Source organism: Elephas maximus, chromosome 18 (genome assembly GCF_024166365.1).
Source record: "Elephas maximus indicus isolate mEleMax1 chromosome 18, mEleMax1 primary haplotype, whole genome shotgun sequence".
Classification (NCBI taxonomy): Eukaryota; Metazoa; Chordata; class Mammalia; order Proboscidea; family Elephantidae; genus Elephas; species Elephas maximus.
The window spans coordinates 43,843,018-43,915,106 of NC_064836.1; the positions used below are offsets into that span (position 1 = coordinate 43,843,018).

The 72,089-nt window shown below is 38.8% G+C and overlaps 1 protein-coding gene across 1 annotated transcript; it reads left to right on the forward strand.

Annotated features, from left to right (window-relative positions):
• The first annotated feature begins 20,886 nt into the window (after window positions 1–20,886).
• C18H21orf91 (chromosome 18 C21orf91 homolog) lies at window positions 20,887–54,011 on the forward strand. The gene is made up of 5 exons (XM_049858586.1): window positions 20,887–20,983; window positions 21,888–22,021; window positions 45,729–46,265; window positions 47,314–47,376; window positions 49,181–54,011. The coding sequence occupies exons 2-5, from the start codon at window positions 21,895–21,897 to the stop codon at window positions 49,345–49,347; spliced, it is 894 nt and encodes a 297-aa protein (XP_049714543.1). The 5' UTR covers window positions 20,887–20,983; window positions 21,888–21,894; the 3' UTR covers window positions 49,348–54,011.
• Window positions 54,012–72,089: the final 18,078 nt, after the last annotated feature.

Consider the following 72,089-nt stretch of genomic DNA (forward strand, 5'->3'; position numbering starts at 1 on the left):
TCAAGTAACAAAAAGATGAATTGAAGTAGTGCGTGTGTGTGTGTGTTTTATGTCTGTGCGTGTGTGTGTGTGTGTTTCTTTTGTTTTGTTTCTAATTCTGGTAATTTCCTTGTTGCCCCAAGTACCTTCTCTAATCCTATTAATTCTGAGACATTTTCTAGCTCAGGAAAGGAAAAAACACTTTAGAACAGGAAAAAAGGCATCATGTTCTTTGGTTTAGATTTAAAAGCAACGATCTAGGGCAGCAAAGAGCTTGAAAGATTACTTTCAGAGAGAGGTACACCCTTCTCCACTCCAGCTCCCATGCCCATTAGATAAGAGTTTTGTGAATTGGCTAAAAAGACTTCATGGGAAAAAAAAACAGCAAAATGCATATACAGAAATAACTGAAACCTGACCTGCTCTTCAGGGTGTGTACCATGAAGGAAGACAGGGATTGAGAAAAGTGAGGTGTTCTAGGTCTACCACACCAACTTGGTACCCCAGTACTGAGGCAAAAATGGTGGTGTGGACTCTCTGCACCATAATGACATTGGGGGACCAGTGTAGACATGACCGGGTGGGATATAAGGTGATAAAGGGCAAAAAAATAAACTTTTCCCCACTTTCTCAAGCAGGGCTCAAAAGTTAGTTGGAACAGTTAAAAACCAATGAGACTTAAATTTGTAACCCAAATGCAAGTGTGGATCAGCAACTGAGGCTATTACAATTGCAGATATTTAAATAGGTGGCCTTTTGGAAGAGTGACAATATCGTGGCTACCAAAGAGCAGACACCCTACCTCTATATCCTGTGCCTCCTGCCATTATCGTAAATGAACCCTTAGAATAGGAATGCCCCCTGAAGAAGAGGCGAGGATGGTAAAATCCCACACCGACGTGACTTTAAACTTGTCGTGACTGGGAACATTGGCAAAGACTGGAAATGATGAGATTTAGTTTTATACCATCAAGGAAAATAAGGTATATAATAGAAAGTAAGTTCAATTACAGAAAAATAAACTGTAATCTGTTTTGCACACCTGACTTTAAGATCTACAAAATCATATTTACAACAGATATGAAGGAATTGGGGAGCTACAACATATATTATAAAAGCCATAATAAATCATTGACTGAAATGGTTCAGCACTAACTTGCAAGTGACAAAGAGAACTGCCATTTTCCACAGACCCGGCCTTCTCTCTGAGGCATCTTCTGATTCAAATTTAATGCTGCGTTTGGGTCACCAAGGTGATTCTAGCCAATGTTCTTCAGAATATGGTAGTCCAAAGATCTCCAGTCCATTTGTGAATCAAAGTCTGGAGGACTCAAAAAAGATACATTAGGTACCGAGGTGAACCTGATAGTTGAGATAAACTCTAGAAAAGTGGTTATCACCAGGGAGGTAGGGGGAGATTTTGTCCTCCAAGGGATAGTTGTCAATGTCTGGAGATATTTTTGGTTGTCACAAATGAGAGGAGAGCTACTGGTATCTAGCAGGTAGAGGCCAGAGATGCTGTAAACATACTACAATGCACAGGACAGCCCCCACATCAAAGAACTACTCAGCCCAAATTGTCAGTAGTGCTGATGTTGAGAAACCCTGCTCTAGAGGAGAATTAGGAGCTCAACCACTTTCAGGATCCTGGCAACCTCTTAAATTCCACCAGTCATTTTAAGTTGCTAATATAAGAAATTTTTTTAATATAAGAAATTTAGTGGTCACAGGATTCATTGTTCTAGAAAGAGCCTAGACAGAACTCCTAGAATTATTGCAAAAGTGTATTTTTCCCCTTAAAGGACTCTTGATGATAAAAAATAATATTTGGTATTTTCAATCACCTCATATGCATGTGAAAGCTGGACAATGAATAAGGAAGACTGAAGAAGAATTGATGCTTTTGAATCATGGCGTTGGTGAAAAATATTGAATATACCATGCACTGCCAGAAGAACAAACTAATCTGTCTTGGAAGAAGTTGAACTTAGTTCTACTAATAGTTGAGAGCAAGAAAGACACAGGTAACAATCTACTCATCCGCCTACCTTTGAATTCTATATTATAAGCAGCTAAGTACAGAAACCAAGGAAAAGACAGAAAAGAGGGGAAGAAGGATGTCTATTAAGAGAGAGAAGCCCAATTTTATAATTTCTAAAATCTTGAGACACAAATTATTAAGCCATTTATTGGCCGTCAAAACTGCAAACCTGAAATTCTGAAATGTTAAAAAGGCAGTCAGACTTATTTTTAAAAAAATACTATAACTTCTACCTAAAAGTACAGAATTTTCAAAAATATTTTCTTTTCTCATTTAAATATAGAATTCCATTAATCAATCAGTAAACACAGGCATCTCCTGTGTGTTTGTTTCAATAATCTGTTCTTGAATGGAGCCCTATGGTACAGCAGTTAATAGCTGCGCACCAAAATGTCAGCAGTCTGAATTCATCAGCCGATTCTTGGAAACCCCATGGGGCAGTTCTACTCTGTCTTATAGTGTCACTATGAGTTGGAATCAACTGGACAGCAACAGGTTGTTTTGTTGTTGTTGTTATTCTTGAATAGTTCTGTAAAAAAAACACTGACAGAAAATCTATTTTTTGTGATTATAAATAGGAAAATTTATAATGTACTATATGTCAACCTGGTCTAAAATCAGGAAGGTATGTGTCAGGGTTGTACTCTTTTCACCATACTTATTCAATCTGTATGCTAACCAAGTTATCTGAGAAGTTGGACTAAATGAAGAACAGGACATCAGGATTGGAGGAAGACTCATTAACAACCTACGATATGCAGATGACACAACCTTCCTTGCTGAAAGTGAAAAGAACTTGAAGAACTTACTGATGAAGATCAAAGACTACAGCCTTCAGTATGGATTGCACCTCAACATAAAGAAAACAAAAATCCTCACAACTGGGCCGGTAAGGAACATCATAATAAATGGAGGAAATACAGAAATCGTCAAGGATTTCATTTTACTTGGATCCACAATCAACACCCATGGAAGCAGCAGTCAAGAAATCAAATGGCATATTGCATTGGCAAATCTGCTGCAAAAGACCTCTTTAAAGTGTTAAAAAGCAAAGATGTCACTTTGAGGACTAACGTGCATGTGACTCAAGCCATGGTATTTTCAATCTCCTCAGACTCATGTAAAAGTTAGACAGTGAATAAGGAAGACTGTCTTCATCATCTCGTGGTATTATAACAGAAATACTACAAGTGGATGGCTTTAACAAACAGAAATTTATTTTCTCACAGTCTGGTAGACTAGAAGTCCAAATTCAAGGTGTCAGCTCCAGGGGAAGGCTTTCTCTCTCTGTGAGCTCTGGAGGAAGGTCCTTCTCATCAATCTTCCACTGAACTAGGAGGTACTGTACCAAGAACCCTGGATCCAAAAGATGTGATCCACTCCCAGCATTGCGTTCTTGGTGATATGAAGCCCCCAGTCTCTCTGCTTACCTCTCTCTTTTATATCTCAAAAGAGATTGGCTTAAACACAATGCAATCTTGTAGATTAAGTCCTGCCTCATTAACATAACTGCCACCTATCCCACCTCATCACACCATAGAGGTGGAATTTACAACACATAGGAAAATCACAACAGATGACAAAATGGTGGACAATTACACAATACTGGGAATCATGGCCTAGCCAAATTGATACTCATATTTTGGGGGGATACATTTCAATCTATGACAAAGATCAAAGAATTGGTGCCTTTGAATTATGATTAGTGAAGATTATTGAATATACCACGGACTGCCAGAAGAACAAACGCATCTGTCCCAGAAGAAGTACCACCAGAGTGCTCCTTAGAAGCAAAGATGGCAAGACTTCGTCTCACATACTTTGGACATATTATCAGGAGGACCAGTCCCCGGAGAAGGACATCATGCTTGGTAAAGTACAGGGTCAGCGGAAAAGAGTGAAACCCTTGACGAGATGGATTGATACAGTGGCTGCAACAATGGACCCAAACATAGCAACAATTGTGAGGATGGTGCAGGACTGGGCAGGGTTTCGTTGTAAGTCAGAACTGACTCAACGACACCTAACAACAACATATGTCAACCACAAGCCTGTGGCCAATTGCCTAAAACCTAACTAAAACTTAGTAAAAACACCTAAAAATAAGTAACAAACTATCATGTTAGGATGTAAGATACTTAAAACATTATTTCCTAATAACCAACAAATTAATATAGCTAACAATCAGTTGTTATGTATACAATACACGAAATATAACCTTTTTGGAGATTCAAGGGCTTTGCAAAATATCTATATAGGACTCTGATATTGTGGTTGAGGTTACTCAAAAACTTTTCCATTCATTGCGTTGCTAAAATATTATATTGATTTTCATTTCACTGATGACTAAACACTTTCTTGGTTTAACATCATTAGCTTACTGGTTATTTGTATATTTTCCTTTATTAAGTGTCTATTCAAGTATTTTTTGCCATTTTTTTTATTGGATTGCTTTTTTTTTTTTTTTTTTTTTTTGAGCTGTGTTATTTATATATTCTGGATAGAAGTCCTTTGTTAAATATGTGTATTGAAGCCAGTTCGTGATTTCTTTTTCGGGTTCTTAATAGCATCCTTCAAAGAGCAGCTTTTATGGTTGGTGTTGTCTGCATCCTTCTTTAGAAATCCTTACCTACTTCAGTGTCACTGTCTTGGTTATCTAGTGCTGCTATAACAGAAATACCACAAGTGGATGACTTTAACAAAGAGAAATTTATTTTCTCACAGTCAAGTAGGCTACAAATCCAAATTCAGAGCATCAGTTCCAGGAGAAAGTCTTTCTCTGTTGGCTCTGGAGGAAGGTCCTTGGCATCAATCTTCCCTTGGTCTGGGAGCTTCTCAGCGCAGGAACTCCAGTTGAAAGGAAGCCTTTGCTCCTGATGTTGCTTTCTTGGTGGTGTGAGGTCCCCCTCTCTCTGCTCACTTCCTTCTCCTTTTATCTCTTGTAAGATAAAAGGTGGTGCAGGCCACACCCCAGGGAAACTCCCCTTACATTGGCTCAGGGATGCAACCTGAGCAAGGGTGTCACATCCTACCCTAATCCTCCTTAACATAATCTAATCTTGCCTCATTAAACACAGGCAGAGATTAGGATTTACGGCACGTAGGAAAATGACATCAATCACAAAATGGAGGACAACCACACAATACTGGGAATCATGGCCTACCCAAGTTGATACATATTCTTGGGGGACACAATTCAATCCATGATAGTTATAAAGATATTCTTGTATCTTTTTCTTCTAGAAGTTTTACACCCACTCCACCCACTGCCATCAAGTCCATTCCAACTCACGGCAACCCTCTAGGGCAAAGTAAAATAGCCTCGTATGTTTCCAAGGCTATAAATCTCTATGGAAGCAGACTGCCACATCTTTCTCCCATGGAGCGGCTGGTGGGTTCGAATCGCTGACCTAGTTAGAAGCTTATTGCTTTAACCATTGTACCACCAGGGCTCCTTACACCCACTAAATTAGCTAAAAATAAATATTGACAATACTAGCAAGGATTTGGAGCAACTGGATCCCTCAAAAATGACTGTTGAGAGCACAAATGGTACAAGCACTTTGGAAAATTGCTTGGCAGTTTCTTTTAACATTAAACATACGCCTACTCTATGACCCTTCATAGCAACGTCTAGACGAATGTTTAACCAAACAACTAGGCACCTTTGCCTAGCCAGGTTGACACATAAAATTAATATCGCAGTCCCTGAATCAGCATGTGGAGGAGAGCTGTTCACCAACCAGGAACACCTACCCTCAACTATTACATGAGGGAGAAATAATCTTCTAAGTCTATTTTTACAACTTAGTCTACTCTAATTAACACAGAAATTTAACTCCCTTGCTAATGCAGAAAAGTATCTTCTATATATTTTAAGATGGCAAAAAAGAATATAATGCACTTTAGAAAGCTTTCTTTCAAAATAGCTAAAGTATTTTAAGCTTTGAAACCTACATTTTCCTGTTATTTTGAAAAACAATCTATGGTGAAACTGCCCACTTCCTATAGATTATAGATAGATGGTAAACAAAAATTTTCTTTTATAAGGATCAGCATAAAGCTGGTTCCTATGGGACGGAGGTTAAAGATGTACCAAATGTCCACCTTTTCCAGGCTATTGTACCACTCCATCATCTCTTTGGGTTCCCTAATTCACTGCAATGTCTTACTGAACTTGCTAACCATATAAAGGAAATGGCTCACACAGTTGTGGAGGTTGGCAAGTCCCAAATTTGTGCATCAGGCATAGGCTTCTCCCAACCCACGTGGCTGTAGGTGCTGACAAACCCAAACTGATAGTTTGGACCACAGGCTACTGGCTCAAAATGTTATGGAAGCCAGCAAATCAGGTCACATGATAGGTTGCTGGCCCAAGGGTTTGTGGAGGCCTATGAATCCCAGAATCAGCAGGTCGGACAGCAGACCCCTGGGGAGGTCAATTGATCATGAAGCTTAAGTGGGGTCCAGAGGCAAAGAGAAAGAGCCTCGCCAGGACACATACATATATCTTAGATGCAGACCACACCCCAGGAAAGGGTGTAATTTTATTAAGGGTGGGGCCTGAGTCACACCCTCCTGCACGGCTGCATCCCAAGACATAGCTTAAACCAATTCTGCCTCATCAACATGTAGGGGTCAGGGTGCACAACACACAATATGGAAGACAACCACACAATACTGGGAATCATAGCCTAGCCAAGGTGACACACAACCCCAACCATCACAGGTTCCATATACCTGATTTGTGTAGTTCCACTGGATCATTTGTGTGTGAGTCACAAAGACCATGGCTAGAAGGGCCATATTACGTAATTCACTGCATTGCAGATGGGTAGATGAATCATTACTATACTTAACATGTAAGATTTAGGAGTAAAGTGGGAAAAAAGCATGAGGTAAAAATATTATTTGCCAATGCAGTGGTTAGACATTTTTAAGGGGCTATGGAAACTCAAATGCAAATATATTCAAATGCCATTAAAAATACCATTCCAAGGAGCAATTACTTAAGGCCTGTCTCCTCCACTAGGTGGTAAATTTCACGAGAGGAGGTACTCTGTTTTGTTCTCAACTGTATAACTAATATCTGGTACAGTATCACATATTTGTTGAATGGAAAATCGATTGAATGAAAGTATTTGTTAATTAGTTTGAACTGTTGTGGAAAAATTAATATGTTAAGTAGAAATTCAAAAATTATCAAATTTGAATGACTGCATTGAATTCTTTTTCATGTAATCTTAATACTATTATCTCTCATCAACAAATCTTGCTGAATTACAAGGAAATTTTGCATTTTATATCTAACTCAAAGGACACACCAATAGTTATTGCATTAGAAATACGCCCGGATTTTAATTTCTAGCTTGAGTATTCCACACCAAGACATCTGATAGCTACACAATGAAATATAAAAATAAAAATTAAAAAATTAAAATAAACCTCTGGTAAAATATAATAAAATAGACTGTTTTCTAATTTCAGGCTTCAATCCTAAGATTTCTCTTTATCACCTTGAATTTAACAGTGGGAAGTGTACACATTACTAAAGACTGGATTTGGCCCACAGCAGGAAAAAAAAAAAAAAATCAATAGCTTGGTGGTTAGCTCCTAATCTCCTGTCAATAATGCCAACACTGAGTTTATCCACAGCCTGGAAATAGATTTGGTTTGTTCTACTTGCACAGCAGAACAATGGATTAGCGGAGAGCTTTCCCATAACGTCAACATTACAAAACTATAGGTGGTAAATCCTTTTAATGCAAATATTTGTATCCCAAAGTTTCAAAGGGACGCTTGTCTAAGCTTAAGAGAAGTCATAATTCTAGGAATGAGTTTAAGTTGGAAATTGTCTTCAGAGTTATGGATTCCAATAGAGCAGCATTAAACTCCTGGTAAAGGTTAGGCTTTTAGAAAATGGATCAAGAAAAAAGCCTGCTGCACAGTTTGATTTGAGTGGAAAGCAAAAAGAATTCCAAAACAAACAGTTATCAGCTTTTTGGTAATTAAAAATAGTTAAAAAGGTATTTGAACTGCAAACATAGTTTTAAGACCACATTGTATCTCAAATTACAAATTCAGTCTTCAGTATTTATTTAACCAGTTTTAACTATGTTATTCATGCACTCCCATATTCATTCAAGAAATATTTATTGAGTACTCTTGCAGATATACTGCTTCAACTGTTTTTGAATTATCTTCAGAAAAATTTAATTGTGTGTGTATCTACAGGGAACTGCCAGAAATTCAAGCCGGGTTCGGAAGAGGACGTAGAATGAGTGGTATCATTCCCCATGTCAGATGGATCTTGGCAGAAAGTAAAGAATACCAGAAAGATATTTGTCTGTGTTTTATTGACTATGCAAAGGCATTTGACTGTGTGGATCATAACAAATTATGGATAACATTTCAAAGAATGGTAACTCCAGAAGTCTCAATTGTGTTCATGAGGAACCTGTACATAGGCCAAGAGGCAGTCATTCAAAAAAACAAGGGGATACTGAGTGGTTTAAAATCAGAAAAGGTGTGCATTAGGGTTGTACCTTTACCATGCTTATTCACTCTGTATGCTTAGCAAATAACCTGAGAAGCTGGACTATATGAAGAACATGGCACGAGGATGGAAGGAATACTCATTAACAGCCTGCGATATGCAGATGACACAACCTTGTTTGCTGAAAGTGAAGGAGACTTGAAGTGCTTAACTGATGAAGATCAAAGACTACAGCCTTCAGTAGGGATTACACCTCAACATAAAGCAAAAAATATCCTCTGAACTGGACCAAGAAGCAACATCATGATAAATGGAGAAAAGACTGCAGTTGTCAAGGATTTCATTCTATTTGGATCCACAATCAATGCCCATGGAAGCAGCAGTCAAGAAATCAAATGAAGTATTAGCTGGGCAAATCTGCTGCAAAAGACCTCTTTGAAGTGTTAAAAAGCAAAGATACCACTTGGAGGACTAAAGTATGCCTGACCCAAGTCGTGGTGTTTTCAATCACCTCATATGCATGTGAAAGCTGGACAATCAATAAGGAAGATGGAAGAAGAATTGACTCCTTTGAATTATGATGTTGGTGAAGAAAATCAAATATACCATGGACTTTCAAAAGAACAAACAAATCTGTCTTGGAAGAAGTACAGGGAGAATGCTTCTTAGAACCAACAATGGCAAGACTTCATCTCACATATTTTGGACATGTATCAGGAGGGATTCGTCCCTAGAGAAGGACATCATGCTTATTAAAGTATATGGTCAGCAAAACAGAGGAAGACCCTCAATGAGATAGATTAACACAATGGCTGCAACGATGGACTCAAGCATAGCAACGATTGTAAGGATGGCAAAGGACCTGGCAATGTTTCATTCTGTTGTACATAATAGGGTTGCTATGAGTCAGAATCAACTTGACGGCACCTAACAATAACTATTGCAAAGAAAGAGTCCCTGACTAGGGCAATGGTTAAATGCTCTAGCACTACTGAGAGTTTGGATGTTTGAACTTACCCAGAAGTGCCTCCAGAGAAAGGCCTGGTAATCAGCTTTCGAAAGGTCTCAGCCATGCAAACCCTATGGAGCATAGCTCTGCTCTGCACACATGGGATCTCCATGAGTCAGACTCAACTTGACGGCAACTGGCGGTCGCAGCAATTGCTCATTGCCTACCCTAATATCTATTCTCCCTCTTTTACAAGCCCCAAGTTTAAGCTGCACTCAGAGACTCCTGGAATAATGACCTGACTGCCAAGTCTCTCTTTCAGCTAGGAATGGGTGGAGGTTAACCAGAAACATTATGTGGCAGTTCTGAGAAATAGTCTCTAGAAGCAGCTGGTATATGTCCTTTGTCCTCTCTTCCCAACGTCCTCCACCCCACTATTTGGAATGCAGTTCTAATGATAGGACTTACCTCTTGCACACAAAGATGAGAAACACATCCTAGGACTGACAGAGGAGAAAGTTAGAAGCGACACACATGCTTGAGGACTTGGTGGAGCACAGCCCACACTCCCGTCCTAGATAACTCACCTCCAGACTTTAATGCAGGGAAAAAAAAAAAAAAAGTCCTATCTTTTAAGGAAACTGGTATCTGGAGGGTTTATATTACTTGCAACCAAACTTAATCCTAATTGATAAAAACACAATTTGCAAGATATTATAGTAAGTGTTAAAATAAACAAAACCAGTTGCTGTCTTGTAGACTCTGACTCCTGGTAACCTCAACTGTGTCAGAGTAGAACTGTGGCCCACAGGGTTTTCAATGGCTGATTTTGTGGAAGGAGATCACTAGACCTTTCTTCTGAGGTGCCTCTGGGTGGACTTGAACCTCCAACCTTTCGATTAGCAGCTGAGTGTGTTAACTGTTGAAATAAATGGAAGTAAGGCACATTTTCTGCATACAAACGGCTTAAAGTGTAGCAAGGAATAGGGACATATAAAGAGCACTAGAGTGGATTGTAATATAGTTTTATCTATTTATCATGTTTTCAAACCATCTCTCTTCTTCTGGTAACTATAATCACTTTAAAGAAACTCTTCCCTGAGTCAATCCCAATTAGTGGAAGAAGGTAGCGAGATAGGATATAATCTAGGCCTGGCCAATCAAAACCATTGTAATGAGGCTGGGGACCAGATTACCCAAAGCAGAGCATCCTGGAAATGCCACGCTGGACTGAGATCTGCCTACACCAGGCCCTGCAGCTCCTAGATGAAGCCCTTCACACCATGCTATTGCAGACCCACAACCTTTAGACTGAGGTTTTTTACTTTTGGGGCCCTTAACATTACCAGGATGGTAGACTATAAAATACAGTCCTGTTTATAATCTGAAGATACATTTCATTTTTGTTCCACTTTATCTTTCCATTAAAGGTTGAAAAAAATGTGTTTGTTGCCTTGCTCCTAGCAGACAGAAACTGGATTAAAACTTTTTTTTTCTTTCTATTTAAAACTTTTCAGGCATTACCAGGATGGTAGACTATAAAATACAGTCCTGTTTATAATCTGAAGATACATTTCATTTTTGTTCCACTTTATCTTTCCATTAAAGGTTGAAAAAAATGTGTTTGTTGCCTTGCTCCTAGCAGACCGAAACTGGATTAAAACTTTTTTTTTCTTTCTATTTAAAACTTTTCAGGCATGGCTCAGAGCTTAAAGGTCAGGAAAAACTCATTCTTACCAAATCTTCATCAGTTTTGTATGAAAGAATCATTCCAATGCTGGAAAATTTAGTCCTTTAGGATGTCTTAGAGCCTTTTGTATGCAGAACATATGATATATGTGTTATTTTACAAAAGAAATTCAATATTGCTGATTAAAAAAAATTGTAATTAATTCCAAGATAAACATATGAATTAAACTTTTTTCTCATTCAGAATTCCACTGTATTTATCACTGAAAGCAGCAGTATGCCATGTAAGAAAACAACCTGAACTCAATGTTTAGTACAACAAACATTTATCATAGTTCTGTAGTTCAGTTGTGCCTACCAAACTTCAGGGTGCTGGCTGGACCCAGGTCTGCTCCCCATGTCTCTCATCCTCTTGGACCTGCAGCTACCAGGATGAAGTTCTTCTCATGGTGTATGGTACGGGTACAAGAAGCCAAGCTAAACCACGCTAGCACATATAAAGGCTCTGCATTTGTCATGTTCATTAATATTCCATTGGGGTGGAAAAATACACTCTTTTTCCCATTACAGTAAACTATAAGGTCATATGGCAGAGGGACTGTGTGAAGAAGTGGAAATAGTAGTGCAATTGATCATGCACACATCTTGAGTTTCTAGTGCTATGGTCCTTGCAGGCTCTAAGCAGGGGGTTGCATGTACCAATCTTCCCATCTACATGGAGGAAGCACATCTCCAGCAGGAGAGAATGAGACAACACATAAAGAGAAGCAAATACGAACAGAAGCAAGAGATGGATGAAGAGACTCCTGGCTACACTGAATTCCTTTATGTTAAAATGGGATTAAACCAGCAAAAAATTACCAAAAATAGTAGTGGTAGAAACGGGAGTTGTAAAAATTCAGGAAACTGGGAATATTAGAGAAAGTTTTGTAGCTGACATGGTATTTGAATTGGGCCTCATATGAAGAGAGCACCATTTTGATCATAGAAGATGTAGAAGTAATTTTCAGACAAGAAAATTACGTGAACTGTCTAGCGGTCATTGTTTAGTTTATTTACCTAATGGTCATTCTCAAATTCCTTTTCTATGCCTTCTATCATAAAGGCTGGAAAATCTAAGTACTCATTTTCCCAGACTCCTTACCCTTCAAGGTGGTCATATAACCGTTCTGGTGATGAGATGTAAGTGGAAATCTTTGATAGGCTCTCTGGAAATCTTTTGCTTCCTGAAAAAAGACGCAGCTTCCCCTCCCCCTCTCGCCTACCCCTTCCACTCCTATCCTCTTGCCTGGAAGAAAGCACGCTGTCTAATCCTAGGGAAGTCATTTTACACTCCTGAGAGGAAAGCCAGGATAATTGCAGAGAGGGTGGTCTTGACACCAATGAGCCAATCAATGAATGGCTTTCGCGGTCGGGTACCTCTGATCTTTTTATGTGAAACAAATAAGCCCTTACTTGATTCAGATACTGTTAGTCTGGTTTTCTGTTACTTGCATCTGAAAGGATTCCCAACTATTCAAGCCTAATTCAAGATAATGTTTATTTTAGCTCAAGGACCTATTATACCACTAATCTTTGTATATCACAATATCATTTCAGATATTGTGTTTTTGAACAGTAGAAGTTCCATGTAGTTCTTTTTTTGATAGTTTATATTTTCACATAGTTTATTGAGGTAGTAAATTAGAAATAGTTACAGTTAGTTAAAGATAGAATCCTTGACTCACCATGTAAATAAATGAAGTTTTATCAAGTGAGGCAGTAGACTGGAAAATCTATTATAAACTTCTAAGGGCTAACCAGGCTAATGTATTACTGTTGCAAGAAAGGTATGACACCATCACCAGTCTTTGAGAAGGGGATCTCATTTGTGCATGTTTTATGTAGACTGTGAAAGATGGGCTGAAAAACTCTGTTGGAAGCAGAGATCTATGAAGAGGCTTTTGTTTGGTGAATAAAGAATGCACTGATAAGATAGCAAGGGATTCCAGCCAGGATAGCAACAGGTGCGAGAGTAGCTGTAAAGAGCTAGAAAGAAGTGGGGGAAACATATGAAATATGTTTTCCACACACTGGAAAATATGTGGGGCAAAAGTGTGATTCCGAAGAGAAAGGAAACAAAGGAGATGAGCCCCACAGTTGCCCTGGCTCTGTGCCTGAAGGCATTTTCCAGACCATGGTCCACACAGGGGTAAACCCAAGCAAAATTTTGTTGAAGAAACAAAGATTGAATTTGTGGAGTGTGCAATCCCTCGAAGTTGCAAGGAAAAATGCCAGAGAGGAAGGACTATACCTAGAAAGAGTCTCAGAATACTAAGTCATGCATGTGTAGGGTGAGACTCCAGGAGAGTGGGCAAAAATATTAATTACCAGGGAGAGAACAATTACTGGGGAACTATAAACTGAACAACTACTGTAGTTCACAAAGACAGGAGCCATTTGAGTTTTATCCAGCTAGAATGTAGAACCTTTGTTGAATATCTGTGACATGCAGTAGAGTCCATGAAGCCATTCTTTAAGGGTAGGGATAAAAAGCCTTATAGCAAAAGGATAGGCTAGACCTGCACAAACAATGCTTTCAGATAAGGCTCAAAAGGATCAAACAGATCAGCTACTACAGTAATTCACCTACCATAATAAAGCCCAGCATTCTTTAAAACACCAAAACCCAGAGAGTTAATGTATGTTTTCTAATACTGACATGACAAATTACCATGAATTTAGTGGTTTAAAATAACATGCATTTATTATATCACAGTTCTATAGGTGAAAAGTCTGGGTGTAGCATGGCTCAGTTGAGTTCTCTGCTTAGAGTCTCATAAGCCTGAAATCAGGATGTTGGTACAGCTGTGCTCCTTTTTGGAGGTTCTGGGCATAAATCTGCTTCCAATATAATTTGGAATGTTAGAAAAATTCAGTTCTTTGCAGTTATAGGGCAGAGGTCCCCATATCCTTGCTGGCTGTCAACTGGAGGCTGATCTTTGCCCTTAGAAGTGGCTTACATTTCTTCTCATGCTTTCCATTCAATCCCGCCATGTGGTCCCTCTTACACTTCGAATCTCTCCACTCTGCTGCATCTCTCTGACTGTAATTAGAGAAAATTCTCTGCTTCTAAGGGCTCTTAATTATATTGGACCCCCCCAGTAATCCAGCATAATTTTTCCTATCTTTAACCTTCCTTACCTCTACAAAGTTCCTTTTGTCACGTAACATACATATTCATAGGACCCTGTGGACCTCTTTGGTGGGCCATTATTCTGTCTACCACATTCAACAATGTTACATTTGTGACATTCAGCATGCAATAAAAACATGTAAGAAGGAGGAAAATATGGCCCAAAACCATGAGAAAAAACATTAGTAAATAAAAAACATACAGAAATGACAGAGATGATGGAATTAGCAGCCAAGGATTTTAAAATAGCTATCACAAATATATTCAATGATTTAAACGGAAGCATGAACACACTGAGGAGAGAAATGGAAACTCTCAGAAAAAGAACTACATGGAACTTCTACTGTTCAAAAACACAACATCTGAAATGAAATTTTAACTGGATGGGTTTAACAGCAGATTAAACACTGCAGAAGAAAAAACTCAGTAGACTTGAAGACTGCCAACAGAAACTATGAAACTGAAATACAGAGAGAAAAAACTGGAAGATAAAACACAGCCTTAGTGATCTCTGGAATGATATTAATCAATTCAATATATGCATAATTTGAATTTCACAATGTGAAGGAAGAGTAAAGAAAAAAATTTGAAAAAGTTAAGACAAGAATTTTTCTACATTTGGTGAAAAATATCAACCTCATATTCAAGAAGCTCAACAGCCCCAAACACAAGACAAACACCAAGACACTCCATAATCGTACGGTCAAAAAAACAACAATAAAGAGAAAACTTTAAAAGCTGCCAGAGAAAAAAAAAGACACATTATGTACAGGGAGAGAAGTTAAAAAAAAAAAAAAATTGCTGACTTCTCATCAGAAATAATGCAAGACTGAATAACAAGGAACAACATGATCTTGAAAGGGCAGAAAGAAAGAAAAAAAAAAAACAAAACTGTCATCGTAGAATTCTATATCCAGAGAATACATCCTTCATAAATGAAGAGGAAATAAGACAATTTCAAAAACTAGAAGCTGAAAGAATTTGTTGCCAGCAAAACTGTACTATAAGAAATAAAAAAAGGAAGTTCTTCAAGTGAAGAAAAATGGTAATCAGATGAAAATCTGGATGTGCACAATGAAGAACACTAGAAACGGTAACTATGTGAGTAAATACAAAAGACATTTCATTCTTTTTTTTTTTAATTTATTTAAAATATAGTTGATTAAGTCAAAAATAACAACATATTTCCAATCTATGATATACGTGAAGATGTAATAATAAAGGATTAGAGTGAACAAAACAGAAATATATTCTTGTAAAGTTTTTATCTTTTGCATCAACTATTATGATGTGGTATAATATTATTTCAGGTAGACTGTGACAGGCTAAGGATGAAACTACTAAACTCTGGAACAATAAATAAACAAACAAAAATAAGTAAATAAATAGTAGGTAATAGAGGAAAGAAAATGGAATACTAATAAAAGTCAATTAAGGGAAGTCATGAAAAGAAAGGGAAAATTGGACATTAAGACAAAAAGAAAATAAATAGAAAGATGGTAAAATTAACCCCAACCATATTATTACATTAAACCAAAAAAACCAAACCCAGTGCCATCGAGTCGATTCCAACTTATAGCAACCCTACAAGACAGAACAGAACAGAACTATCTCATAGGGTTTTCAAGGAGCAGCCGGTGGATTCAACCTGCTGACCTTTTGGTTAGCAGCTGAGCTTTTAACCACTGCACCACCAGGGCTCCAGGATTATATTAAATGTACATAATTTAAATGCGACAACTAAAAGACAAAGATTATCAGACTGAATTTAAAAAGCAAGACACACCTATGTTGTCTACCAAAACTACACTTTAAATAGAAAATCATTAGAGAGTAAAAATAAAAAGAGGGAAAAAGATATACATGCAAATACTAATAAGAATGCAGGAGTAAAGCTATCACCAATCTTTCCCTAGATTAGGAGCTTCTCAGCTCAGGGGCCCCTGGTCCAAAGGACATGCTCTTCTCCTAGCACTACTTTCTTGATGTTATGAGGTCCCCATGACTCTCTGCTCACTTCTCTCTTTTCTATCTCAAAAAAGATTGATTTAAGACACAACCTAATTTGGTAGATTGAGTCCTGCCTCATGAACATAACTGCTACTAATCCCACCTCATTAACATCACAGAGGTGGGGTTTATAACACATAGGAAAATCACATGTCAAAATGGTGCACAATGACAGAATACTGGGAATTAAGGCCTAGCCAAGTTGACACACATTTTTTTTTTTTGAGGGGGGACACAATTCAATCCATAACATTCCACCCTTTGGCCCCCAATAATTCAAGTACTTACCACATGTAAAACACATTCACCCCAACCAGCCCTCGAAGTGACATCTTTGCTTTTCAACACTTTAAAATGGCCCTTTTGCAGCAGATTCACCTAACACAATGCATCCTTTGATTTCTTCACTGCTGCTTCCATGGGTATCAACTGTGGATACAAGTATATTTATTTCAAGTACAATGAAATCCTTGACAAATTCCACCACTCCTCTGTTAGCTCATCGTACTGTGGTGGCTTGCGTGCTGCTCTGATGCTGGAAGCTATGCCAACGGTATTTCAAATACCAGCAGAGTCACCCATGGTGGATGTGTTTCAGCAGAGCTTCCAGAAAAAGACAGGTTAGGAAGAAGGACCTGACGGTCTACTTTTGAAATAACTGGCCAGCGAAAACCTTATGAATAGCAACAGAACACTGTCAATATTAGTGCTGGAAGTTGAGCCCCTCAGGTTGGAAGGCACTCAAAGTATAACTGGAGAAGAGTTGCCTCCTTAAAGTAGAGTCAACCTTAATGATGCAGATGGAGTGAAGCTTTCAGGAACTTCATTTGCTGATCCGGCATGACTCAAAATGAGAAGAAACAGCTGCAAACATCCATTAATAATCTGAACATGGAATGTATGAAGTATGAATACGAGAAAATTGGAAATCATCAAAAATGAAATGAAACACATAAAGATCAATATTCTAGGCATTAGTGAGCTGAAATGGACTAGTATTGGCCATTCTGAGTCAGACAATCATATGGTTTAGTATGCCGGGAATAATAAATTGAGAAGCAATGGATCGTCTTCATCATCAAAAAGAATATTTCAAGTACAACACTGTGAGTGATTGGATAACATTCAAACCCCCTACAATGACGACCGGTTAATATTACTATTATTCAAATTTACACACCTTAAATATATCCCATCTGAATTTAGAGGCTATCTCAAGAATAGATTCGACCATTGAACACTAATGACTGAAGACCAGATGAGTTGTGGGATGACATCAAGGACATCATACATAAAGAAAGCAAAAGGTCATTAAAAAGACAAGAACAAAAGAAAAGACCATAATGGTTGTCAGAAGACACTCTGAAACACGCTCTTGAATGTAGAGTAGATAAAGTTTGCTGAAGAAATGATCATGTAAAAGAGCTGAAGATTTCAAACTGCAGCTCACAAGGACAAGGTAAAGTATTATAATGAAATGTGCAAGAACTGGAGTTAGAAAACTAAAAGGGAAGAACATGCTCAGCATTTCTGAAGCTTAAAGAACTAAGGAAAAAATTCAAGCCTTGAGTTGCAATGTTGAAGGATTCTATGGGCAAAATATGGAACAATTCTGGAAGCATCAAAAGGAGGAGGAAAGAATACACAGAGTCACTGTACCAAAAAGAATTGGTCAACATCCAAACTTTTCAGGAGGTACCATATGAATGAACAAGAGCCAACCGATATTGAAGAAATAAGTCCAACCTCCACTGAAGACACTGGTAAAAAACAAAGCTCCAGGAATTAACTGAATTGAGATGTTTCAACAAATAGATGCAATGCTAGAGATGCTTACTCTTCTATGCCCAGAAACTTGGAAGACAACTACCTAGCCAATGGGCTGGAAGAGATCCATATTCATACTCATTCCAAAGCAAGGTGATTCACGAAATGCGGGAATTATTTAATAATACCATTAATATCACAAACAAGTAAGATTTTGCTAAAGATAATTCAAAAAGAGTTGCAGTGGTACAAGGACAGGGAACTGCCAGAAATTCAAACTGAATTCAGAAGAGGATGTGGAACAAGGAGTATCATTGATGTCAGATGGATCTTGGCTGAAAGCAAAGAATGCTAGAAAGATGTTTACCTGTGTTTTATTAACTATGCAAAGACATATGACTGTGTGGATCATAACAAATTACTGATAACATTGCAGAGAACTGGAATTCCAGAAGACTTAATTGTGCTCATGACGAATCTGTACATAGATGAAAAGGCAGTCGTTCGAACAAAATAATGGCGTACTCAGTGGTTTACAATAAGAAAAGGTATACCTCAGGTTATAGCCTTTCACCATATTTATTCAATCCGTCTATTGAGAAAATAATCCAAGAAGCCAGGCTATATGAAGAAGAACCCGGCATCAGGATTAGAGGAAGACTGATTAACAATCTGCGTTATGCAGATGACATAAACTTGATTGCTCAAAGTGAAGAGGACTTGAAGCACTTACTGATGAAGATCAAAAACTACATGCAGCCTTCGGTATGGATTGCACCTCAACATAAAGAAAACAAAAATCCTTACAACTGGACTAATAAACAACCTCATGATAAACGGAGAAAATTATTGAAGCTATCAGGGATTTTGCTTGAATCTACAATCAATGCCCACTGAAGCATCAGCCAAGAAATTAAACAACTTGCATTGGGCAAATCTGCTGCAACAGGCCTCTTTAAAGTGTTAAAAAGCAAATATGTCACTTTGGGGATTAAGGTGCACCTGACCCAAGCCATGGTGTTTTTAATCGCCTCATATGCATGTAAAAGTCGGACAATCAATAAGGAAGACCAAAGAAGAATTGATGCTTTTGAATTATGGTGTTGGTGAAGAATGTCGATTATACCGTGGACTGCCAGAATAACAAACAACTCTGTCTTGGACGAAGTACACACAGAATGCTCCTTAGAAGCAAGGATGGTGAGACTTTGACTCATGTACTTTGCACAAGTCATCAGGAGGGACCAGTCCCTGGAGAAAAATATCACGCTTGGTAAAGCAGAGGGTAGGCGAAAAAGTGGAAGACCCTCAACAAATGGATTGACTCAGTGGTGACAACAATGGGCTCAAACATAGCAATGATTGTGAGGAATGTGCAAGCAGAACCGACTTCACAGCACCTAACAACGACAACAAGCGAACAGAAAAATCCAAATAGATTAAGCTTAGGCCAAAAAAAAAAAAAAATTGATGTGGAGTAGATTCCAACTCATAGTGACACTGTAAGGACAGAGTAGAACTGTCCCATAGGGTTTTCAAGGAGCGGCTGGTGGATTCGAATTGTGGACCTTTTTGGTTAGCAGCCCTAGCACGCCCTAGCTCTTAACCACTGTGCCACCTGGACTCCAAGTTTAGACCAGCTTGCCAAATTTTAATGAGCGTAGGAATCACCTAGGGGTCTTGTTAAAACTTAGGTTCTGATTCAGGAGGCATTGACTGGGACCCGAGATTCTATAATTCTAACAATATACTGATGAGGCTAGTTTATCTACCACACACTGAGTAGTAAGAACCCGACCAGTTTTCTGAGGTGTTGATGGGTTATATCAAGTGCTAATTTAACCCAGAAGTTTCTCAAGATCTATGGAATCCATTCCTACCATCAGTTCTTGAATATTTGCATGTATCCTGGCAATCCAGCCTCCTTTCTATTTGTGAGTTAACTGAACAGATGCTAAAGATGCTAAGGAAAATACAGTGATATTACATCAGCAGCCATGAATAATACAAGCCTCAGTTCTGCTTTATAACCTGGGTCAGTAGCTCCTAGACTGCAAAATAAAAGAACAGCTCCCGATGCCTCCTCGCTAAGCTGTTGTGAGAATTAGAATAGAAAATGGAAGTGAAAGCATTACTTGAACTGTAACCTAAAACAAATAAATAAGTAAGGGCAAGCCAAAATCTTTACCATTAAGTTTTAAGAAATGGGTGGGACCTAAAGATAAGAGGTGGCTCTCCAAGTTTATCCCAGTGGGCGTGTACGGAAAATACCACATCTAAAAGAGGGTCGCTCGTTTTTAAAAGTAACCTGTAAAAAAGGAGCTCCGTTTTGAAAATTATCCCTAAATCCTGATACTTGAAATACGAACTTTTCCCCACTGAATACCTCTGCTGGAACGTAACTCGATATTATTTTGTTTCAGTTTCCCGTTTTCAAACAAAGTGCGACCCACGCAGCTCCTCTCCGTTCCCCCACCCTCCCGTCACTTTCCTGCCCCCGCCCCGGGACCGTAGTTTCCACTACGCTAAAGGGGGTGGTAACGGGCCCGTCTATCTCCGCGCCTCGAAGAGGGGGGCGAAAGGAGCCACGTTCCAGAGAACGGTAAGAGGCCTGAGTCAAGAGATGCGGAATCACAAGGAAACCTGAGTCTGAGAGTCGGTGTCGGTGCGAGAGAGGAGAATTGGGGCCGTAGCCGGCGCGCGAGCGGGCGCAGCTTGGGCCTCAGCCGCACCACCCCCCCCCGGCTCCTTCTCCGGATGGCGCGGGCGGGAGGGGGCGGAGCCGGGCTGGCGGCGGCCGCCTCCGCAGTGCACGGAAACAATAGTGGAGGAGCCCGAGTCGCGCGCATCGGCCGAGGCAGCGCACGGAGGCGGACGGTAAAGACCCCACTCCTCTGCCGGGGCCTCTGCCCCGCCTGCTGCCCCGGCCCTCAGCCCCGCGGCCGTCGCGCTCCGAGCCCCGCCCTCCCTCGCGCTGCCTCGCGCGGGGCACCCCGAGGGACGGACGGAGAGACGGACGCGGGTCCGGGGCTCCCCGGGCGGTGGGCGCGCGCCCCCACGCCGAGGCCGGGCAGGGACCCCGCTTTCCGAAGCGCGGAGGCGGGCGGACCGGCTGCCGTGGCCTCGGACGTCGTCTTCCGTGGGAGGGAGCTCGGGCGAGGGGCTGCGGCGCTCCCGCCGGCCGGGCTCCGTTGCCCGGCCGCTTCCCCCGGCCCGGCTTGGCCACCGCGCCTGACCCGAGCCGCGGAGCCGCCGCTCACGGTGCGGTGGACTCGGCCGGGACACCCGCCCTGGGCGCTCGCCTTGCCACGTGCGTTTGTCTGCCGCCGGCCTCCGCTGGAAGCCGAGTTGGCGTGACGCTCCTGGTTCCCGCGATGAAGTTAGCACAGCAGAGTCCCGAGCAGGTTGCTTTTAGGGCATCAGCAGCAATAAGGAGGCGAGCAGAAGCCGGTAGCGAAGGGCCTCGCTGCTGAGGTCTTTTTGTGCCTCGATACTCAAGGGGGGTGGATACTCAAACCGCTCTCGTTCAGATCTCCTTAACTAAGTAAAATATAGGACAGAAAACGCACTTGGGCATAATGTCCTGTATGGCCACGCGTTAAGTTTTGCTAGCTTCGTGTCTTTCCACGATAAAAATGCGATATGGGAGTACGGGTAGGGCCGTGCTTGTTCGCTGGAGCTCTTGTCCCGTTGAGCAGCAGCATCCTCGATTCCTAGAAATGCCTTATATTATGGTAATAGCGAGTACTTGAGATAGGGTAACTCTTGTGTTTCTTAATAGGGGAACTATGAGCGAAGAGGAGCAGTTTGTAAACATTGACTTGAACGATGACAACATTTGCAGTGTTTGTAAACTGGGAACAGACAAAGAAACACTCTCCTTCTGCCACATATGTTTTGAGCTAAATATCGAGGGTAAGGACTCGTTAACTTTATGTCACGGGCTGTGCACAACTATTTTATGCTGAACTCGTTATAAGGTAAACTAGAACTTGAATGATTGGAACTTGTGCCAAGTATGAAGTGTGGAGATCGGTTGACGGGTTTCTTGAAATGAAGCTTAAGGTATCCCAGCTAGGAATTGAAGATAATTGTGTGTTTAAACACCCACAGTCAGTACTAACCCTACTTTTTCTAATGTAAAAATGAGCCACGAGTCTTGACTGATGAAGGTATTTTCTATTTTGAGAGCTTGTTCAGTTTTCAGATTTTAACAAGTTTTTTTTTTTCGTGTTAGCAACAACATAATAACTAAACATTTATATTGTTATACAAATGTAGTTTTATTCCTGTGGGCTGACCATGCTAGTGTGTTTATGTATTTAATAAACCGGCTAAGTATGCATTTCTAACTTGAAAATTGTGAAATGTACCTTAGTTGAACCTGAATTCTCCCCACCTCCCCCACCTTATGTGGAAAAAAGTTTTTAAAATTTTATATCATCTCTTCTCAGAGATCACGTATGCCTTGAATACTCATAAAAAGGTTTTTTCTTTTTTTAATTTCTTAATGATGTCTCTGAGAGTATATGAGAAAAAGATTCTCCAAATATTAAGAAAGCATTCATTTGTGTTGATGTACAGTTCATGTGTCTATAGTTTGCTACCAGTAAACGTATGGGATATGTTTCTCTGGTCTTGATGTTGTCGTGCTAAGACTGGTTCTTGGTTTGTTTTTTTTAAAGTCGCTTGCCCCCCTCCGAAAAAAAATTTCCTCCGGTAAGATTTGCCTGTCATTTGAATTTTTAATTGTAAAATGTCAGTAGAGAGATTTAGTAAGCCTTTAGATTTTAAGACAGTTTCAAAATAGCATTTCATTCTTTTCCTTCAATATGTATATATTTTTTTATTTTCCGATTTAGCAAGTTAAAGAAGTGTTCTTTTAAAAAAAAAATTCACTGAGATTATCTACCTTAGATTCCTGCTAGAATTTGTTATTCAGAAATTATTGGTGTCACCAAATTAATATGTTTAGATGTTCTGTAAGAAAGTCTAAGTTATAACCATAAGTAGACTACTAAAATACATAGTGGCATTTGTATGATCAATTCTATGACATTCATCTTCCATTTAAGATCCTATGGACTGTAACAGTTTTGCTACTATACTCTGGAATAATTGCGGTTGCTGAATATGATATGCTAATTAACAAACTTGCGGATTTTCTATGGGTTACATAAAATACGTATAACTTCAGTTTTAATAACTGTAGCAGTTATAAGTAGTTTCAAAGGGATGGCTGAAAAATATGATTGTTTTGTATCATTTACATTACCAGATCCTTAATCTTTTTTTTTTTTTAATCATAATAGAGTGGAAGATTTAAATTTACGTTCTTTGGAAATAGAGTTGGCTCTTCACATTCTGAAACATTGTAGAATTTTAATTTTAGATGAGCAAAGGCATTCGAAGTTATCCAGCCCAACCCCTGTATGTTACATTTAAGAAAATAGGGCCAGATAGTTGGACTGCTCAAAGCTGCCCTAGTGGTGAGGGCAGACTGTTGTTACGTGCCAGGCATGAGCATTTACTGTGAGCACTTCTGTGCCAGGCTCTGTACTAAGCCCCTTGCATGGATTATCTTATTTAACTCAAAATAGCAGTGGGATAAATACTACTAATCCTCATTTTAAAGATGAAGGAACTGAAACTTAGAGACCTAGAAGTGCATCCTGAGATCACACACCTGCTAATTGACAGTGCTGGGCTTCAAAGCCCGAAGCCTGGCAGGGTTGTTCTAGTATATGTGATCTTAACGCCAGTGATCTGCTGTCCAGAGTTCTTTTCACTGATAGGGCTGATAGGAGAGCCCTGTCCTCCTGAGTCCTACTTGCCTGTCTTTGGTATCCCGTCAGTCAGCTTCCTGCTAAATCGTTAGTGGAGTTCAGGCTGTAATGGAATGTTTCCACCAGCACCTAAAGTTTCATAATTACTTTTCTAGCCTTTTAACTGTTCTCAATCATTATGTAGAGAATATACAAACATTCTTTGGGTGTCATCTTTATAAATATTTCAGCTCTGCTAACACCTATCTCAGTATGTACACATGGCGTAATTCCTGTGTTGTTGAAATGATAGTTGTCTTAAATTTAAAAGACAAAAACAACTGTCAGTTTGAATTAAACTGTTTAATACGTATGCTTATAAAGTGCCAGTTTAACATTAGTGAATATAGTTATTTTAGAGTTAAATTTTCTTCTCAATTTATTTGGTGGCAGTTCTCAACTTTGCCAAGTATGATACATCTTCAGAGCCTGCGTAGCACAACGGTTAATTGCTCGGCAGCTAACAGAAAGGTTGGCAGTTTGAACCCACCCAGTGGCTCCACAGGAGGAAGACCTGGCTATCTGCTCCCGTAAAGATTACAGCCTAGGAAACCCTGTGGGGCAGTTTTACTCTGTCACATGGGGTCACCATGAGTTGGACTTGACTCAGTGGCACCCAGCAACAACAATGACGAACTAGTGCCTTATGATCATTTCATTTCACTTAATAAGATTGTTGTGGAAAAAAGGAGATAAAAGAGAACCCTGAATTCCAAAAAATTTCAATTTTTGTGTCAGAATATAGGGTTTTAAAGTAATTAAACATACCAAAAAAAAACAAGGTAGATTGCCTATCAGTAAAGCTTTGTAAATGTTCTTTGAAGTCTTCTCGATCACACCAAGTGCTCAGCAGTGCTGCTCACTAAATTTTGAATGAAAAAGGAACTTTAAAAAACGTGACATTTAACTTTACTATTTTGGTATGGTTTTCTTTCTAGTGTGGTAATGACGTTGCCTGAGTTTTAGTTTACTAATTGTTCAATTTGCTCTAAAGCATTTTTTTCTTTAAAGAGGCTTCGTAAAAATAAATCTCTTTTAATTGATAAAAATAATTTGCTAGTTTTGAGTCCACACGTTAGTAATTAAAAATCATGTCCTACAGTTTTTGGTTGTTGCTTACATCAGAAATGGTCTAATCAACTAGCCTCTTGTTTAAAAGCTGCGATCATGTGTGTATTTGTAAAAGGAAGACAAAGGAAAAAGTAGAGAGATAACAAAAGGCAATCTAATCTTGTTGGAGATTCTGTATCCCAGGCATAGCTCTAAGTTGCCTTTATTCTATGACTTGCAGTAATTAAAAGGAAAAAGAGTACCTAAGTTTAAAAATACAGTACTTTCAGGCCATAAGTAATATACTTCAGGGACCTAAGAAATGCACTCGAGGACTCAAATCTTTTAAAATGTTTACAAGATTGATTTTTTTCTGTATCTTTTAATTCACCATTAGAATAGCATGCCTGTAGAATTGGAGAACAGCATATGCTTCCTCATCACTAGCTCTGTCCTTGGCCCCGAGACATTAAACATTTTTGTGTGAATTAATGATCCGACAATCCGGTACACCAAAACCCCAAACCAAACCCATTGCCATCAAGTTGATTCCAGCCCACAGCGACCCTTATAGGGCGCAGTAGAACTGCCCCATAGGGTTTCCAGGGAACGGCTGGTGGATTCAAACTGCTAGACTTTTGGTTAGTGGCAGTGGCACTTAACCACTGCACCACCATGGCTCCAGTATACATCTTCGTCTGTTGTGTGGAAATCTTTGAAGTTATTTAATGACCAAAGCGTAACCGTTCCATAAATTATCGAGGCTGAGGAAGATGGCCCAGGGTAGTCAGGAGCCAGTAATGTAACTCAGCTCTTTTCTTTCTCTGAGACTAGAGAAAGAAAAGAAAAAAAAAGTAGGCCTCTGATTCTTGGACGATTCTGTTCATGCTGTTTTCATTTGTGACAAAATACTGTGCAGATAATTTTTAAAGCGTTTTTACCTTCTACTAATTGACAGGAAACCCCGGTGGCATAGTGGTTTAGTGCTACGGCTGCCAACCAAAAGGACAGTGGTTCAAATCCACCAGGCGCTCCTTGAAAACTCTATGGGGTAGTCCTGCTCTGTCCTGCTATGAGTCGGAATCAACTCAGTGGCAACGGGTTTGGTTTTTTTTTTTTTAATTGACATGCTTTCTTTTTTATAGCTAAAGACTGGACCAGTTCTATGCCAAACAAAGTTTTCAGTTTAGGTTGACCTTGCTAGTTGAAGAGTAAGCATATAGTGTTCACTGTGTAGTCCATCTCAGACTTCTTTGTCCCAATTTGTTGATCTTCCCAGGAGCCTTTCTAGAAAAAGAAGGAGACCCAAATTCAGGTCCTGAGTAATCTTACCAGTGGGAAAAATCTGTAGGCATATTCTGTTGGTGAGGGTACTGGTGAACCCAACACTTACTGCTAATCTCATTCTTCCTTGATCCTGTGTCATTGATGGCTGATCATGGTCAGTAATCAGCAAACAGTTTGAATCTCATTATTAAATCCCTGATTTAGTGTGGGAGTCACAACTGTGTATTCACTGCTTAAGGTCTGTCACAACTCTTCGTGTCCTACTTCTGACATACCCTCATCTTCCCACTTTATTAAAGGGGCCCACCACGGTGATAGGGAAGTTAGTTATAGATAGCTAACTCAGCCTACCATTAGTTGTTTTTCTCTTTTCTTTCCCATAGTGTCAGACACTGTGTATTGGTATTAACTAAAAGTAGCACTTCTAAATATGAAGCCTAATATAACTTCTGAACTTTAGCTTGGTGACCGTTGATGTACTGGAAATACTGATGGTATTTTTTCCTTAATTGCCATTTATTTTATTTTTGTTGTTGTTTAGAATAGATACAGCAAAATATACACCAGTTCAACAGTTTCTACATATACAATTCAGTGGCACTGATTACATTCTTCAGGTTGTGCAACCATTCTCACTCTCCTTTTCTGAGTTGTTTCTCCCCCATTAACATAAACTCATTGCACCATAAGGTTTCTGTCTAATTCTTCGAGTTGCTGTTGTGAGTTTGATCCCATATAGATCTTAAAAGAGCATAATGCTCAAGGAAGACATTCTTTACTAATTAAACTATTGTCTGGTTTTAAGAAGGCTTCAGGGGATATTTTTGGTTTAAGGTTTAAAGATTATCTCAGGACAGTAGTTTCAGGGGGTCATCCAGCCTCCATGGCTCCAGGAAGTATGGATTCTATGGGAATTTGAAATTCTGTTCTATATTTTCCCCCTTTTGATTGGAATTCTTCTGTAGAATCTTTGATCAAAACTTTCAGTAATGGTAGCCAGGTACCGTGCAATTCTTCTGGTCTTATGGCAAAGGGGGTAGGTGTTCATGGAGACAATTAGCCACCCGTCACATTTTCTCCTCCTGTTCCTGACTCCTTTTTTCCCTGTTGCTCCAGACAAGTAGAGCCCGATTATTGTACCTTGGATGGCTGCTTGTAAGCTTTTAAGACCCCAGGCACTACACAGTGAACTAAGAGGTAGAACAGAAGCACTAAACACATCATTAGGCCAGTTAATTGGGTTGTCTCATGTAAACCATCACCCTGAATCTCCAAAGTAGGAACTAAATCCTGTGAGATGTTTGGTTGTACATAAGCAGCCTAAGCAGCTACCATTATTTCTTAATTGCCTTTTAATGTCATTTTAAATAAATGTTAACTCTTTTAAAATGGATCTAATAGTAAAACCTCTTTATTTGACCAGGAATGGGAGTGGAAAGTGAACTCAATTGGTGAAAAGTTTAAATTATAGAATATTTCCAAAGAAAAATAATTGAAACAGGGTAATCATTCCTAGTTAAAACTTATGACTTAACTAACAACCCATATTTGAGGAGCCAGGTTCCAGATTCTTATGATGTCTCTTTTTAGTGGCTCCCATGTTTTCTTCCCTCTTCACTTAGAACTTTCTAACTATGAACTCTAGGTTGAGTTTAAAGTATAGATAAAAACCAAAAGCCTGTTGCCGGCAAATTGATTCCAACTCATAGAGACCTACCCCTTAGTACAGTAGAACTGCCCCATAGGGTTTCCAAGGAGTACCTCGTGGATTCAAATTGCTGACCTTTTTGTTAGCAGCCAAGGTGTTAACCACTGTGCCACCAGGGCTCCAAAGTACAGATAATACACAAATACTGGTTGGGAAGATGTATCTGTTAGGAATTTGTTGTGGCTGTACGTAACAGGAGGCGCTCTGGTGGCACAGTGGTTAAAGTATTCAGCTGCTGACCAAAAGGTCGGCAGTTTGAACCCAGCATTGAATGATGTGGCAGTCTACTTACATAAAAATTACAGCCTTGGAAACCCTATGGGACAGTTTTACTCTGTCCTGTAGGGTCACTATGAGTTAGAATTGACTTGACAGCAGTGGGTTTGGTTTAGTTTTTTATGTGTAACAGGAAGTCCAAATAATAATGGTGAAATAAAATGGAATATTTGCATTTCTCATATAAAAAGAAGTTAAGCAGTACAGAATTGCTATGGCACCTCCCTGATCAGAAGAACTCAAGCTACTTTTTGTCCTTAGTACATAGTTTCCATCTTCAAGGTCATCTCATGAGCCAGTGTGGTTGTTTGAACTCCTGCCATCACTTCCTCATTCCCAGATAGTAAGGACATCTCGCAAAAGGGGTGTGTATTAGCAGTCTCTTACCCACTTAAAAAAGAGCATTTCCTAAATTCCCACCTAACAATTTCCTGTGCATCATAAATTCAAGAGAAGACAAAAATCTGTTGCTGTCAAGTTGGTTCTGACTCATAGTGACCCTGTAGAGTTTGACAAAGAAAGGGAGAGTGGATATTGAGTAGGCCGCTGAGAGCTGAGAGCACTTGCTAACAAACTATTTGAAGACCAATAAATAACGTTCTAGAGATTCTCCTAATCCTGGAGTTTGAACTGGACGTGGTCTTAGAAGAGTGAGAGATTGTATTCTGAGGATAGGCGTGCAGCCAGACCTCACATGGAATTTTGCCAGAAAGCTGTATAGATTTTCAAGTTTCTGCACCATCGCAGTACATAAAATGTAACGATTAATGTTACTGCTCATAAAGAGGCCCTAGATTTTTTGATTTTGTTAGAAACTTGTGTAATTTAGCAAGTTAATGTTTTATATACTTAGAAGAACTCCTCCCTGCTTCTGCCAACCTCTGTTCATAATAGACTAACACGGGAATTCCACCTTCCTCAGTATGTTTAGAGGGAAGAGTGCTTTTCTGAAGCTGGACACATCTACCACTGCTCCATTTCTGCTTTAATGATTAAACACATGGGCTCTGGACTTAGACCTGGCCTTGAATCTTGACCCTACCACTTACTAGTTGTTTTGGCAAAATACCTAAGTTTATAGTGTCATAGTGGTTTTCAAATGTTATCAGTAACAGCAATTTTGTATTTTTACTTTTTAATCTGAAATTATTGTGCCAGAGTCTAATTCAAAAGGCTAAACTCCATTTGTGGCCATTTGATCCAAGAGTGCTTGACCGTATAAGCAGTGGAGCTCAGATTTATTTGTTCTTGATGCTCAGAATGAAGCTGCAGAGAGATTGAAGCATAGTGATTGTAGGTACAGGTTTCTAAGTCTCTTCCCTTGAGGTCCAAAAAGTCCGAGGGGAGGGTCAAGTTAAGGGGGAACACACACTCCAGAGCCAGAGTGCCCGGGTTTGAGTCCCCATTTACTAACCGTGTGACCTTGGACAAGTTACCTAATGTGTATTTGTTATTATTTTATCAATTTGGCTAGAGATACATGCCTGTCTGAGTTAAATGGGAAATGAATAATATTTACTTGGAGTTCCTGCATGGTACAGATGGTTAATATGCTGGGCTGTTAACCTAAGGGTTGAAGGTTCAAGGCTACCAAGAAGTGCCTTGAAAGAAGAGTCTGGCAATCTGTTTCCGAAAATCAACCATGGAAGACCCTGTGGAGCACAGTTCTACTCTGACACATAGAGTCACCATCAGTTGCTGTCAACCTGAGGGCAACTGGTAATATTTACTTCCTCCCTTTTAGTGATATGTTGTGTGGCTAAAATGCCTTTGGAGCCCTGGTGGCTGCTAACCAAAAGGTTACAGTTCAAATTCACCAGCCACTCCTTAGAAACCCTATGGGACAGTTCTACTCTGTCCTGTAGGGTTGCTATGAGTAGGAAACAGCTCGACAGCAATAGATTTGGTTCTCTTTGAAAATGCCTGTAAATAGGAAAATTGAAAATCCTTTCCCAACTTATTTTTTTTTTTTGTAATTGAACATTTTTTAGTACCTTAACATTTATAGAGCTACCCCATCAAGACTAAGAGTTAAGTACTATTGTCCTTATTTGTGTGCCAAGACAAAGACTCTGAGGCCAGCTTGTCCCAAAGTCACTTAGATACTAGCAACAGAGAAAGGGGTCATATCTAGATCTCTCTGGTGCCAGAGGTCCTGGCTGTTAATTCCTGTAACAACTGTGGAACCCAAAGGACATTTCTGTTTGGCCTTTTCCAGATTTTATTCTCTTGAAATTACAGGCCACTTCCTCTATGTTGGTGTTACTCGGTTGGTTTTCCTAATTCATGATAGTCTCCTTTTTCCTTTTTATTTTTTTATTTAAATGTTGACACTCTTTGAGGCCTTCAGGCCTCAGTCTGTCTTGGTGATGCCATTAATCTTAATGACTTTCATGACCTTCTATATACTGGTAGCAGATCTCTTCTTATTGCTCTCTGACTTATAGCTGTCTAAGCTATACATCTTTTGTATATAACTAGTCTTCAGACTGCTTTACTTGTAAGTCTGTGAGTACCTGAAACTACTACACATCTAAAGCTAAAATGGCACAGTGGTTAAAAAAGCTTGGCTGCTAACCAAAAGTCTGGCAATTCAAATCCACCAGCCACTCCTTGGAAACACTATGGGGCAGTTCTTCTCTGTCCTATAGGGTCGCTGTGAGTCAGAATCAACTCGATGGCAACAGGTAAAGCGAAAATATTTTTCTTATTCACTCCATGTCTTTTTCTGAAATGAATAAAAAATAAGTAAGCAAATTTTCTCCCGTTCCTGTGACCAAAAATATTGGAGTTGGAAGTAAAGTACCATACTGAGAAGGTAAAGACTTACATGCCTAGCTAAAATATATGCAAGACAGCTCCACAGATAGAACCTGCTGGTCCTGAATTCTTAAAAAGTTGTCTCCTCAAAGCAGCCTTCCCTGCCTTTCATGGCACTTTTTAAGTTTGTTACTATAGTGATTTGCTTGTGTGTTTACTTTGCTTCCCCTCCCCCACTTGTAATTCCAAAAGGACATGGATAGAGCCTGTTTTATTTAGGTATACAACCAGTAGAGTCCCTGGGTGGCACAAAAGATTAAGTGCTGAAAGATTGGTGGTTGGAACTCAACTCAGAGATACTTTGAAAGACAGGCCTGGTGATCTGTTTCCAAAAGGTCACAGCCTTGAAAACCCTATGGAGCAGCTCTACTCTGACAAATGGAGTTGCCGTGAGTGGGAATCAACTCAGTGGCAACTAAGGACAACAAATACAACCAGCATTAGTGGAAGGACTGGCAAAGAGCAATAAATAATTACTTATTGATGAACAAATTAATCTACGGTAGACTTTAGAGAACTGGTCTGCCTTTAAATTTTTTCCCGTAAGTTTGCCCACAGCGAAAATCTTCTGTGACTTTTTTGCCTATTTCATGACATTTTTGGATACCACAGCATAGCGATGTGTGTTTATGATGATGATTATGATTTTGAGTCGTTTGATGAGTCTGACGTTGCTTTTAAATCCATGAATGAACTATGTTCTGCGTATGATATATTTAAAACTGAAAGCAAGTAAGCAGAATATACAACCCAGTGTATCTTATTAATTAGAATGTCACAATTCTAAATAAAAAGGATTTATTAGAGTACAAGTGATAATAAGTAACTTTTGGGCAGGGCTGGGAATGAATTACACAAATGTGAATATTCAAGCAGGGAACAAAGTTTGAGTCCTGTGAGAAGCTTATTTTTTTTTTAACCCATGATACAAAGGAGCCCAGTGGCACAATGGTTAAGTGCACAGCTGCTAATCAAAAGATTAGTGGTTTGAACCCACCCCGCAGCTCTAGGGGAGAAAGACCTGGTGGTCTGTTCCCATATATAACCTAGAAAACCCCATGGGGCAGTTCTACTCTGTCACTTGGGTTGCCGTGAGTCAAAAATCAACTCGGTGGCACCCAGCAACAACCACCCATGCATGATACGATTTGGTTAATTCACATTTGGTGGAATATCCAAAAACATACATTTCTGAGGACTCAGGAGAGTGGGGTGGTGCAATCTCTGTGTAGAGTATAATCTAAACAAATAATAATCTACCAAAATAATACAGATTTTAGAACCCTTCGATTACTGATAATCAGAGGTGGGAGGAACGGAAGATAACATAAGAGAGCCTTGTCGCCAGTTGCTGCCCAGAGAGACAGGGAAGTTGAGCTGTAGACTGGCATTTGTTAGAGAACCATGCAGGTATCAGCTGGTAATGAAACAGTGGTTCTGACACTGCTGTCTGTCCTCCCAGCCATTCAGGTAATGTAAGCTGGCATACTTAACTTGATTAATCTTTCTCTCAAGAGATGGAATGGAGTTCTGAGTGAGTGGAGGCGGACAGTGCAAAAACCACTGAAATGTCAACACCAAGCCTACAATTGACTATCTGTCCGTTGCTCACCAGCCCCGATAGCTGAGCTTGTGGCCAACTTTCTAGGAAGAGAGAGAAGAAACAAGCGGTTTATAAAGTGGATTTTAGAAGACTATAAGCTTTTAACTTCACTCCATCAGTAGGAAAACATACTGTTTAAACATTTCTGTCCCTCTATGGCCACTCCAAGGAGCCCTGGTGGTGCAGTAGTTAAAGCACTTAGCTGCTAAATCTCCCCCCAACACACACCAAAAAAAAGTCAGCGCTTTGAACTCACCAGCTGCTCCACAGGAGAAAGATCTGGCCGTCAGCTTCCTGGAAACCCTAGGAGGCAGTTCCCCTCTGTCCTGTGGGGTCGCTAGGAGTCAGAATCAACTCAACGGCATCAGGTGTGATTTGTTGGTAGCCACTCCAATAATAAAACATAAGTGTTTATTACTGGATACAGAAAAAATATAACTTCATATTAGTTATTGCACTTTAGAGGTTGGAAGGCACATTTACTTTGTATTACATTTAATCTCCACCTTATTATATAGGAAGCGAACATTCAGTATAAATTTAAAGTAATACCTGAAAAATGTGTGACTGAAATCATTTTCTAAGCAACATTGCAGAATTATCAAAATGTTATCAAATGTAGTTCTAATTAGAATGAATTTAAATTATTCCAATTCAAGTTGGCACATCATCTGTTAGGAGTTTGGTAAGGGGGATAAATCCATAAAAGACATAGCCTTTGATTTATAGTTTAAAAGAGAATACCCACCACTGCCGTCGAGTCGATTCCAACTCATAGCGACCCTATAGGACAGAGTAGAACTGCACCATAGAGTTTCCAAGGAGAGCCTGGCGGATTCGAACTGCCGAACTCTTGGTTAGCAGCCATAGTGCTCAACCACTACGCCACCACGGTTTCCCTAAAAGAGAATAGTGTCTGCTTATTTACAAATAATTTTAAACTAATGAATCTATTTGTGTCAGCTTTCCATTAACTGCCTCCACTGTATAAACAGTAAAGCAGAAAAATGATTTGTGTATACCCACCAAAATCTAAATCTCAGAATTAAAGCTATATGGCTGAGTTACAGCAGTTTTAAGTATTCTTATATGTACATCTTTTTTTTGCATGTCTGATTAAATTTCCATCATATTATAGCTTAAGTTCCCAGAGGTAGACTTTCAGGAGTAAAACATATCCCAAGTTGTAGTCCTGTTGGTTGTTTTATTATCTTCATTACTGTGAATTGATACCAACAAGCTGTTTGTTTTATTGTGTAAAAATTTTATTGTACAGTAGTTCTCTAACCTCTTTGTTTAGGTTAAAGTTCTTTTTACTCTAAACTTGCTATGATGCAATTATAACAAAGTCACAATATTTAAAACTGTTAACAGCTATTTGAAATAGAATTAAGGCTTCTAAATACAAACCAGTATATTGTTGCCCTGACAGTATCTTCCTATCCTAGTGTGTGTGTACAATAAAAAACCCAAACCGATTGCCGTCAAGTCGATCCCAACTCATAGAGACTATAGGGCAGAGTAGAGCTGCCCCATAGGGTTTCAAAGACTAAAAATCTTTACAGAAGTAGACTGCCCCATATTTCTCAGGCGGAGTCGCTGGTGAGTTCAAACTGCGAACGTTTTGGTTATCAGCCAAGCACTTTAACCACCGTGCTGCCAGGGCTCTGTGTGTGTGCAGTAGCATCATTAAAAGAAGTGCTGTAGGAATACGATTGAAGCGTACCAAAATAAACCAAACCCAGTGCCGTCGAGTTGATTCCGACTCATAAAAACCCTACAGGACAGAGTAGAACTGCCCCATAGAGTTTCCAAGGAGCTCCTGTCGGATTCCAACTGCCGATCCTTTGGTTAGCAGCCATAGCACTTAACCACTCTGCCACCAGGGTTTCCAGTTGAAGTGTAGATTAGCTAAAACATGTTGTACACACAAAAAGAGAGAGTGGAGGGAGAGAGCAGGCTGTCTCATTAGGGGAGAGAGTAATTGGGAGTGTGTAGCAAGGTGTATATGGGTTTTTGTGTGAGAGACTGACTTGTGTAAACTTTCACTTAAAGCACGATAAAAATAATTAAAAAAAAACATGTACAGCACTACATTTATGTAGTTCACATTGGTCTAAACTGTAATTTTTATTTCTGTTTTATCATTTTTCAGTATGAGTCATCAATTACAGCTTTTTTTTCTAGCTTTGGTTTTCTTATTAAATGGTTGGTGGATTGTAGTAAAGTTCCATTAGTGTTAATTTTTAACTATTGACTACTTACACTAGTCATTGAATTATCAACCAACCAACCAGTTGCTTTTGGTTGGTTGATAATTCCGACTCATGGCAACCCCGTGTCTTCAGAGTAGAATTGTGCTTCATATAGTTTTCAATGGCAGTGAAGCTTTTGGAAGTAGGTCACCAGGACTTTTTTCCAAGGTGCCTTTTGGGTGAATTCAGACTTCCTACTAGGAAGTATATCTCTACTTATCAGGTGTTTTTTTAAAAAAAACTAACTAAGGAATAAAACCAAACCAAGCCCGTTGCTATCAAGTCGATTCCGACACATAGAGACCCTTATAGGACAGAGTAGAGCTGCCCTAGTGGAGCACCTGGTGGATTCAAACTGCTGACCTTTTGGTTAGCAGCTGTAGCTCTTGACCACAATGCTGCCAGGGTTTACGTTTAAGGAAAAGCCAACCAGAATTTCAGGAAGCGATTCATATGCAAAAAATTGGGATGTACAACTGATGTTTTATAAATAGCTGCAGGAAAGCTTTTCATTTTGTTTTTCTTGTTTTTAAAGGAGAAAAACAAGTTTCTCAGAACCCTATCTAGGCAGGCTGCAGTTCAGGAGATGAAGGGCAAAGAGTTAACATTTTTTGCTTTCGAACCTATAAGTTTACATTGCCATAATGGTTTGCCCCATTCATCTGGTTATTAGAAGTCTGTTGTGACATCCTCACGCACAAAAAAATTTTAAGAGCGTCAGTACATTTAATTGATTAGAGCTATCTATGTGGGGAAAGTGGAACAGATAGTTACTTGGGAATACTGATTTAGCACTTTTTATGTTATAACTTGCTTCAATTGGTTGTGGCACTTAAAAATTGTAGTCTAAATTTTATATATTTTAATGTACCAGAAAAACAAATTCAGCTTTTATATTCTGTGCTGTTATGAGCTTAGTGTCCCATCTTATATCAACAGTAAGATTTCAAAAGAAATGGTGATAGCCTCCATCCATGTTCTCTTTCTAAGTACCTTTCTCCTTAATCAATTACCTATGTACAAGCTGTCGGATCTGATACAGTGGCCTAGCTACAATGTGTTTATTTAAGTTTAAATTAAATAAAATTAAAACTAGTTTCTTACATTTCAAATGCTCAATAGCCACATGTGGCTAGTGGCAACCATACTGGATAGTGCAGATACAGAACATGTCCGTCATCACAGAAAGTTCTGTTGGATAGTGCTGGTAGAAAAACAGGTAGCTAAGTTAGGGAGTAGATTGAGTGTGAATTGTTATCTTTTGTACCCTCTGGCAATAAACAGTTGTTATGTAGGTGTGTTTCCCCAGTTTTCCAAATGTTATAATGAAAAAGGAGGATTCACTGAGAGAGGTGTTCTTTTTGACAAGTCATTTGCAATTTATACATTGTGTTTTATGGGTAGAATTCACTATTTTTTATGGGTAGAACAAGAGTCGGTTTTCTTGGTTATTCAAAGTTGCAATATAGCTTTTAATATTATCTCCATGAACTCTTAGCTCTCTGAAATTTGCACTTAAAATTCATATATTGAATTAAGCTGTTTTGATTAACAGCTTAATCTTTCCTTTAGCACACACAAAAACTTTAATGGCATAAACATCTATAAGCTGAAATCTGCTGTCTAAAGACCACCTGTTGGTATGTCTTTCTTTAGGGCAGTGATTCTCAAAGTGTGGAAAAGGGAGTTGCTAAACCCATCTGTGTGCTTAGTGTGGTTGCCAGTAATCCCATATGCTCCCAATGCAGAGATAAGAAGCAATTGCCTATTACTTTTTGTCGGGTCTATTACTTTTAAACAGCATGGTTGTTACTTGAACACAGCAGGCTATTTTTAAGTGGTTTTTGTGTTATCAAAAGATGAGGAAGGTGCTCTGTTTATCACGTCACTCACTAAGGCACTGACATAGGACATCTGATAAAAATTTTCTCTGGGCAGAAGCCTGTTCTATTACGGGTTCAGGAAGGAATTAGTGGCTCCAGCTCTCCATCCTTGCTCTCCCACCTTTGATCTAATCTTCCACCATTAGCCCTTGACAGGATAGACTGTCTGAGCATCCTCCCATGAAGTGGCTGTAGCTGGCAGTAGATGTAATAGTAGTGATGCATCTTGAATCCTGGCTTGAGTGTTGCTGCTTGCTTATCAGGCCCAGAGAGTTGGGTGTCAAAGCATCATTGGGACAAGCAGCATTTACACTACAGCTTTCCAAACCTATACTGAGGCGCAGCCTTCTGTAGGACACGTGTCACTAAGTAACATTGCTGGGAGCCTGCTGGTTCACATGTACATGTGCAGCCATTAAGGGAGTGGTAGGAGCTGTTTTGAATTGAAGAGCACACTATTTTTAGAGATACTAGCCAGTTGCTGCCAGATTTTGTTTTTATGAGAAACCAAGAAATTGAAAATCATATGTGAATCTAAAATTTTTCCCCTTTTAAAACACTTTTAGGCTAGAAAAATGTCAGCAATAATAGATCCAGCCTTCAGGCTATATGTCACCTCTACTCGCAGGGCTTTTTCTTTACTACTTTTATCAAAACTTGAAATCTCGAAAACAAGGAAATAACAGCTCAGTCCTTTCAGTCTTTCTTAGTACTGCAGGGTTTAGCCATCCTCACTTTTTACAGTTAGCGCTTGTTAAAGAAACAAAAGATTACTTCTTATTAAAATGAGCAGCACATGGACATGCAGGTGCTTGCTCTCTACTTTCTTAGCAACTAAGGTAAAATCATCATAAAAAGAAAAACACCTTAGCTCTTGGAAAATTCTTTAAGCCAGGCAAAATGTGAGCCTTGAGAAAAAAGGCTTTGAAGCAATAATACAGGAGTTGTTATCCAAATGTTTGTTACGTTTGAAGGCACTATGCTTAAAAACTTTTTCACAGCACGTTAACCTGGAACTTAACCGTAACTAAATTTTCTCGTCCTCTCTAAACATCGAGAAGGATCACACAAACCTACCATTTGGAAAACTTAATACTGCCAGTTCTCTGATTCTGCTTTAAGCTTGAGGTAAAAGTTAAAGTGCTTGCCCTCTATTGCTTGCTGATCTACTGATGTGTGATACATACATATTACTGCTTTACCTCCAAATACTGGTTGTATAGGACCCCTGGTGACACAGTGGTTAAACACTTGCTTGGCTGCTGACCAAAAAGATGGGCTGTTTGAACTCACTGGCCACTCTGCAGGAGAAAAGACCTGGTAATCTGCACCTGTAAAGACGACTGCCTAGGAAGCCCTATGGGGCAGTTCTACTCTGTCATGTAGGGTTGCTATGACTTGGAATCAACAACTGGTTGTATGATATTCCGCCAACCTACAAAGCATCAAATTATAGGAAGCCGTTCCATTGACTGAGTAATGGAGTATAGTAATCAAATTGAAAATAAAGGCTTCAGTCAGTTGACAGACAGGAAACATGTGTAAGGCAGTCAGATAATACAATTCAAGAATGTGTGAAGCGTAAAGCCATGCAGCATCAGTATACTCAGCCGAGAGTCAGTAGTATTTGACAGGTCCAGCTGGTGAGCCATCAGGAAAGGATTGCTTAGCTTGTCTGCATTACTGCCAAATCATAACTAAGGTCTTCTCCAGGAGGCTAGAGTTAAAAGCAGAGGATAATGAACTTAAAGTGTTTTGGTTTTTATGGCTGTTTTTTAGCGGCATTTAGACTATCGTTTTAGTTAGGGGGGAAAATGTGGTAATATAGGCAGTTAGCATGTAAAACATAAGAAAACTGGAAATAACCTTATTTTAAAAGAGACAGTGGTAGGTAGAGAAAATCGGTCTACATTTGAGTGGTTTTTGCTGTTCTGTGGGTTTAACCAAGTTGCCTTAAAGCAAATAAATCTTAAAGAGGAGTTAAAGGATAGAAGTTTGGATAGCTTGCCAGATTAATTGTTGTTAGGTGCCCTAGAGTCATTTCTGACTCATAGCGACCCTGTGTGCAACAGAATGAGACACTGCTCGTTCCTGCACCATCCTCACCATCGTCGCTAAATTTGAGCCCGTTGTTGCAACCACCACTGCAGTGAGATGACTGTAATGAGATGCATACAGTCCATCTCATTGAGGGCCGCCTTCTTTTTCATGAACTCTCGACTTTACCAAGCATGATGTGCTTCTCCAGGGATTGGTTCCTCCTCGTAGCATGTCCAAAGTACATAAGACAAGGTCTCACCATCCTTGCTTCTGAGGAGCCTTCTGGCTGTACTGCTTGGAAGACAGATTTGTTCATTCTTCATGCAGTTGAAGGTATATTTAGTATTCCTCACCAACACCATAATTCAAAGGCATCAGTTCTTCTTTGATCTTCTGTATTCGTTGTCTGGCTTTCTCATGCATATGAGGCAATGAAAATACCATGGCTTGAGTCAGGTGCACCTTAGTTCTCAGAGTGTTATCTTTGCTTTTTAACATGCTAAAAGAGGTCTTTTGCAGCACATTTGCCCAATGAAGTACATTTCTTGATTTCTTGACTGCTGCTTCCATGGGCATTGATTGTGGATTCAAGTAAAATGATATCCTTGACAACTTCAATCTCTTCTCCATTTATCGTGATGTTGCTTACTGGTCCAGCTGTGAGGATTTTTGTTTTCTTTATGTTGAGGCTGTGGGCTTTGATCTTTATCAGTAAGTGCTTCAAGTCCTTTTCACTTTCAGCAAGCAAGTTGTGTCATCTGCATATCACAGGTTGTTCATGAGTCTTCCTTCAATCCTGATGGCTGTATTCTTCATATAGTCCAGCTTCTCGGATTATTTGCTCAGCAAACCGACTAAATAAATATTGTGAAAGGATACAACCCTGATCCACACTTTTCCTGATTTGAAGCCACGTGGTATCCCTTTGTTCTGTTCGAACAACTGCCTCTTGGTCTGTGTACAGGATCCTTATGAGCACAATTAAGTGTTCTGGAATTCCCATCCTTTGCGTGTTATACATAAGTTTTTTATGATCCATACAGTTGAATGTATTTGTGTAGTCAGTGAAACACAGGTAAACATCTTTCTGGTATTCTTTCAGCCAAGATCCATCTGAAAATATGTTAGAACGGTATAAAAAATCAGAGGTAAGAGTGGAAATTGATCAAAGAGGAAACTACTGAGAAAAAGCAGCTTAACTATTTGAAAATATCACTGTTCATACAGAAATATATATACAGCCTATATAGATTTCCCAAGCAGCCTTTATTTAGGAAAAAAAAAAACAAAACTAGTGCTTTAAAAAAGTTAGTAATTGTGGTTACCAGTTAAGGTCTTAATTCTCTAAAAATGATCTCAAGACAAAAGAAAGTAACATGGACATCTTTGAGGTATGTTTTATAGAAGTTTTCATAATAGGATGTTAATGAACTACATTGGCCTTCAGTTTTATTAGCAAGGAAATTGTAGTGTGATCTTTGTTGAGCTGGTTTGGAAAGTCCTAATAATTCAACTCCTGAAAATATTAACTCATTAAATTTAAATTCGTTTAGATTCATTCTCTTTCAAAAGCGCTGAGAAAACAAATTAGTGCTCAGAGCAGTTTACACTTGTAAACGCAATTAAAACTGAAAAGTAAATCAGGAAGCTCACTGGGATCCCTGGTAATGACGGTAGCTGTTTCTCCTGTATTAATTTAAACTGATGAGGTGGAAAAAACAAAATTACTGCAAGAGTTTATAAGATTACTTGTATATTGCTGATACAAATTAAGTGAGCTACTCGCATTGTTTTCTAGACTAAAAAATAAATTGTTCAAATATACCTATGAATTGGTCAGTGAGTTGTATTTCTTGAATTTTTAGCTTTCTCTGCTACTGCATAGCAAGTAATTTCAAATTGAACTTTAAAACTCAGTCAAGTTTTAAAATTTTAGTTAGTTTGACTTAGCTAAAGAAGTTAGAGGTACAAATCTGGATGAATGAGCTACACATTTACATAAAACAGCTTTCTTGTATATTCACTGCAATATACAATAGAAGTTCATGATTTTGCTTGGCAGATTAAATGATACCACAGGAATGCCATCTCTATCTGTGCCACTCATCAGTTCTTCATACTAACAGCCCATTAGACTAAATACAGGAATAACTTCACTGAGAGATGCCTCTAATTGTCCTCTGAGCAGCCTGGCAGATCCACACATTTGGTTCTCTGCCCCGCCCCCCTTCCAGGGTGGACATTGTAGTAGACCTTGAATAATAATTAGTAACAAGGTTTATTTTTGCTTCTGTTTTGTGTTAATATAGTTTTCCTTTACTCATTTAACCTTTTCTTTGTTTAAAGCAGCCACTATGTGCCAGGCGTTAATGACACTGAGGGTGCGTGTAAGACAGATGTGGTCTATCTCCTCAGTAAACTTACTGTCTAACAGGAGATAAAGGCCAGTAAGCAGGCCGTTGTAAAATCTGGTGTGTTGAGTGGTACAGTAGGTCAGCCTAACCTAGATGTATTGGTTAGAGAAAACTTCTCAGAGGAAGTATAGATAGGAGATGATGGTGACCCAGTAGTATAGTGGCAATAGTAATAGAGTGAAGTAGAAGGATTTGAGATGTCGTAGGTGCTAGATTATATGGAAAAAAAAAAATCGACAAGGATGAACAGCAGAACATCTGGGATTGAGGGGTGGGAGAAGCTGTCAAGGAGGATACCCAGGTTTCTTCCTTGAGCAGTTGTTGGTGCCACACTCAGGAAAAGGATCGAGGTGAGGTTTGGGTGGTGAGAATGGAGGAAGAGGAGTTTACTATAGGCAGGGTGAGTTTGAGGAGCTTAGGGGACATTTAAGTGGAAATGTCCAATAAAAGGCTATTCTAAATGTGTATTCAGAGCTCTCCTTGCCTGCAGCAGGTTTTTTTTTTTTTTTAATTTCCTCATACCTTTTATGCATGGGATTTTCTCCTGAACGAACATCTGAATTTGAAATTTATTTTGCATTTATGTTTTCATTATAAATTTAATATTATAGATTGGTGATTTACTGTTCAACTGACCAGATTGTTCATATGCATATAAAGTACTATAATAAAATGTGCAAAGACCTGGAGTTAGAAAACCAAAAGGGAAGAACACGCTTGGCATTTCTCAAGCTGAAAGAAGTGAAGAAAAAATTGAAGTCTCAAGTTACAATTTTGAAGGATTCTATGGGCAAAATATTGAACTACAAAGAAAGCATCAGAAGATGAAAGGAATATGCAGAGTCACTGTACCAAAAAGAATTGGTTGACATTCAGCTATTTCAGGAGGTAGCATATGATCAAGTATCAATGGTATTGAAGGAAAACGTCCAAGCTGTACTGAAGGCATTAGCAAAAAGCAAGGCTCTAGGAATTGACTAAACACCATTCGAGATGTTTCAACAAACACATACAGTGCTGGAAGCACTCACTTGTCAATGCCAAGAAGTTTGGAAAACGGCTACCTGGTCGACTGGAAGAGATCCACATATGTGCCCATTCCAAAGAAAGGTGATCCAACAGAATGTGAAAATTATCAAACAATATTAATATCACATGAAAGTAAAATTTTGCTGCAGATACTTCAAAAGTAGTTGCAGCAGTACATCAACAGGGAACTACCAGAAATTCAAGCCAGATTCAGAAGAGGATGTGGAACAAAGGATATCATTGCTAATGGATTATGGCAGAAAGCAGAGAATACCAGAAGGATGTTTACGTCTGTTTTATTGATTATGCAAAGCCATTCGACTAGGTGAATCTTAGCAAATTATGGATAATATTATGAATGGGAATTCCAGAACACTTTAATTGTGCTCATGGGGAACCTATACATAGACCAAGAGGCAGTTGTTCAAACAGAACAAGGGGATACTGCGTGGTTTCAAATGAGGAAAGGTTTGTGTCAGGGTTGTGTCCTTTCACCATACTTAACCTGTATGCTGAGCAAATAATCTGAGAAACTGGACTATATGAAGAAGAACGGGGCATGAGGAGTGGAGGAAGACTGATTAACAACCTGCATTATGCAGATGACACAACCTTGCTTGCTTGCTGAAAGTGAAGAGGACTTGAAGCATTTACTGATGAAGATCGAAAACTACAGCCCTCAGTATGGATTACATCTCAACATAACTGGGCCAGTAAGCAATATCACAATAAATGGAGAAAATATTGAAGTTACCAAGGATTTCATTTTACTTGGATCCTCAGTCAACATCCATGGAAGCAGCAGTTAAAAAGTCAAACAATGTATTGCATTGGGCACATCTGCAAAAGACCTCTTTAAAGTGTTAAAAAGCAAAGATGTCATGTTGCGGACTAAGGTGCGCCTCACCCAAGCCGTGGTATTTTCAGTCGCCTCATATGCCTGCAGAAGTTGGACAATGAATAAAGAAGACCAAAGAAGAATTGATGCCTTTGAATTATGGTGTTGGCAAAGAATGTTGAATATACCGTGGACTGCCAGAACAAAAAAAAATCCCTCTTGGAAGAAGTACAGCCAGAATGCTCCTTAGAAGTGATGATGGCGAGACTTTATCTCATGTACCTCAGACATGTCATCAGGAGGAACCAGTCCCTAGAGCAGCTCACCATACTTTGTTAAGTAGTGGGTGAGCATAAAAGAGGACCCTCAACAAGACGGATTGACATTAAAAAGCCTTTAATTTTAAAAGTTCACGTTGTTACTCAAATAAGCATCTGTTGTATTGATCTACTTTTGAGCTCTGGAGTACATCAGGAAAATGAGTTGTTTCATTTTTCTCTTTTTTAAATACAATTTCTGAGGTTTCTGAATAAATGCAAAAAACAATACTGAACAGCAGCATTTAATTATTTTCTGTAGCTTAGTTTGGAACCCTTCTATAAAGAATTTGCTTTCATATAGACTGAAGGAGAAACTTATAATTTACTATATTTAGATTCAGCTAAATAATTTGATACATAAGAGCTTGGGCATGGGCTGAGAATGAGACCATTTGTTAGACATCTTTTGGCAGTGAGACCTCACAAGCTCTTTAATAAATTTTCCAAAGTTAGTAAACAAGTTTCAGGCTCTCTCTGTCTACCTGCTGTTTACCTAGAGGAATAAGTTTGGAATTAAACAGCAGCATATCTCTATTTTTTACTTCATCTATAACTTGTACTTATGATCTTTTTGTCATATATATGATCCAAAATATATATAAAACTTTTAATAGTCTCATAAGCAAGGCTTGTGAACTTTTTCTGTGTTTATTAAACTAGTTTCGATGATGTACATGCTATTATTAAATAGAGCTTTGAGATTTTGCACTTATTCTAATGTTGCTAGAAATTTGACTTGCTCAGACAGGAACTGGTGCAAACACACACATACACATAGTTGCAGTACAAATGACTAAGTGGTAAATAAAATGTATATGAAATTCTGTCTTAAAATATCTTTGTACTCAGTGGAGGAAATATGGCTCAGATATTTGAATTTACCGTTGTGAGTGGTTGGTTCACATACACATACACTGTTTTTATTCAGGAGGTGTTACCCACGTAGCATGTGATGACTTCCCAGGGAACTGAGAGAGCTGACTGAACGCTTGTTGTGGCCATCTCAGCAAGTTCTGCCATTGCCTGATGTTATATCTTCTGAGAACAAATTAATATTTGCATCCACTTTTATAACTGACCTAATACCATTAAAGGGCAGATATTTCATTACCTAGCTTTTAGCCAGAGTTTGGAGTTCAGGTAATAAAATTGTAATGGCTTTGATTTTTAAAGCAATGGGTGAATAATAGAGTATAATTTTTTCTAATGAGTCAGCAAAAACTTTTTATAAACGTAGTGCACCTGAGTAACTCTCCGTTTAAGTTTTCAAAGCCGAGCAGATGTAGACTGGTTAATTCTGGCAGGCACTCGTTTTCAGCTCCACATCCTTGGTTCACCTTCAGAATAAAAGCTCTGCTGTGTGATTTGAATAATGTGGTTTGAACTTAAGAAAATGCATGAATTTCTGTATTTGGGGGAAAATCAGTTGGTTACCCACAGGATTGCTTTGAATTGGAATCAATTCCTGTGGCAATGGGTTCAGTTAAGATACTTAGATTCTACGAAGACGTTGAGGGATAGAAAGTGTAATAAAAGTATTGCCATTATTTATGGTCTGTAATGAGGAATTGGTGAGAGGAAGAAATATGCTCGCTATTGTGTCTTGACAGATTGAATTTACTGTTTTATGAAAAATAACTACACATAATGCATTTCTTCTAGAAGATGAAATTATTTTAATGAAGTTGTAAATGTAAAACACATTGGAAGCTTTTTAAAATAAATAAAGCAGTTTACTAACTTTTCAGGGTTATTAATTTGTATTTTCTGGTTTTGATTTATTTTCCCCAACAACAGCATATAACTAATAATTTAAGAATGCGATTTACTGTTTTTGTAAAAAAAAAAAAAATTGTTGAGCATTTCTGTTGTTGAGCTTTATAAAAGAAAATTTTGCAAGTGTGTACCTCAAGAGGATTAGTGAAGAAAGTATTACAAAGGCCAAGATTCTGTAAAGTTCAGTGGCCAAGTTCAGTAGTATTGTTTATATTGTATGCAATAACATGTCTCTGAACTAAGATTAAAATTGAATTGTTAAGTTCTAAGAAAGGCTTTGCTATTCATAACACTTTAGCATTACTGAAAATATAAATTGAAACATATTAGTAGACCATATCTTATGTATTATTAATTCCAATATTCTTTAACATTTTTCTTCTGATTTACAAATTGTCAGTAACTCCATGTTTTACTAAGATTTGCATATTCTTAAAAAGCAATTTTTAAAAAATACATAAAAACTGCTCAACTTTTCTTTTTCTTTTTTTCCTACAGGAGTACCAAAATCTAATCTCTTGCACAGTAGATCATTAAGGGGCCATAAAGACTGCTTTGAAAAATACCATTTGATTGCAAACCAGGATTGTCCTCGGTCTAAGCTTTCAAAAAGTACTTACGAAGAAGTTAAAAACATTTTGAGTAAAAAGATAAACAGGATTGTACAGTATGCACAAAATAAGGATCTGGATACAGATTCTGAATGTTCTAAAAATCCCCAGCATCACCTGTTTAATTTCAGGCATAAACCAGATAAAAAGCTACTGCCACAGTTTGACTCTCAAGTACCAAAGTATTCTGCAAAATGGGTAGATGGAACTACAGGTGGCCTTGCAAGCTGTACACAAAGAATTTTGGAGCAGAGGGAAAATACAGACTTTGGGCTTGCGATGTTACAAGATTCAGGTACCAGTTTATGCCATGATAGTATATTGTGGCCTCATCATCATAACCAGTCACAGAAAAAAGAAGAGACAGTCTCTAAACCTGAGGCCATGGCCCAGGCCCAGCACCCACATTACAGCAGAGAGGAATGTAAGTAAAATGGAAAGGAAAGAAAAGATTGGTGTTTCATTTTGGTTTTTACATTATTGTGTATGTGTGATATGTCAGTAGTTTTAAAGTGGAATCATAGATGCAATCATTACAGTACAGTGACAGGTTCACCCTAGCAAAAAATGAGATGTCTTGAAACTTTACCCTCAGTTCTCTGGAATAGTTCTCTGGTATATTCTAAGCCTTGAAATTCCGCAGTCACAAAATGATTAAACTACATAATATCAACAGGCTGCGAAGTGGAAAGTTATAAGGTTCATATAGTTTAGAAGTACAACCTCAATCTCTGAGTAACACAGATATTCATGTTGCTTATCCCTAAAAGACTAATTGATTGGGGGTGGTACTTCAAAAGCAAAAACCTGACATTTTGCTAAAGGCCAAAGGTAATAAAAAAAAAAATTTTTTTTTTTTTTAATATGTGCATTTATTTTAAACTTGGAAGAAGTGACTCATTCGGTCTGCATCTGTTTCTCCAAAAACTCATAGAAGCTGAGGTGATTTTAATTGACTTAAAATTAAGGTAGTTTTAGAGCTAGAAGGGACCATGGGTATCTTTTATACAACTTCTTAATTCTCCCTATGAATTATCTATCTAACTGGATAGATTTTATAAACTATTTCCACAATACTCAAATAGTGTTTTTCACAATGCGGGTTATAAATTATAATGCTTAATCAAAATCCGTTTAATGGCTAGTTACTAGCACTTTTTAAAAACTAAAACAATATAAAATATCAGAATACACTGTACCTAATGCTACATGTTTTTTGGTGAAACTTTTGTTTCAGGTGGAGGGTGGTTATGTACTGGCAGTGATGTAAAGTGTGTTTCTTACTGTGGGTTACGGTCAGATTTTGAAAACGACTCCAAACTGCAGAAGTTAACAAATGAATCCTGGGGTACTGCGGAATATTGTGCTGGCAGATAAAGGGAAGTAATTTTTTCGGTAGGACATTGTGTTAGTGATGTAGGCAGCTTATTTTCTGAGGTTTTGACAGTAATGAATATATTTTTATGTTTCAGTGAATTCAATGACTCTTGGTGAGGTACAGCAACTAAATGCAAAGCTCCGACAGCAGATCCAGGGTAAGCAATCAACGCTTTTTGTATGTGAAAATTTTGATACAGAAAGTCCTGTATGACAGGCCATCATTAGCGTCATCTGCATTTAAACTTGGAAATGAGACTTGAATCTACAATACTGTCCAGAGCAAAAAAACTAAGAAAACAACTTCTTTTTGAACTGCAGGGGGAATAGGTGTTTCTGTTTTAAGTGAAAGTAGAGGCTATATCATATCCCTACCTATTATTAGCGATTTATTAACTACCTACTAAAAGGTTGGCAATTCACATCCGCCAGGCATGATGCAGGTGTGCTCCCTAATAGTTCTGTAAGGCAGGTGGTATTCGCTCTGTGTTCTTTGTTGGTGGTGTTTTAATTGTGAACAATTGCAAATATATGCAAGAGTAGTGAGACTAGTATAGTGAACAGCTAAAAAAAAGCTAATGATTTCTTAACAAATACTATGTTAACACTGTTCATAGTGTTCAGATTTCCCCAGTTGTCTCTTTTCTTTTTTGTTTGAAGAAACTGCATTTTAGAGCTGTTAAGCTGCTTACAAAGATCATGCATTCAATCAGTAGCAGATTAAGGATTCTAACCAGTTGCCATCAAGTTGATACCTGACTTCCAGCAACCCTGTGTGTGTCAAGAGTAGAACCGTTCTGTGTAGGATTTTCAGGGGCTGATTTTTCAGAAGTAGCGGATCACCAAACCTTTCTTCGAGGCACCTCTGGATGGACTTGAACCTCCAGCCTTTTGGTTACCAATTGAGCACGTTAACCGTTTGCAATACCCAGGGACTCCTAAGGATTCTAACACCTATCTTTTTAAGTCCAAAGCTAGTGGTCTTTATTGACCACACAGCCTCTCAGAATAATGTAAATAATGATAGTAATAATAATAGCAACTTGGATTTGTGAAGTCCTTGGCTGTATTTGACAAATATGATTTTATTTCATCCTCACAGTAACCCTGTGAGATGTTATGCCATGAGAGTATATTATGGCCCCATCATCATAACCAGTCACAGAAAAAAGAAGAGACAGTCTCTAATCCAGAAGCCATGGTCCAGACCCAGCCCCCACTTTACAGCAGAGAGGAATGTTTACTATCATTATCCCTTACTGGGAAATTGAAAATGTGTTACTTGCCTGAAGCTCTTAAGAGTAGGAGCAAATATTCAAAAATCCAAGTACTCTGATTCCAAAACCTCTTAGAGGAATTTTCAGACCTGGGTACTACTAATGGAAACTTCCCGTCCATAAGTCATACTAGATATTTATTGAACCTGTTTGTAGATTCTGATCGAAAAGTGGTTCAGGTGTAGTCATAGTTTCCATTTCTGCTGTACGTCTCTGTAGTCATTGCTTATGACTTTACATTTCACTTGATGGAGAAAAGGAATACAGTATCCCAGCTGTCTTGTTGTTGTTGGGTGTCATTGAGTCAGTTCTGACTCGTAGTGACCAATGTGGCAGAACTGCCCCTGTAGGGTTTTCTAGGCTGAAGCAGATGACCAGGTCTTTCTCCTGTGGAGCCACTGGGTGGGTTTGAACCTCTAACCTTTTTGTTAGCAGCCAGGCACTTAACTGTTGCACCACCAGGGCTCCTTCCCAGTTGGCTAGACTGTAAAATACACAGACTTCTTAGGCTAATTGAAACTTGTAAGACTTTGTGGAGAACACAGCTATCACAGCTGTTTCCTCTGGGCCAAATCAGTGTCATTGAGAAAATTTCCCTAATGTGTTCATTTCAGTTAGAGTACTTGAAATCAAAGGTTAGCTTTTTTGTGTATTAAAACAGAAACTACTTTTTAAATCTTTACAGAAGTTTTTGAAGAGTTAACACATCAAGTGCAAGAAAAAGATTCCTTGGCCTCAGAGCTCCATGTCCGCCATGTTGCCATCGAACAGCTTCTCAAAAACCATTCCAAGTTACCATGTCTGCAAGTAGGGCGAGCAGGAATGAAGTCAAACCTACCCATAAACAACTGAACGAAACTCACAGTTACTTCATAAGCTCTACAGTTCATTGGTCTGCCAGGCATGTAAAGTTTGAAGAAAGTTATAGTTCATTCTTTTATAGTTATTAAATTTGCCATGCTTAAGGCGATGCTACAGTCTTCGTCAAATAAAGCAGATTGTTATACTCTAGTCTTTAGGGTTAATCATTTTGGGAATCTTTTTCCCGTAATTACTGAAGGCCCCCTCTCTAACTCTTACCACATGTGACTACTTCAGTATACTGTTACAATGTGATTTTATTAAACGTATTTTAACATAACCCACCTGTCAGAACTATAGAAGGTTAACAAACTGCTTAGATTAGTCTAACTACTAAAGAAAAATTTTAAGAGGGAGATAGAATTCATTATATTCAGCTCTTATTTATTATGAGCAATATTTTAATATGAAAATTTTATATGTAAATGCTATTTTAGGTACCTTTCCATTCTCTTTATACATGTGTATTTAAATGGCTCTGTATATATTACATACTTTCATGTGTGAATACGTTCATTCATATTTCAGATCACTGCGTTTTATTAGAATGTTTTTACAACTATTATCTTGTTTTCCAAAGAAAAAGTGTATTTTGGAGTAGAAATCTATCTAGTTGAATTGTTTTAATTTCTAGTTACTCAATGAAAGGGGAATTAATGAAATACAAGTAAATAAAATGCATTATTTTTTTTCTAACAAAAACTGTTCTGAATTAGTTCAGGAAGAAAATGCTAATCTAGTTTTATATGTCAACTTGTCTCCATAGAGAAAAAAGTCTCTACTACTTATTACTTTCGTTCTAATTGCTTTGATGTGTTAAGAGTTTGGACAGTGTAAATCAAGCCTGACTTCCGAATCAAATGTAATATCCAACTTTCCTCAAATTCAATGTGCTGTAAAATTGTTGTCTTTGAAAAAAATTAAAAAATATTCAGTGTCCCACTTTGGGTAAAGGTTCAAGAATTCCTTAAGCTGTCCAAATTCTTTATCAACATCATTGAAATTAGTACCCAAAGAAAACAGCCTGTGGGATATTTTTCTAAAATTTAGAATCTAAAGGAAAAGAGGATTGCTTGACAACAAGAAAAACAGGACTTCTAACTAAAAAAAAGCCCATTTTAAAAAGGATATTTTTTTAAGTTGCTTATAATCTTTCCAAAGAGTTCTTAACTAATAGATTGTCTCAACTAGCTAGATAAGTTTTTCAGTAGTATGGTAAATGCTATAACCAATCCAGAGTTAAGTTGGTCTCTAAATTGTGTTTACAGCTGGTGCTTAGAATATTTATGACGGAGATCTTTTGCTTGAGAGAATCTACAGGAAAGCCCATTAACTTGGCAGCCTCATGCATAAATATATGAATGACTTCTGCCATAAATTTGGCAGCCTACTCTGGCTTAGGTCAGATTTTAGTCTTGAACACAAACAGTATTTGACTAAGCAAACACCTCAATCTGGTAGAACACAACTTTTTATAATGCTAAAATGTGTTAAGTTTAGCTGAGGGTATTATTTGAAAATCCATCAATTTTATTTTAGTTTTTCCCTTCTTGAGTATGACAGTTATTTTTGGAGGGAGCATTTGAAGGATGCTTTCAGTTTTTCTCAGTTCTTTGGGACATCCAAAATGAATTTAAAATCCAGGGAATGGGATGCATTGCTTTAGTTTTAATAAGCTTTAAATTTAATATGTGCAATATCAAGTTCTCGATAAATTTACCTAAAGACATTTCCTGATTATGCCAGTTAAGTATCTTAGTGTGGTTAGTTGTTATGGTCACAGTTCTGAATTTGGCTTTACTCTGTTTGGCATAATTCATTAAGATTGTTACCAGCCAGTGTGTCATCCACATTCAGGCTTCTATTTAGATGACTTAGAGACAGTCATAAAAACATTAGGGATGTGTTGGCATTCGGTCTGTCAGTAGCAGCATATTTCCAGAACGTGACCATATTGTGCAGTCCTGAGTACAACAGTGTTATCCAAAGCAAGTGTTTGCTTATCTTTCTCTTAAAGAGTTCCTGGCAAGTATGTAGTTTTACTGATGCGTTTGGAATGATTGGATGGGATGACGCAGGTATTAGGTCTTAATCGGGGACCCTGATTTGTTCCATTTAGATATTTCTGCTTAAGCTCTTCAAAGGAAAGGTGCTCTTTAAAAATATCTGCGGTGCTGGTACTCACACTAGTACTTTTTTCGGACAAAATTTTTGTTGTCGTTCAAGTGTTTCACATGGCAGTTTATCCAGATAACTGGTAAACATATATATACCTGTTACATTAATTTTCTTGATTAAATATGCAATCATTGTATTTCATGGTATCTGCAACTGTAAGGACAAGGGTCAGAGTTGAGTTCTAACTTGAGAGAAACTGTACTACCAGCAGTAATAGTTTTGGTAGGTGTGGCTACCCCGTTCTTCAGGAAGTTTACAACAAAATCTCATTGTAATCAGTAGCTTCAGTTTCATAAATATCAGAAGGCAGACAGCCAATTAGCCGTTACTAACATTTTTAGGATTTGTATGACTAAGAGCAATGAAATAATACTAACATAATTTTTTCAAGTTAGATTTCATAACTAGACAAGTTTGAGTTAAAAAGTTAGAAGTCAAAAGTGATTTTTGACTATACAGGATTGTTTTCGTAAAGATTAAAGTTTTAAAATTTCTTCAGCCTTATTAAGCTAAAAGTTTTTTTTTTTTTTCACTTTGAGATTATCATGTTATTCTTGAATTGTATTTAATACCTAAATTAGTTTTAAAAAAAGGCATGCACTTAAGACATTGTGGTAACAATAATGATTCAGGCAGAATAGTGTTTTGTTTCAGGATGTAGTTTCTTACACACAATGTTGGAGCAAAGAAATGTTCTTAGTTTTTAGAATTATATGTTCATTTCACCACAAAGTGCCCGTTTTTATATACATTTAAGGATTATTTTTAAAATATCAGGTGCATGTTGGAAAGTGATTTCAGAAATACAGTCCAAATATATTCTATTTTATTGTTAGCTTCTTGACAGATAAATTGCAATTTCTTGGGTTTTCATTTTACCATATACCTTGTCAATGAAAATGGTTTAAAGTGCTTTCCTTTTTTGTTATGTATTCTGTAGCTTTTTTTTTTTTTTTAACCTTAGTGTTGACACTCTTGAGGCTTGTCTGTCAATTTTTGGTAGGCTTTTTAAAAAAAATTTGGATCCATTTGTGTGTTAATATTTACCAGTTTGGGTTTTGTTTTGGAAGAAATGCTTTTGTTAACAACATAAGATATAATCCAAAATGTGTATGTGCTAAACTTAAGTAGGAATTTTTAAAGAATAAGTTAACGTGTGTAGCTTGTTAATTGAGAGGTTCAGTTTAGTGACCATAAAATTAGGTTACATATACATGTATAAAAAAAAATTTTTTTTTTTTATACACGAAACCTTTTAAGTGGTACAGTGGAGTTTTAGTGTTATTTTCTCTGACTTAAGTCAGTTAATGTACCGATAGATGTTATTTATCACTGCTTAAGCATTATGCTTAAGTAAGATATTTAAATATTTTAAGTACTTATTAAGAAGTTTAGTACTCTAAAACTTTAAAATATCATCTGTTCAGATGTGGCTATGAAGCAAAGATAATTGACTTTTCATTTCAGTGTTTAATTGCATTTTTAACTTTACCTTGGTAGGAATAATTTGAGGAAATTTGTGGTAAAAATCACTAAAAGATAAAACTCTCAACAGGTTACCTTTGCTAAGTTAAATTTCATGGGAGTGGGGTAGAGGGGAGCCTGTTTACCATAATAATAAAGTGATAGGTCTCTGGCCTAACTGTGGCACCTGGCAGTGCATAAAGTAAAGATATCTTGCAGGGGTGTATAATGCTGTTTGGAATAACAAAGGCACTGTCTTACATCTCAGTATTTTCATTTCACTGCATCCTTCCTGTATTGCGCTTGTTATAATGCGTCTAAGCGTCTAACCGATGAAGCAACTTGTGACTGTAGTTACCTTGATACGAACTATATCATAGCAAGTCCCTAATATTAAGATTTTCTTTTTTAGCATCTAGTTTGTAAGATATACTTTCCTATTCTTTTAAATTCAGATTACTAATGCATTTTAGTGATATTGAATTATCGTACAATTTTAAGTTTACCAAAGTCAAAAAAAAAGTCACAGTGATGAGAATTGACCTCCATCCCCAGTCCCCCCACCTCAGAAAAAAAAAAAAAAAGTCAATCTTGCCCCAATTGCCCATAAAGCAAAAAGGAATTTTAGTAAATGTGGATTTTTTCCTTCAACATGCCTAGTGTTTATTTCCATCCCATTCCTTCCAAAATGAGGTCATTTAGAAAGTGTCCATAGTGACTACTGTTAGATGTCATTCCTGCTTTTACTATTTCTGTGTATCTCTGTGTTAGCCTTGATTTAATCCTGAGTAGCATATGGTCATCAAACTTAATCTCTCCTTGATGTTAGAAATGTTTTTTACAGAATTAGAATTTAGAATAAGAAAATGGAACTACTGTGGTTAAAAAACTAGGTTGGTTTCAAAAAACATATTTAGACATTTGGCTGTTACACTTTTCTTTTAAAACTGCAATAATTTATACATTTGTATTGCTCTGCTTTGGAACTATACCTACATTTGCTTGTCTATTTTTAATTTTACAATAAAACAAGTATTTTGTTATCTGCTAGCTTCTGTGAATGTTTTTAGAGTACCTGTTTTTTTTAATAGTCCCTGGGTGGCACAAACGGCACTCAAGTACTAGCCAAAAGAGTACTAGCTGAAAGGTCGGCCACGTGAAACCCCCCACCGCCCCCAGGCACCTCAGAAGTCAGACCTGGTGATGTGCTGCTGAAAGGTCATAGCCTGGAAAACCCCGTGGAGCAGTTCTACTCTGCACAGGTGGAACCGACTCAGTCACAACTAACAACAGCAAATTTTTTTAAGCGGTTGATCTATAAGAACTGTTTTGTTACACGGGCTTAAGAAGTCTATACTTAAAATAGTCATCTTCAAGGAAGCCCTTTATCACCGCTCTTATTCAACATTGTGCTAGAAGTCCTAGCCAGAGCAATTATGCTAGACAAAGAAATAAAGGGCACCCGGATTGGCAAGGAGGAAGTAAAATTATCTCTATTTGCAGATGACATGATCTTATACACAGAAAACCCTAAGGAATCCTCCAGAAAACTACTGAAACTAATAGAAGAGTTTGGCAGAGTCTCAGGTTATGAGATAAACATACAAAAATCACTTGGATTCCTCTACAGCAACAAAAAGAACATCAAAGAGGAAATCACCAAATCAATACCATTCACAGTAGCCCCCAAGAAGATAAAATACTTAGGAATAAATCTTACCAAAGATGTAAAAGACCTATACAAAGAAAACTACAAAGTACTAGTGCAAGAAACTAAAAGGGACCTACATAAGTGGAAAAACATACCTTGTTCATGGATAGGAAGACTTAACATAGTAAAAATGTCTATTCTACCAAAAGCCATCTCTACATGCAATGCACTTCCGATCCAAATTCCAATGACATTTTTTAATGTGATGGAGAAACAAAGTACCAACTTCATACGGAAGGGAAAGCAGCCCCGGATAAGTAAAGCATTACTGAAAAAGAAGAAGAAAGTGGGAGGCCTCACTCTACCTGATTTTAGAACCTATTATACAGCCACAGTAGTCAAAACAGCCTGGTACTGGTACAACAACAGGCACATAGACCAATGGAATGGAATTGAGAACCCAGATATAAATCCATCCACATATGAGCAGCTGATATTTGACAAAGGCCCAGTGTCAGTTAATTGGGAAAAAGATAGTCTTTTTCACAAATGGTGCTGGCATAACTGGATATCCATTTGCAAAAAAATGAAACAGGACCCATACCTCACACCATGTACAAAAACTAACTCCAAGTGGATCAAAGACCTAAACATAAAGACTAAAACGATAAAGATCATGGAAGAAAAAATAGGGACAACGTTAGAAGCCCTAATACAAGGCATAAACAGCATACAAAACATACCAAAAATGACGAAGAGAAACCAGGTAACTGGGAGCTCCTAAAAATCAAACACCTATGCTCATCTAAAGACTTCACCAAAAGAGTAAAAAGACCACCAAGAGATAGGGAAAGAATTTTCAGCTATGACATCTCCAACCAGCACCTGATCTCTAAAATCTGTATGATTCTGTTAAAACTCAACCACAAAAAGACAACACAATCAAGAAGTGGGCAAAGGATATGAACATGCACTTCACTAAAGAAGATATTCAGGCAGCTAACAGATACATGAGAAAATGCTCTCAATCATTAGCCATTAGAGAAATGCAAATTAAAACTACAATGAGATTCCATCTCACTCCAACAAGGCTGGCATTAATCCAAAAAACACAAAATAATAAATGTTGGAGAGGCTGCGGAGAGATTGGAACTCTTAATACACTGCTGGTGGGAATGTAAAATGGTACAACCACTTTGGAAATCTATCTGGCCTTTTCTTAAAAAGTTAGAAATACAACTACCGTACAACTCAGAAATCCCACTCCTCGGAATATACCCTAGAGAAATAAGAGCCTTCACACAAACAGATATATGCACGCCCATGTTTATTGCAGCTCTGTTTACAATAGCAAAAAGCTGGAAGCAACCAAGGTGTCCATCAACGGATGAATGGTTAAATAAATTGTGGTATATTCACAAAATGGAATACTACGCATCGATAAAGAACAGTGATGAATCTGTGAAACATTTCATAACATGGAGGAACCTGGAAGGCATTATGCTGAGTGAAATTAGTCAGAGGCAAAAGGACAAATATTGTATAAGACCACTATTATAAGATCTTGAGAAATAGTATAAACTGAGAAGAACACGTAATTTTGTGGTTATGAGGGGGAGAGGGAGGGAGGGTGGGAGAGGGTTATTTACTGATTAGTTAGTAGATAAGAGCTACTTTAGGTGAAGGGAGGACAATACTCAGTACACGGAAGGTCAGCTCAACTGGACTGGACCAAAAGCAAAGAAGTTTCCCGGATAAACTGAATGGTTCAAAGATCAGCAGAGCAAGGGTGAGGGTTTGGGGACTATGGCTTAAGGGGACTTCTAAGTCAATTGGCAAAATCTATTATGAAAACATTCTGCATCCCACTTTGAAATGTGGCGTCTGGGGTCTTAAATGCTAACAAGCGGCCATCTAAGATGCATCAACTGGTCTCAACCCACCTGGATCAAAGGAGAATGAAGAACACCAAGGTCACACGATAACTATGAGCCCAAGAGACAGAAAGGGCCACATGAACCAGAGACTTACATCATCCTGAGACCAGAAGAACTAGATGGTGCCCAGCCACAACCGATGACTGCCCTGACAGGGAGCACAACAGAGAACCCCTGAGGGAGCAGGATAACAGTGGGATACAGACCACAAATTCTCATAAAAAGACCAGACTTAATGGTCTGACTGAGACTAGAAGACTCCCGGTGGTCATGGTCCCCAAACCTTCTGTTGGCCCAGGACAGGAACCATTCCCGAAGACAACTCATCAGACATGGAAGGGACTGGACAATGGGTTGGAGAGAGATGCTGACGAAGAGTGAGCTACTTGTATCAGGTGGTCACTTGAGACTGTGTTGGCATCTCCTGTCTGGAGGGGAGATGGGAGGGTAGAGAGGGTTAGAAACTGGCAAAACAGTCACGAAAGGAGAGACTGGAAGGAGGGAGCGGGCTGACTCATTCGGGGGAGAGTAAATGGGAGTATGTAGTAAGGTGTATATAAGCTTATATGTGACAGACTGACTTGATTTGTAAACTTTCCCTTAAAGCACAATAAAAATTATTTTAAAAAATAAAACAGTCATCTTAACAATTTCTTACGCTAATAATTTCTTGGGAGAATCTTTGATACTTCTACCTTTCCCAAATGCCCAGAACTAGGGAATCTGATTTCTGTGCCTTCTTGGGTGTTGATGGATTTTTTATAATTGGGGTGATACACAGGTTGTGAGTTTACTGCTGGAGTTCCAACAAATATAAAAAACTGTATAACCGTCACTGTTGTCCCCTTCCCAGTCCCTGGGCTCCCCATTCCCCTTCTTCCACTGTTCTCATCTCTGTCACTGTAATTTGCATTTGCTGCTTTAGAACTTTCTATACATGGAGGTACTCATTAGCCTCTGGCTTTTTTTTTTTTTTTTTAACTGAACGCTTTTGAGATTTCTCCATGGTAGTGCAAGGATCAGTAGTTCATTGTTTTCTTTTGCTGAGTAGTAGTAAATGAGTGTATTACACGTGTTTATCCATTTGCCTCTTGATGGATATTTGGAACTATTATTAATACAGCTTTTATGAATTTTTTTAAATTGGCTTTTTTGTTGCTGAGAATATATACAGCAAAGCATAGACCAATTCCACAGTTTCTACATGTACAGTTTAGTGCCTGATTACAACCTCGGAGTTGGGCAACCATTTTCACTCTCCGTTCCCAAATTGTCCCTCCCTTGTTAGCATAAACTTACTGCCACCTAAGGCTCCTGTCTAATCTTCCCAATTGTTAATTTGATCCCATATAGGTAGTTCTTAAAAGGTCATGATGCTCAAGGCAGATATTTTTTTACTAGTTAAGCTAAACTTGTTCAGTTTTAAGATGACTTTTGGTAGTATTTTTGATTGAAGGTTTAAAGATTATTTCAGGGCCTTATTTTCAGGGATTCATCTACCCTCCATGGCTCCAGAAAGTTGAGTCCATGAGAATTTTAATTTTCTGTTCTGTGTTTTCCCCCTTTTGGTCAGAATTCTATGGAATCTTTGATCAAAATGTTCAGTAACGGTAGCTGCACACCATCCAATTCTTCTAGACTCATGGCAAAAGAGGCAGTTGTTCATGGAGGCAGTTGGCCACACGTTCCATATCCTCTTCCTGTTCTTGGCTCTCCTTCATTGTTCCAGATGAATAGAAATGAATTGTGCCTTGGATGGCCACTTGCAAGCTTTTAAGACCTCTGACACTGTGCACTGCAGTAGGTAGAACAGAAGCACTAAACACATCATTAGGCCAAATATCTGGGATGTCTCATGAAACCATGACCCTAAATGTCCAAACCAAGGAAACAAATCTATAAGCAGCCTTAGCAACTATTTTTTTTGATCACTATTATAAATATATCACACAACTTTCGCCAGTTCAACTTTTTACAGGTGTGCAACTTATTGACAGCAATTGCAATAATAGGCTGTGCAGCCCTACCCTTAATGCAATTTTCTCATCACTGTTAGTCCCACTTTTTCCCTTCCATCCTTCACCTGTTAACCACTAATAAACTGGTCTCTATACGTTTACCTTTTCTTGTCTTTATATAAGTGAAGTCATACAATATTTGTCCTGTTGTGATTGGCTTATTTCACTCAGCATAATACCTTCAAGCTCTGTACTGTAGCAAGTATCAAGACTTAATTTCTCCTACTGGCTGAGTAGTATTCCATTATATGTCTGTACCACATTTTATTGATCCATTCATGTGTTGATGGGCATTTAGGTTGTTTCCACCTTTTGTCTGTTGTGAATACTACTACAATGAATATTGGCATACAAGTCTCTTTGTGTAAGTCTCTCCTTTCAAGTCTCTTGGGTATATTCCTAGGAGTGAAATTGCTGGTTCATATGGTGGCTATATTTTTAGTTTTTGGGGGATCACCACACTGTTTTCCACAACAGCTGTACCATTTTGCATTCCCACCAGCAACGGATGAGAGTTTCAGTTTCCCCACATCCTCGCCAGCATCTGTTTTTTTTTTTTTTTTTATCTTAGCTGTCCTAAACCAAAAAAAAAAAAAAAACCCGTTGCTGTCGAGTCGATTCCAACTCAAAGTGACCCTATAGGACAGAGTAGAACTAGGGGTTCTTTCCAAGGTGGATTCAAACTGCTGGCCTTTTTGATAGCAGCCAAGCTCTTAACCACTGCATCGCCAGGACTTCCTAGCAATTGTAGTGGGAGTAAAATGGTATCTCATGGTAGTTCTGATTTGCATCTCTGATGGCTAATGACGCTGAGCATCTTTTCATGTGTTTGGTGGCCATTTGAATGTCCTCTTCGGTAAAATGTCATTTCATGTCCTTTGCCCATTTTATAATTGGGTTATTTATCTTTTTGTTGTTAAGTTGTCCAAGTTTTATATATTTTTTGGTTAGATTCTTGTCAGATTTGTGGTTTCTGAAGATATTCTTCCAGTCAGTAGCTTGTATTTTCACTTTTTTGGTAAAGCCTTTTGATGAACAAAACTTCTTAATGTTTATAAGGTCCCACTTACTTATTTTGTCTTTCCCTGTTTGTACTTTTGTTATTAGATAATCTGTTTTTGAAAGCTAGGCCTGTGTTGCTTCTGCTTGTTCTTTTAAGAATTTTATGGTTTTAGTTTACACATTTAGGTCCTTAATCCATTTTGAATTTGTTTTTGTATATGGTGTGAGGCATGGATCCTGTTTCATTTTTCTGCACGTGGAAATCCAATTTTTCCGGCACCATTTATTGAAGAGACACTTCTTCTCCATTAAGTGGACTTAGCACCTTTGCCAAAAATTAGTTGACCATAGATGTGTGGGTTTATTTCTGGATTCTCTATTCCATTGGTCTATATGTCTATTGTCATGCCAGTACCAAGCTGTTTTGATGACTATAGCTGTATACGCATTGTCTTTGAGTCAATTCTGGATCATAGCAACCCTATGGGACAGAGTAATGCTGCCCTATAGGGAATCCAAGGAGCAGCTGGTGGATTCGAACTGCTGACCTTTTGATTGGTGGCTGAGCTCTAAACCACTGTGCCACCAGGGCTCTTTAAAATCAGGAAGTGTGAATCTTCCTACTCTGTTCTCTTTCAACAATATTTTAGCATTTGGGGCTTCTTGCTGTTACATACAAAGTTGAGGATTGGTTTTTCTATTCCTGTAAAGAAGGCTGTTGGAATTTTTATCAGGGTTGCATTGAATCTATAGATCACTTTGGGTGACATTGACATCTTAATATTAAGTCTTCCAATCCAGGAACTTGGAACATCTTTCTTTTTTATTTAAGTTTTCTCTAATCTCTTGCAGGAAACGCTCGTGGTGTAGTGGTTAAGTGCTACAGCTGCTAACCAAGAGGTCAGCAGTTTGAATCCACCAGGCGCTCCTTGGAAACCCTATGGTTTCCTACAGGGTCACTATGAGTTGGAACCAACTTTAGGGCAATGGGTTTGGGTTTTTGTGAAATCTCTTGTAGCAGTGTTTTATAACTTTCCTTGTATAAGTCCTTCATATCCCTGGTTAGATTTATTCCTAGGTATTTTATTCTCTTAAATGTTATTGTAAATAGAATTGTCTCCTTAATTTCCCTTTCAGATTTCTCATTGCCGATGTATAAAAAATCCAACTTACTTTTGTTTGCAGACCTTGTAATAAATTGGCTTTTAAAAGAATTTTAAAGACAGGAATGTGACAAATTTTTCAAGGTCACTTGTTAGCATGTTGAATCTGAATATTTTGTAAATTACCATTTTTTTCCCATGAATTATTTTTTAAACTATTTGTTTTTTTTCTGTAAGAAATAATGCAAAACGAGGAAACAAAGACAGTTGTACAAAAGATCAGAGGCACATTACGGAATAGGGAAAGCTTCAGAATGCTTAAACATTTCATGGGGTTCTAAGAGAAGAATCCTAGTCCTTGAAGGTCTCATCAAACTAACAATCTAAGTCACACTTAAATTTTCAGGACAGGGAACGAAACAACTGAGTTTGGTTTGAGGAGATGATTGGGAAGAGTACCAGACCAGAAATGAAGTTCTGTGCTGAGCTTTAACGGGTTTGTGACTTTTAGGGAAATTCCTCACTTTAACTATTCTAAGCCTGAATTCACTAAGAGCAAACAATTGGTAGAATAAGCATACTGCTGCCTTATCACCTCTGTTCCTTTCCAGTTTCCAAGTCTTCTTGGAGTTTTTCAAACTACTTTTTAATGTCATTATAGGACCTGGAGTTCTTTGCAGGTACCTTAGGGACTGGCAAGTGGGTGTCAGTGTGTGTGGGATAGAATAGGAGGGTAGTCCAGGCAGAACAACTCTTAGATAATTTATCTATTGGTATTTTTTAATTATTCATTAAAAGCTTTTTAGAACATTTTACGTTTGAAACTTCTATATTACATCAGTGGATTTTTCTTTTTTTGCTGTTATACATCTGAACCTCATTCCACTATTTGGATGGCACAGACCATTTTCATTTTAAAAAGCAAAAACTTATAATCCCAACCTCCCTTATGTCCGGGACACCACACCCTCAGTGATGAATCAGAGAAACTAGATGAGGAGGATCAATGTTGACAACAGCAGTGTATAACAGCAGGTCAACACCTAGTAGCCCATATTCTAGTGGGGACAACAGGTAAGCTCCTGGCATCTGTGTTGAGTCGCCATTGCAATGTATGAATTTGGCCATGATAGTAACTTATTAATTGCCTTTGTTCCTGCCCCATTTGTAAGACTTCTGGGCAGTCTGTCCATTGAGTAAATTCCTTTTTGGCCTAAATCAACTAGTTACTTTCTTTAGCTTGCAACTGAGAACCCTGTTACACCTAACCTCATCCACTGGATACTGGACCCCAGTGCTCTTCCAGTCCGAGATCTTAGAAAATTGGTTTCTAAAAGTGAGCTAGTGAAGGTCACCACATCTCTAAACTATCCTCAGGACCACATGGGCTGCTTGCTGAGACTGATGGGAAGATTCTCAAGAGAAATTGAAACTCTTGGTGTAATACAGGTTTACTGATAAAAGTGTTCATTTTTTACAGGAGAGGTGACTTTTGGGAACTTCCCACTGTCTGCCACTAATAACTGAGTTTGTATCTAGCAAGATCTTTGGGGGAGAAGCAATCTAGTGGAAACAGTGATGACCTTGACTAGCTCTGGACTGTGTTTCCCTGGTAATACTAAATAACACCCAGCCAAGTAAGTATCCGTTGAATGAATGAGGGATTGAGAGACTTCAGAGGCAGCACCAAGATTGTATGTCTTCTAAAAGGAAAAGAGTATTTATCAAAAAAAAAAAAAATGCCTCAGTCCCTCAACCGGTGACTACCACATGCCCCTTTCCACCCAAACTCTGTGACTTTTTCAGGCCTGTAATAACTCATACTTGCTCTGTCTCCATTTCTTCCAAACCAGTGGTTCTCTAACTTTAGGTTTCATCAAATTTACATTGCTGAGCCTGACCCCCATAGTTTCTACATTTATAGGTCAGAGGTGGGGCCCAATAATTTATCAGATTCCCAGATGATAATGCTGCTGGTGTATACTGGCTTTTGAGAACCACTGCCCCAGAGTTTACTTCTCAAAAGATGTGATGATAACACTTTCCCTCTAAAAGACCTTTCTAGATTACCATTGCCTACAGAATAAAGACCAATCCTCACAGCTCAGCATTTACAGAGCTGACTCCCACCTATTTTCCATTTCTGACTCATAGAAACCCTATAAGGACAGAGTAGAACTGACCCATAGAGTTTCCAAGGAGTGCCTTGTGGATTGGAACTGCTGAGCTTTTTTGGTTAGCAGCTGTAGCACTTAACCACTGTGCCAGGGTCGCTATGAGTCAAAATCAACTGGACAGCAGAGGGTTTTGTTGTTGTTGTTTTTTTTTTCTATTTTAATCCTTTTATCAAATTGAGGTTTTGATTTTGTATCCCTGTAGGCTTCGGGCCCAGGGATACAAAAGTTGACAAGACTTGTCAGTCAACTGAAAACGATTCTGCCAACAAACTAAAAAAGTAATGATTGAAAAGTGTCCATTGGATTTAGCAACCAGAAAGTCATTGAGAACAGTTCTACTGGAGCAGAGGGAGCACAAGTAGAAGACCATAATGGATTGAAGTGGGGGTGGGAGGCAAGATAGTGGAATTAGGGTGTGACCTCTTTAAGAGGTTTGACCATGAAGCAAGGTTGAAACAGTCAGAGGGAATTTGAGTTCAAGGTTATTTTTTAGAAGTTGGGAAGTACTTGAGCATGGATATGCTGTGAGGACAGATCCAGTGGAAAGGCTAAAGATGGAAAGGTAGCAATAATCAAAGGAGGAAAGTTCTAACGAGATGGAACAGGATATACCTAGAATCTGTCTTTGAAGAGGTTTAGGATGACCTCAAGCTTTGAGACTTCACAGAAACTACAGATGAAGGTGTTTGAGGGGAATTCATTGGAGAGTACGTTGAGAAAGTCCCTACCTGGCTGCCTCATTTTCTGTGAGAAACCAGAGTTGAGGTCGTCTGCTGAGAGAGAGGAAAAAGATGGTGGGGTCAGAGGCTCAAGGGAAATAGTGAAGCATTAAATTGTTGGTTCTTGAGGAATGGAAAGAGGTCCTGGCTGCAATGGACTGTTTAAAAGAGATCTAGATTAGGGTCCGTGACTCACTTGTTGGCTGAGTTTCTCCAAATTTGTGTTCAGCTTTTTTTGTACAGAGAGGGAATATTTTTTTAATTGAAATAAACTAAACTGAAAATAGATTAGAATCTGGAACTCAGATAAACTTATGGTTCAAAGAAGAAAATTCACAAAATTTCTACATTAATAGGTGAAATTTCTTTGTGGGACAATGAGAAATTTGAAAAGCTATCACACCCAGCGCTCGGTTAACCCAGAACTAAAACCATTCCCGAAGCCCACTCTTCAGGCAAAGATTGGACCAGACTATAAAACATAAAATGATAACTTGTGAAGAGTGTGCTTCTTAGTTCAAGCAGATATACAAGACCAAATGGGCAGCCCCTGTCTGGGGAGACAGGATGAAAAGAGACAGGAGCTAGGTGGATGGATACAAGAAACCTGGAGTGGAAAGAGGGAGTGTGCTGTCACATTGTAGGGATTGCAACTAGAGTCACATGACAATATGTGTATAAAATTTTGTATGAGAGATTATTAACTTGAGCAATAAACTTAAAGTACAATTTTAAAAAAAGCTATTGCAAATGGTATGTTAAAAAAATGAATTCCTTAGTTTTAACTCATTTTTTTTCAAGCAATAATTTTCACTTGCTCTCTGAGTAATCGGTCCTACAGGCAAGAATGGAGTTTTGAAGGCCAAACCCTTATAGATCAGTTGATATCAAGCTTCACCAGAGGGAAGATGGGAGATCTCTAATCTTGATAAAAGAAGATTATATAAGAGGATTGTCAGTATATGGTATGTGGACGAAAGCCAAGGCATAGCTAAACACAGTTTCTGATCTGTGGCCTCAAATAAAAGGCAAGGTAAAAACAGAAGGTCTCTTCTTGGGGGAAGGGACAACTGAATTGAAAAGTGATGGAGGAAGTTACAACAAGCATGGTGATTGCACAGCTAGCATCCAGGAACTTGAGTTCTAGTCTTCCTCTCCTACTGCTGGGCGCTGTTGCATCTCTTAGCCTGTTTTCGCCTCTGTAATAAATAGAAATGAACTAGATGATCTTTAGGGCACCTTCATATGCTACCATTCTCTAAATAAAGTGGATTTCAAGAAATCTGCATTGGAGAATCTTCCCAGGCCCTGCATCTGAGCTGAAAAGGCACAAAGGAAGTGTGGTGTCATTGAAGAAGAAACTGTGAGGTGCTTCTACTTCAAGCAGGCTATTTCTAAGATTGTGACAAAAGAGAAGACGTGGCCGAATCAGCTGACTCATAAAAACCAGTTGCCATGGAGTTGGTTCCAACTCATGGTGACCCCTTGTGTGTCAGAGTAGAATTGTGCACCATAGGGTTTTCAGTGGTGGATTTTTCAGAAGTAGATTGCCAAGCCTTCCTTCCAAGGTGCCTCTGGCTGGACTCAACCCACCAGCCTTTCAGTCAGCAGCTGAGAACATAAACCATTTGCACCACCCAGGGATTTTTTTTTTTTTTTTTTTTTTTTACATACTGCTATTTAAGAGCTTCTGCATTGCAGAAAAAAAGTCTATAAGCCTTGCCTCCATATTACTTTTCCATATTCTAATATCAGGAGAAATTATCTGGGAGAGAATATCCTCTTAGGATCAGTGGGTTGGGTCTCCCACACAAACAAACTGGATCACCTGCAGCCCAGTTCCTAAAGGCTGGCTCTGAGGATGTTTTCACCGAGGCATGGAAAATGAGAATGTAAAGGCAATGTAGAGAACTGTTTAAGTAGGATGATCTTATTCAATCATTAGCTGCCATAGAGTCAGCCCCCAACTGATGGCAACCCAAGCACAACAGATCAGACCATTATGATCCATAGGCTTTCACTAGCTGATTTTTGGAAGTAGATAGCCAGGCCTTTTTTTCATAGACTATCTTAGTCTATAGAAAACTAAACCAAACCCATTTCCATCAAGTCGATTCCAACTCAGTGACCCTGTAGGACAGAGTAGAACTGCCCCAGAATGTTTCCAAGGCTGTAATCCTGACGGAAGTAGACTGATACCTTTCTTCCGCAAAGGCACTGGGTGGATGTGAACCGCCAACCTTTTGGTTAGCAGCTGAGCACTTAACCACTGTGACACCAGGATTCCTTTTAGCCTGTTGCTGTCCAGTCAATTCCAGATCAGAGCAACCCTATAGGACAGATTGGAACTTCCCTGTAGGATTTCCAAGGAGTGGCTAGCTGGTGGATTCCAACTGCCGACCTTTTGGTTAGCAGCCAAGCTCTTGACCCCTGTGCCACCAGGGCTCCTTTTAGTCTGTAGAATTGTCCTTTATTCTGGAATGATGTTTCCTATCAAGGGGATAGCAACTTATTCTTTCTTTAATGAAATGATAATGACAATAGATAGTAGTTCTGCATTTTTATTTGGTCCTTACTTAAAAAAATTAAATGCTGCGTGAATTCAATAAATCTGGAAACCATAGACCTGGCATTACCTACTGCAGGTAGCCACCTCTGCAGCATTGCCCCAAACTCCTGTCTTCAAGATCTCCAGAGAAGGAAATGCACTCACAAGGCTCTTGTAAATTCCAAATTTTTCCGTATTGTCTAAGAGGACCTAGAGGAACAGCTTTTTTCATTATTACATAAAGGATCATTTTTTAAAAATAATCCTTTATGTAATAATGACAGTTACCAAATTACCCATCTTTCTCCTTGTTGGGTGTTCAATCTTAAATTATTTGGTGAAGACTGCATTTTATACAAAAAGTAAAATATATATGGCTCCTCATAGCTTCAACACCTAATAATTTTAGATAAATTATTGAAGGTTGTTAGAATGTTACGTTTGGTTTGCTCCTCTCTTATTCTCCTGGCTCCCTTCTAGCCCACAAACACTTCTCTGGAGAGTTATTTTGCATCAGAGAAAGATACCACTCAATCCCAACTACCACCAGCCCACAGCACAAGTTTTTACACAGTCTTGGGTGTTAGAAGAGAGCTTTAGAACATCCCAGGACTAAGTGGATAAACAACTAAATTGTTAGTAATTTCACAGTGGGAAGGGCTGCTCCTTCTTGTTCTAACGGATAGCTCTGGAACTAGAAAAGGCAGCTTCTGGCCCCCCTCCTAAATTTGTCTCCTCTGTGGCTGTCAGACTGCTTCTCACAAAAGCATCGGAAAAAAATGTGGGGACCCTGGGCACTGCTGCCCTATAGAAAGAGGGGTGTGGGTGGGGGGGTTGAGGAGCTAGTAATCTGTACAACAACATTTCTTTTCCTGCTTCTGTCTCTTCTCATCTTCACACCTGTGTGAATAAAATACAGGACAATGGCCTTCCATGTCCCATAGGGCTACACTGCTTTTCACCAAAGTATAGACTGAATTTCTGTCTCAGTTAACATGAATTGAGATATTTAAATACCGTAGGAAATCACTAAATATGCATAGCTAAAGGAGCCCTAGAGAGCCTCAAAGCTTTTTTTTTATCTAAGCCCTTCCTTCAAAAGAAATTCTTCAAAAAATCCTCATGTAAAATGTATGAAAGTAGAGCTGCTGTTGCTCTACCTGAAGAACAATGGAGATCATTGGAGCTAAGTCCCTGTCATATCCCTCTCAGAGACCCCCAGCCCAGTTCCCTGAACCTGCCATTGTTGGCTGCTGAGACAGCTCTGAGGGGGCTGTAGGCCCTTAAGTACCTACAAAGCACTATTTTTGGAAACTTGTCTAATCCCCCTCAAACCAAAAAACCAAACCCAGTGCCATCGAGTCGATTCCGACTCATAGCAACCCTATAGGACAGAGTAGAACTGCCCCACAGAGTTTCCAAGGAGCACCTGGCAGATTTGAACTGCCAACCCTTTGGTAACCAGCCGTAGCACTTAACCACTACGCCACTAAATCACTTAAGAAACTTCCAGAAACTTAAGAAACCTTGTTAGCTCCAGAGCCAAGAATCAAACCCCAAATCTTAAAATTCCATGTCCAGTGCTCCCATGATACGATATCACCTCCAGCTGGGTTTCAATTTATGAAATAATATTGGAGGCATTATTCCCTGTCCTTGATCATAGAGAATGTGACCCAGCTGGAGCTGGGCTCAAAAGGGCTCACAAGGTCACATCAACTGGGCCCTGAGGTATAAAGACAATAAACTACCCCCCCACCAAAAAAAATCCATTGCCATTGAGTTCATTCCGACTCATAGTGACCCTATGGGACAGGGTAGAACTGCCCCATAGAGTTTTCAAGGAGTGCCTGGTAGATTTGAACTGCTGACCTTTTGGTTAACAGCCATAGCTCTTAACTACTACACCACCAGGGTTTCCAATAAAAACTATAGCTAGGATAATCTTGGAAAATACCTTTCAGGGAACCTTTCCTATAAGACAATCAAATAGAACACCAAGAACTTTCCACTCATCTTTTTCTATTAGGATATAGTATAATAGAACATCTGTTGGACCAATAAAGGCCCTCCCTACTGTCATTACTGAAACCTGTACCAATGATTGTTAAGAAAGACAATTCAAAAGGTAGGATCACTTTTTCTAGTCAATCTGTGAAAAGGCGAAGCTTTCAATGGTTTTGCCACCTTGTAATGCTAAAATATACTGGTCATTCTGTAACGTTCCTTAGACTCAGGCAGACGTGACTCTAGTAGCATGCTTGTCCGTTTTCCCATCCTTACCTATTCTGTAATATTCCTTGTGGCTGTGGCAGCATGCTTGTCCGCTTCTCGCTTTTGCCTTTTTTTAATATATGCCGAATAAAACTTTCCTTTTGCTTTATTAAACTTTGTGGTTTTTTTCCCTACAACAGTTTTTAGCTTTTGTTTTTATCACATAAGGTCTTCTGCCTAAGGGAATTCCAGTTTATTTGTCTGCACTTTGATGGACCATAAAAGAGACAGAAGAAGACAACACCAGAAAAAGAAAAAGTAGGGCAAGCTTTCCCTGCTAACCAAGGTTTTGTCAGAACCAGGATAATCACTAGTGAATCCGAAGGCTCTCTTAGTGTCCTCATTCTGAAAGGCAACCAGGATAGGCTACAGGAGCAGTCCTTATCATTAAAAACTGGATGAAGCAACTGGCTTCCTTACCTCAGAAGGCCAGCTTCAGCAAAATTCATTCCTAGGAGATTTCTCGTCAGAGCTTATAAATGTTCTTTGTTTTATTACCTAGAAAAAAAGGGAAAACGCATACCATGTTGCTCCTGACTGGTTCTTCAAAGTAGAGAAGCTAAAGTCATACATTACTGCAGTCCTGTATGGGTGGATGGTGTGCGTGGGATTTCCTTTGTTAACAAAAGGAAATCACGACGACACGTACAAACTCCCTATTATTATCTGTTGTATAGAAATATATTTTGTACCAAACCCTAGAACCAGTGATAAGGCTGGGAGGGTAGTTGAAACAACAAAGCAGCTCATTAAGAAACCAAATTCCAAATTCCAGTCTTATACCTAAATGAATTTGAAATGGAAACCTAGTTAGCTACAAAGAACTTTGGGATAAAACCTGAAACTGTTAGTTAAGCAGCCCTCTTCTTAGTTATTAATGCTGATTATAAGTAAAAGGAAGACCTCTCCAATTACCCGTGGCTTTTTTTTTTTAGTTTCCTGTTGTGCTAATGGACAGGAAAAGAAACTGAGAATGCTGCTGAGCAAGACTGCCCGTCTGAATGCAGCCTAGAGCTTGGCCACACGTCTGGGTGTGCTGAGTTGTTCTGATCAGCCAGCTTTGGTAAAATCTCATTACTGAAGATGCCAGAAATAGCACCAGCAAAATGCCGTAAGAAAACCAAAAAAAAGGGGTGCCGCCCCTTCACTCCTTCGGGAACAATTCAGTTCATTAAAACAAAAATCATATTAAGCCAGTAATAGAAACTGTTTGAAGTTCGTTGAATATACAATTTGCAAATCGGGGTAACATTTCAACTAGTGTGTCAGAAACGTTATGAAGATGAGAAAACCCCACTGCTGTAGAGTCAATTCTGACTCATAGTGACCCTACAGGACAGAATAGAACTGCCCCACAGAATTTCCAAGAAGTGCCTGGCGGACTTGAACTGCCGACCTCTTGGTTAGCAGCTGTAGCACATAACCACTATGCTACAAGGGTTTCCACAAAGATGAGAAGAACTTCCAAAATTCTTATACCAAATCTAACAGGTTTTGCCATGGAAAAAAGGGTGGGAACAGATCTGATAAACAAATTTGTAGTCAGGAAGGATTTCCATACACCTTTGTCTTGAAAAACAATTAAAATAATTACTGATTTACCCTAAACATAGTTCCCAGTCTGACCTTTGGAGTCTGTTCCCGGAAACTGACTGAATTACTCAAACAAGCACAATGCTCAAGGCGAAACAGTCTTAACTAGTTTACCTTGACCATTGTTGGACTCAACGGTGGCTTTTAGGAGCCCGTTTTTTCAAGGCTCAAGGTTCAAACGGGCATCTAAGGGCAATAGCCTGTGTGAGTTACCCCAACTTCCATGAAAGCCAGAAATCTGGATTCCAGCAGAATTAAAACTCTTTTGTTAAGTCCAGGAACCAGTAAACAAAACCAAAAACCAAACCCGTTGCCATCGAGTCAGTTCGAACTCATAGAAACCCTATAGGACACAGTAGAACTGCCCCATAGGGTTTCCAAGGAGCAGCTGATGGATTCAAACTACTGACCATTGGTTAGCAGCCGTAGCTCGCTGTAGCTCTTAACCACTGCGCCACCAGGGCTCCCCAAGAGCCATTAGGAGGGACAGTGAGGTAGGTGCCCCACCACAGGAGTGGGGCTGCTGGTGACAGGGGTACGAGTTGGAGCAGGGCAAGGAGGGCGTTGCATGGCAGTGGGTGGAGTGACCTGGCACAGGCTGTCAGACCCCGAGCAGATGAGGAAGACAGCCAGGGGGTGAGGGGAAGGCGGGGGCCTGGCGCAGTGTGTCAGAGCCTCGACGGGCTGGAGAGAGCATCTGCAGGAGGAAAGGGGGCAGGAATGGTGACAGGGTTAGTTAAATACAGGAGGTTTGATCAAATAAGTAAAATGTATCAAGGATAGTGGGACACTGGTTTCTCACCCTTGAAACCCAAACCCAGTGCTCTCAAGTCGATTCTGACTCATAGCGACCCATAGCACAGAGTAGAACCGCCCCATAGAGTTTCCAAGGAGCGCCTGGCAGATTCGAACTGCTGACCCTTTGGTTAGCAGCCATAGCACTTAACCACTATGCCACCAGGGTTTCCCTCATCCTTGAAGGGGTTACAAATAGGGAAAGACAGAACTAGAACGAACCCGGTGGTGTTGGATTAGAATTGAAGGTATTGGGGTAAACCCATGATTTTCGATAGAGTAGATAGATAAATATAGATGCGTATGGATGTAAATGTGTGTATGTATGTGTGTGTCCACTGAGAGGGTCTGGGAACAGCGACCACTCCTAAAAGCAATGAGCACACCTAGAACCCAGATCCTGATGTTTAAAAATTGTTCTCCACTAACACCAGGAACACCTTAGAGAAATGACAGAGTCCAGAACTCGGCCAGGGAATATGAAGATGAGTTTGGAGCATCTTTTCTTCCCAGAAGGTATAGAAGTGAAGTGCTAAAAAATATTAGGGGGATGGTAAATGATCGATGATGGAGTTGAGCTATAGAAAATGTAACAGATTTACAGATTTTTGGTGGGTGGGAGGGGAGGGTAAACCACATTGCTACAGCAAGGAAGCCTGGCACTTGAGATACCAAGGACTTCAACTTGAGAAACACGGTAGTCTCTATTTGAGAAGCTACGAAGGAGTTAGGTGGGAAAAAAGGGATAGGTTCTGGAAAGTTGTCATTTAAGCAAAGGTGGGTCCTTTGGAAGCCGGGACAAAATTGTGATTGGGCCACATGTCTTTTCTTTCATTTCTAACAGGTTGAATATTTCTTGGTTTTACTGATGAAGTCTCAAGAGAATGCGAGCTTGGGAAAAATGCCAGTTAAGTAAGGTTTACAGGTGGGTACACCTGGCCTGGACTAAACTGGTTGTGGTCATTTCTGGTCGTCAGAGAAATGTCAAAAGGACACAGAAGCTGTGTTGAAGGGGCTCCCTCTGGCCAAATCAGGGATAATTTAATCATCAAAATAAATAACAAGTCAGTTGAATAAAATAGGAAACTGTGGGTCCATACTAATAAAAACAAATAAATTGAGAGTTTGTCATAAGAGATGGGATATTTACATAATCTCAAAATACACCACTCCCCCCAAATAATTATGAATTACAAAAACTAATTTCATGATGAAAACGCCTGGCTGACTCCACCTTCAACATATGATCAAAATTGTCACTGAGAGCGAGGATG

What these genes read in the sequence shown, in the direction of transcription:
- C18H21orf91 (XM_049858586.1), top strand. Translation starts at nt 21,895, where the DNA reads ATGAGCGAAGAGGAGCAGTTTGTAAACATTGACTTGAACGATGACAAC. An exon ending in TTTTGAGCTAAATATCGAGG is followed by an intron (nt 22,022 to 45,728) that starts GTAAGGACTCGT and finishes TTTTTCCTACAG; the next exon opens with GAGTACCAAAATCTAATCTC. An exon ending in ACATTACAGCAGAGAGGAAT is followed by an intron (nt 46,266 to 47,313) that starts GTAAGTAAAATG and finishes TTTATGTTTCAG; the next exon opens with TGAATTCAATGACTCTTGGT.